The 72,089-nt window shown below is 37.7% G+C and overlaps 1 protein-coding gene across 1 annotated transcript; it reads right to left on the bottom strand.

Moving 5' to 3' along the window:
* Positions 1–17,200: 17,200 nt before the first annotated feature.
* SLC35F5 (solute carrier family 35 member F5) lies at positions 17,201–54,619 on the bottom strand. Its single transcript, XM_008695830.2, has 16 exons — positions 54,375–54,619; positions 53,434–53,524; positions 53,158–53,299; positions 49,367–49,510; positions 46,664–46,726; positions 44,466–44,547; positions 43,479–43,669; positions 38,873–38,954; positions 38,153–38,240; positions 35,122–35,186; positions 32,835–32,939; positions 29,483–29,642; positions 24,989–25,079; positions 20,371–20,525; positions 19,729–19,822; positions 17,201–17,507 (listed from the first exon to the last, which is right to left on the bottom strand). Exons 1-15 carry the CDS (start codon positions 54,412–54,414, stop codon positions 19,747–19,749), a joined length of 1,575 nt encoding a protein of 524 aa, XP_008694052.1. The 5' UTR covers positions 54,415–54,619; the 3' UTR covers positions 17,201–17,507; positions 19,729–19,746.
* Positions 54,620–72,089: the final 17,470 nt, after the last annotated feature.

Raw genomic sequence — 72,089 nt, forward strand, 5'->3', positions numbered from 1 at the left:
TGCAACATTTAAAGACAAGAGCAAACTCTACAAAAATGCCATTAGAGTCAGCCTGGGTGGGACATCAGTGGTGAGGGCTTCACCTGTGTCTCCAGGCTAAAGGACAGACATGAATGTGCTAGGGAGGGTTATTCTTTTCAAGGACACCTACAGCCCATAATTTAGTGTCAAGATCCTTACTGGTAAAAGAAGGCAACCATGTATTTGTACAGGTTTCTATTCTTTCAGTGAGACAGGTTCCACAACTGTCTTTCCTTTAGACTTCTTGATGTATAAACCTTCCCGTGTGATGTTGGCTCATTACCCTGTAAATGAGGTCAGGGCCATCAGTTCAGCATCCTGGGGACCCAATTTCTGCTCGGTTCCATGTCCACAGACCACAGCTCTAACCTCAGTCAGCAACAGTGTGACTGTATTTAGTATGTGAGTAGTCACGAGAAACCCATGTAAGGAAATATTTCTGTTTCAACTGGGAAAAAAATAAGTGCAATACTCAGGAGAATGTGACCTTTCTTACCCCAGTCCCCACTTTTTCTCTTCAGAAAGTCTTTTTAAAAATTTAATGCCTATTTTTGCAATTATTTGGGGGTTTTTTGTTTTTTGTTTTTTTTAAGATTTTATTTGACAGAGAGAGACAGCCAGCTAGAGAGGGAACACAAGCAGGAGGAGTGGGAGAGGAAGAAGCAGGCTCCCTGCTCGATGCGGGGCTCGATCCCAGGACCCTGGGATCACGCCCTGAGCCGAAGGCAGACGCTTAATGACTGAGCCACCCAGGTGCCCCTATTTTTGCAATTATTTGTTAATACACTTTCATCTTTGGGGGTGCCTGGGGGGCTCAGCAGGTTGAACATCAGACTCTTGATTTCAGCTTGGGTCATGATCTTGGGGTTGTGGGATCAAGCTGAGCATGGAGCCTGCTTGGGATTCTCTCTCTCCCTCCCCTCCCACCCGCCCGCTTGCATGTACACGTGCACATATGCCCTCTCCTTCTCTAAAAAGAAAAATACATTTCCATCTTGTAAGAACAGAAAGCCAAATGTAGACAGGAGCAACTCCACCTCACTTGCCTTATATGCCCAGGGTCAACCCTCCCTGCAGGAATCTGCAATTTTTGATTTCTTAGGAATCCTTGCAAAGCTTCTGTACATGTAAGAAATATGCATATAGACACTTATTGTCTCGTTTTTTTTTTTTTTACACACACAAAATATACTAAGTTCCAATCTTTTTTTTTTTTCATTGAACAACGATTTGGGGGGAGATATCTAAAAGAATACATAGAAAGTTTCATTCTTTTTCATGGCCTCAGAGTATTTCATTTGTTCCACAATTTACTTAACAGCCTGCATTGGTAGACATTTGGGTTATTTGAAATGCTTTGCATTGAAGAAAAAAAGGTTAATGAATAACCAGAAACATCCTTAGCCTGTTTCTGTAGGACACAGAAGTGGAATTGGGAGGGATATACATTTGGAATAGAGATCACCAAATTACCTCTCATAGGGATTGCTTACTTCTTTAACATATAACATGTAATTTTATTTTACTTATTTATTTTTAAAGATTTTATTTATTTATTTATTTATTTATTTATTTATTTATTTAAGAGAGAGAGGGCATGCGTGCAAGTGGGGAGGAGGGGCAAAGGGAGAGGAAAGAGAGAATCTCAAGCAGACTCTGTGCTGAGGGCATAGCCTGAGTGGGGTTTCACCTCACCACCCTGCACCCATGACCTGAGATAATCAAGGGTCTGACGCTTGACCCACTGAGCCACCCAGGTGCCCCAACATATAGCACGCAATTTTAAAAACAAGGTACCTTGACCTCATAACACATAAAAAATTAATCTGAGGGGCAGCTGGCTGGCTCAGTCTGTAGCAACTCTTGATCTGGGGGTCATGAGTTCAAGCCTCATGTTGGGTGCAGAGATTACATACACATGTACATATATCCATAATCACTTAATCGATCTGAGGAACAACCCCCCCCCCAATTTCTTTTTAAAAAATTAACCAGAAATGGAACAAAGATCTAAATGTAAGATTGAAACTATGAAATCCTTAGAACACATGGGTAAATCCTCATGATCTCAGATTTGGCACTGAATTTTTGGATATGACACCAAACACAAGCAACTAATATCCAGAATATATACAGAACTGTTACAATTCAGCAGCAAAGAGACAAATAACCCAATTAAAACTTGAGTGAAGAACTTGTAAAGACATTTCTCCGAAAAAGATATACAAATGGCCAACAAGCAAAAGAAAAGATGCTTAACATCATTAGTCATCAGGGAAATGCAAATCAAAGCCACAGTAATGCACAATAATGTGAATGTACTTAACGACATTGTACTATCCACTTAGAATGGTTACAATGATAAATATGTTATGCATATTTTGCTACAATAAAAAGATATTAAAGCATAGACGCTAAGAACAAAAACAAAAACAGAAAGCCACAATGAGATACCACTTCAACCTGCTAGGATGGCTATAACAGAAAAAAAAAATCAAAACATTAAAAACAGAACAAAGCAAGTGTTGGTGAAAATGCTGAGCAATTGGAACACTTGTACATTTATGGTCAAAATGTAAAATGCTGTAGCTACTGTAGGAAACAGGCAGGTCTCAAAATATTAAACGTAGAGCTACCATTTGCCTCAACAATTCCCTTAAGAGAAATGAAAACATATGTCCATACCAAACTTACACACAAATATTCATAGCACCATAGTTCATAATAGACAACAGGTGGGAACAACCCAAATGTCCATCAACTGATCGATGGATAAACAAAATGTAGCATAGCTATACCTCGAAATATTATTTGGCATAGAAAGGAAAGAAGTACAGATACACAGTATAACGTGGATGAACCTTGAAAACATCATGCTAAATTAAAGAAGCCAGTCACAACCTACCACATATTATATGATTCCATTTATACGCAGTATCTCGAATAGGCAAATATAGAGACAGGAAGTAGATTTGTGTTTGCTTACGACGGGGTAGGTTGGGGGCATGGAGGTAACAGCAAAGGGGTGGATGAGGAAGGGGAGTGATGAGAAAGTCCTCAGCCTGGCTGAGGTGACTGTTGCTCGACTCTGTGAATGCACTACCAACTGGTGAAGTGTATACCCTCAACAGGCAAATTGTGTGGAATATGAATTCTATCTCAAGCTATCACAAAACAAAGGTAATCTAACGACTAAGGAATGAGTGTCCAGTAGGGATGGGGCTATCAGTGGTCAGGCTCATGATTACCAGCACTTGAGAGCTGCTGACTCGACATTTATCACAGTCCAGCACGTCCAGAACATTCTCTGAAAATGCTCCATTTGAAGCACTGGGGACCTGAGAGCACCACCTGCCATTTCATGATTTTTGACCAGTGAAAATGTGCCAACCACCACCATATTCACCCGATTCGTCACCATGTAACTCTTGGCTTTTCCCCATATTGAAGTGAACTATAACATGAAAGAACTTTGGCATTCTTGAGGCAAACTATTCCACAGACTACCCAAAGGTGATTTAAAACAGTAGTTTTAGATATGTGCCAACAAGTCATGTGATTAGTGGGTCAAGGAAGCAGGTGGGCAGGGGAATGCTTGGGAGCCTATTCAACACTCATCTGTGGAAAAGCACACTTTATTTACTCTATTGTTAACTAAGCCTTTTGACTGACCTTATAAAAAGAGCTCCTACAAAAGTCAGTAAGTAAAAGACCAGTCACCCATTGGGAAAAGAACATGACAATACAGTTCGCAGGGGGAAAAAAAAGTAAAAATAAGATATAGATGTGAGAAAGGGACCATCCAGTCATAAGAGAAAAATGCAAGCTAAAAGTATCCCCAAATTCCATATTTCCTGTCAGAGCGGCAAATATTAAAAAGCTTATTTGTATGGTGGGCTTTCAGAGGTATTAAGAAATAAGGCCCTGGCGCGTCGTTGGTGCAGAAGGAAACTGGCACAGTCTCCCTGGAAGACGATCGGACAGCATCTAACACAGCATACATTCCCCATATCCTGTGACCCAGTGGTTCCCCTTCTAGGACTCAGGCTCCATTCCATTTGTTCCTCAGGCTTCTCTGCTCTCCTAATCTCTTAGGCTCCGTGCCTCAAGTGAAGTCAATAAGTGGGTAATAATTCCCTTAAACTTTGGAATTAATTTCTTTTTGACTGTAGGAATTGGCAGTTCAAAAAAAACCCCTAGATGCCTTAATAATTAAAGAAAAACCTTAAAAGTTCCTTCTATGAAGGTTCACTGCTATAAATGTAATAAATGAAGCTTCCCCAATATTGCGCTGTAGGTCGGGTGAATAATCCTATTCAACAAGAGCGGGCCTCGCCAATTATCAGCATGTGTGCTACCTTAGCGCCCCCTGCTGACCCAATGCAAACACAAATTTCTGTGGTAGGTTTTCCTCAACTCTCTTTTTTTTCAAAAGCTGTTCTAAATGCACTCTGCATTTCCTGGCAGTTGGGCAGGTCTTCAAAACGTTAAGTATAGAGTTACCTGATTATTACCTCTTCTCTGCTCAAGCTCTCAACTCCTTCTTGTATCAGATAAGCTTGCCTCCTACTTCTCCGTGAAGATCAAAGACCCCTGATACTTCACCTCCTAAAGAGACTGGCTGCTTTCACTGCAGTTTCCCGGCTGCTTGTCCCTTCTTTTCTCCTTCCTTCAGCAATTCTAGTTCTGCCTGTTTTCCTCTTTCAGTCTATCTGTAGGCTTCTTCATTGGCCACTTAACAGCCCACATTGCACCTAAGTCCGGCACCCACAACCAACCTGCCATTCCCTCACTGCACTGGCCCGCTCCCCAATCTTTCAGCCAAGGCTTCTTTAAAATGAGGTGTGTGGACCATCTTCACATTATTCACCTGGCTGCTTGCCTAAAATGTGGATTCCTGGGCCCCCTGAATCAGACTTTCTGGAATCCTGGAATCTTTTACAACAAGTACCCTAGGGAATTAGAATTCTTACGTGCACGTGCACATGCACGCGCGCGCGCGCGCGCACACACACACACCCTATAAACACCACCCTGATTGTTTTGCTCTGATCCAGAAACTTGCCATACCCCTTAACCTTCAAAGTCCCATCTCAAATGTCACTTCTAGTGTAAAGCCTTTCCTCATTCCTCGATGCGCTAGAAATAACCCTTCAACTCTCCATAATGGCAACCGTTGTAACCTGTGGTTTTCATTGTTTTTTTCTTTCTACTTTTCTTATCCCCCCCTAAAAGATCATAAACTCCTTGAGATGAAATTCTATTTTATTCATCGATGTATTCACTGAGGGTTTGCAAACGGTAGCTATCCACACAAGTATTTGTTGAGTTAAATTAGCACTCTCAATTAGAGACTGGCTGTTTAATATATTCATGATGTTTTTATAGGTAGACTTAAAAAACACACCATATTCATTGAGGAAGGAAAATTAAGATTCAAGCCGAATTATTTCTAATAGCAAAGGTTCCTGCTGAATAAAACACAGCTCAAAGTTTAGTGAACCTCTGTATCTTGTAGTCATCTGGAAAATAACCAGGTCTTGACCCTCAGCCCTTTCTACCTCTTGCTAAGCCTAACAGGTCTTAAAGCAGAACTCCAAAGGAAAAACAATGGATCACAAAGTCATTATTTCTCCTATTGCATTCCATATACTAAGGGCGATTTTTATAATTATGGCTCAAATTAGCTAATGTATATTCTCATATTAAGGAAAATGTACTTGCCTATGATTAAAATTCAACAAAATGGAATTCCAATTTAAAAACAAACGCACTTACCAAATCCCAGTGACAAGGTGCTGCCGCTGCAAATCCTCACAGCAGATGGGGTCCTTACTCTTGATGACGAGCACCTGCATCGTCCCCACCCCTCTCCAACTCCTGCTGACCAAACACCTTCTGAAACACTTTAGCAGTCATTGCAAAACTTCTCTAGGTTTTTCTGAATCTAATTTTAAAAGTATAGGAGACATTATTTTTTAACTGCTTATCAATCTCATGCTGTGTGATGTTTTCATACAAGCTGAAGGTAAAAATACTTTGTATTTATTAGGGACACAAAGTTGCTTGCCAGAGCACCGCAAATCGGCTGTCTGTGTTGGGAAAACATGTCATCCATTCAGCCTCTTCATTATCTTAGGAGGGGAAACATTTCTTCCACCAAAAACTCAAAGTCAGCAAAAATACATAAGGATTCCCGACCTTTTGTCAGCCATTTGCTGTCTTCAATATTAGCATTTTCCAAACCATATTCTGTGGAATGGAAGGGTCTCCACATATATGGACAGAGATTTAACAGAAAAGCAAGAGCTTATGTGGGGAGGAGGGGGCAGGAATCAGTGGTCAGCTAAGTTGGAAAAAAACTGCAAGTTGGACCTCATCCCCTCTAGGGGGTCATAGTTCATAAAGGATATGGAAGAGTTCACATGGTTCTGCAGTGAAGCGGGAATGTGGAAACATGTTTCCCTAATTTATTCAATCATGGAATCAGCCTTTAAAAATTTTGGGAGGGAACATCTCTTCAGTTAATCTTGTGGGATGCTAATATTCAGCAGGACTTGAAGTGAGAAATAGTTTCATGCAGGTATGCTCAAATAATCCATCTAAAATAAATGCCAAGAAAACTTATCAGAGTTGAAAATTCAGAATCGCACAACTACACCCAAGACGGAGTGGCTTCTCAATGCTACCCACGAAGGCTGGCTTAACGCTTCTGCACTAAGTGCACCCGAAAGAAAAGAGGTGGCACAGTTCTCGCCTTATTTCGGTGGCTAAAGTGTTTCCATGCACTCTTTGTTGAACCAACGCTCTTAGTTATTTCTTCCAACTGGGTTCAGTGTGGCATAGACGGATGCTGTTGGTCAAGGCCAGCCTCTTCTTTTTCTCTCCCTCACATTTATAGAGCTGTCATAATTGGTGTTTATTAAAGCACCGATGACATTCTCCACACTGTTTACTGAGTACATTCCATGTCAGGCTCTTTGCCTATGCTCACGTAATTTATCACTCCCTACACAGGCCTACCTATGTGCATTATTTGAGGGTACACACCAGAAAAGTTTCCTGGACCAGGAAGTGATTACTGCTCCTGCATTAAAAAAATTTTGAAATGCATCTACCAAAGTCATATTATTCTTTTTAGAGGACTTGTCACTTTGATTACATCTCAGGTCATTCCGGAATAATGCAAGACACTTTTGAGATGGTGCTATATAGTTGGTCATTTCACAAAAGCATGGTTACCTGCTATTTTCTGTTTGAAGGTACAGTGTTAAGGTACCTGTTAGGTGTTTTTTCTTAACCTTTATGAAAGCAGCTTCCGTTGTGTAATTTGGGTTCTCTTAGCTCTTGGGCTGATTGGGTCTAGGTGGCTAGGTTTGATTCTAGTTGTTTCTCCTCAATGTAAATTTAACACCAAATATTTGTGGTGTCCAGCAAGATTTACACGGAGGTGCTCAGACAAGAGGAAAGACTGCACTGCCCAAAGGAAGAGCTACTTGCCCCTTAAGAGGACATCACCAAGGTGGCTAGACAGGAGACTCCCGAGTTTCTCTCCTCCCACCATCATGCACCAAATACACAGCTACACAACAATCTCCGGAAGAGATCCAGAAGCTAATTGAGTGGCCCCCACACTCTTGGTGACTGAGAAAATCCCTACATTGAAATGAGTAGGAAAGGCTGAGACACAGTCTTGCCATAAACCCCGTCCTCACAATCAGACCTGTTAGAATGGTTATTCTCAAAAAGACAAGAGAAAACAAAAGCTCGTATGTGCAGAAAAGAGAACGCGTGTACACTGTTGGCTGGAATGTGAACTCACACAGACACTATGGAAAACAGTAAGGAGGCTTCTTCAGGAAATTAAAAACACACCTACCATATGGTCCAGCAATCCTGCTTCTAGGTATATATCCTAAGGAAAAGAAATCGCTGTCTCAAAGGGGTGTCTGTACTCCCATGTCCACTGCAGCTTTATTTATAACAGACACGGGGCGGAAACATCATAAATGTCTGTCAACGTAAGAATGGATAAGAAGCTGTGAGATATATATATGATGGAATATTATTCAGAATTTTTATGAAAGGAAATCCTACCACTTGTGACAACACGACGAAGTTGCAGGGCATTATGCTAAGTGAAATAAGCCAGACAGAAGACAAATACCGCATGGCGTCACTTACAGGTGGAATCTTTAAAAGAAAAAAAAAGTCACACTTACAGAGAGTACAATGGTAATTGCCAAGGGCTGAGGGACCAGGAAAATGGGGAAAGGCTGGTAAAAGGGTACAAGCTTTCAGTTATAAGATGAATAAGCTTTCATGATCTAACGTATAGCATGGTGACTATAGTTAATAATACTTTACTGGGTTACTGAAATTTGCTGAGAATAGATCTCAGGCATTCTCACCAAAGGAGAAAAAAAAAAAAGTATGCAAGGTGTTGGATGTGTTAATTCACTTGATGGTGGAAACCCTTGTACCATGTACATGCATATCAAGTCATCGTGTTCTATATTTTAAATATATTAACTTTTTTTTTGCCAATTATACTGGAAAAGTTTTTAAAATTGCTTGTTAACTTTTGTTTCCTGAAAATAACAACTGGTGTACGGCCTCCCTTAGGAAGGAAAATTCAAGCCAATACAGCAAGCTGGGTAATCTGGTTCTTCACTTACATCCACGAAGTACCCAGCAGCCCACTCCAGGAGGAAAGTGGATTCAAGGTAGGACTCAACATCCTGATCAAAAGACCGAAGATTAATTGTTGGCCAACCCTGATTCCACTATGCAAGCACACAGGTCTAGTATAAAGAACACCAGACTGGCAGTCAGAAACTGTGAAATTTGTCAGCGGCCTAGTTGTCAGGAAATATAAGGTGTATTCGGGTGGTCACATCATTATCTAAACTGTGACACTTGAGTGATAGGAGACACTGTTAGTGACTATAGCAGGACAGCAGTTGTAAACTGGGACTGTCCATAGCAAATTGGGACAACGGTCATCCAAATTATGTCCCTAGATGTTCTCTAGAGACCCTTCCAGTTGTAAAACAACGATCCATGTTAGCAAATTAGTTTTAAATTTTTATCTCTAAAGGTTAGGGTTGACAGATAAAATTAACATTTCAAAAATTATTAGGTTGATTTAAGACAGAAGTTTTAAATACTAAGAGCAAGGTTTAGAACACTATCTCCCTAAGAGTCTATTCTTCAGTCTTTCATAGTCTTCTGATAAATGAAGAAATTGTTCTTCTCTCCTAATACTTTCATGAATACAGAGTGCTTTAGCTCTTCTCCTCAAGCACCAAAAAATATTTTTCGTGTTCTTTTCATATTTGGTTCTTTTTTCATATTTGGTTTTCAGAAAGCAATCCTCTCCTTTTAGCCCAGTCTGAGGTGAGGAGGAGAAAGGAAAGGTGGGAGGTGGAAAGTGGAGGAAGAGGGATGGGAATGAGAAATACAAGTCCAGGGCAGGCATCGTCCCTCAATTTCTCTTTGAGGAGTGGACTTGAGATGGACAAAACCAACAGTGGCTCCTGGGTATTTCCTATACTGTGCTGTCGTCACATACGCTGTGATTCTATTGCTTAAAGATAGGTATTTTCCATAAAATCTGGCCTCCAAATGTAAGCTATTCACTCGGTGCTTGTACCAATCCTCTCCTCTCCTAACTCTGAGGAGTTGACACCCGAAGGCTCGTTTTCCAGCCTCTTTAGTTGCTGGCTTCCAGTCAGGTCCTGCCAATGGGAGTGAATGGCAGAAAGAAAAGAAAACCCAGAGTATTTCTTTGCCTTCTTTGCCTCCAGCTGCATCACCTATAAGGCTCCTGTTCTTTGCTGTGATTCAGCTTCCTCTGGGTGACCCTGGCCTTAGGCTTTGCCCCACATTCTTCTCTTTGCCCCATCAGCCTAGGGACAGCACTGGCATCCTGCTCTTGCTAATTTCTGAGTTGCCTCAGTCTTGCTAGCCCTCTCAGTTCTTTTAATACCTGAGCTGTCAATTCTGTTTTAAGTTGTTTAAAATAATACTCTAGGGTAGTTTTTGTTTTATTGGTGGAATCCTGACTGCTATTATGGTCAATAAAATAGTAAGCTGTTCCAACTGTGGAGGAAGAACTCACTGGAAAGGCTTTATGGCGAGATGGAATATAGATCTCCTCCATGGAACCTTTCCCAGGGTAATGTGATTACTCGAAAATGTTACCTTTTATGTTGGCTTTAGACCTGACCATGCATAGGATGCGACTTCCTCTACGTAACGTGGAGTGCTGAACCATGTTGTTCCACAAGAGGAAGGATCTACTTCATCAAACACCTGAGATACACTTAGATTTAGGTAGGAAAAGATGACTTGAGTAGAAGCATTCTAATAAAAGGAAGCTTTAGAAATCAAATACTTGTTTGTATAAGGATAGATCCAAACACTTATGTGTTTTTACTGAAATAGAAAATACATACTATAAATAGAGTGTGCAAATGATTTTACATAAAAATGCATTAAAAGAAATCACATGTATTTTACATTAGGCTATTCGTAGTCTATAATTGCTCCCAAATAATAGAGTATAAAAATAAGCAATGTTGCAAATGGCCTTCAAAACCAGGATAGTGTGGGCCCCAAATTATATCAGAATTAGTAACATAAGTAGTAATTAGAATTGATTTTATAATTATGTTTAAATTCAAATACTCCAGGATCTTAAAATATTCATTTTACTAAATAGAGAAATAAAATTATCAAGTTTATAATACCAAATTTCAGGTAAAAATCTGCGTTAAATTATCCACACCAAGAAAAATATATCTAAGAAAGTGTTTCCTTAATTTATCATAAACATTTCATCTTTCTAAAGTTCTGTTTCATTATATCTGGTCTTCTGGGTCTGGTAAGTGAAGCTGACTTTTACAGAAAATTACTCCTGTACCAACTACTACTTTCCCCTGGGAGTGACTGCACACAGCTCCTGATTGCTCCATACAGACCTATCATATAAAATTAAAATGCTGCAACTTGATCAGAATGTTGCACTCTTGCCTTATATAAAAATACAAATCACAGTATGCTGACACTCAATAACTTCAGCTTTAATTTACTAGCCTAAGGGGATTAAGAAGATACTATAAAATTTCACTATAGGAATTATCATGGATGTAAAACAAACCTGCACAAGAATTTACCAGAATGACTATAAAGAAATGAAAATGAAATAAATACACATACCTGGCCCCGCACAAGTGTCTGCATATTAATACTAATCTGAATATTAAGACTCACTTTAGTGTATACTAGTTGAACTTTACCCTGCACTATCTTGATGGGTTTTTGCCATTATCACATACTTCATGTTACACTAACAGAAGGAATTAATACTTTCTTTTTTTAAAAGATTTTATGTACTTATTTGAGAGAGAGAAAAGTTGGGGGGAGCAGGTAGAGGGAGAAGCAGACTCCCTGCTGAGCAGGGAGCCCAACACGACAGGGAACTTGATCCCAAGACCCAGAGATCATGACCTGAGCTGAAGACAGAGGCTTATCTAACTGAGCCACCCAGGCGCCCAGCATTTTCAATGTCCTACCTACATTCTTCCTAGCCTCTTTAGCTCGGGTTTTCAAAAATAGCAATTTCAAATGCAGCTGCAGTATCCATTGTGTTGGGAAAGCCCTCTAGACCCTTGCCCCTGGTGCTCATCCTGCAGACACCCAGCAGTCCATAATATAAGGAGACCACTCTGGATGGATGCAAATGCTTTATCCAAGTTCCACCTGTTTCCAAACCCCAACCAATTAGTTATACAAGCTTTTTATTATATGTGCTCTTTTCCATATTTATGGTATAGCAGATTAAGACGGTGGAGGAAAGGCAAAAGGATCCTAGTTGTGATTATTTTCTTTAACAAGGTGGAAATAAAAGATGAGAAAATCTAATTGTATTTTAGCCGGGCACTATTAAGTGTCCCAGTTTTTAAGATTACAAATTCACAATAGTGAATACACTAGTGACTACTTTTAAATAAAACACTGAATAATTATGTGCCATAAAAATCATATGCTCACAATTTCAGCTTGGATTTGTTTTGCAGCTTATTTAGTGCTGTCTAAAAATCAAGCAGGTAATGAAAACTACATATTTTGAACACGCATTATAGGAGGCAATGTAGTGAGACTCTAATAAGGCCAGTCACTTAGTAAGTTAGCGCATTTATCTGATATACTCAGGCTCCATAAAACGGTCATGGATGCAGGCTGTGCTGGACTTTAACTTCTGCAATGCTGCTTTATAAATCTGACTGAAAGCTTTTTGGAGTCCAGATGCTAAGCCCTAGCAAAAGCAAAACGAACTATGGTCTACACAATATTACTGTTAATACTACTCTATCAAGCACCACACATATATATGGTGTTTGGCATTCTCTCTTGAACTAGAGAACCTCTAGAATCACACGATTTGAGAGCTGGGAAGAATTTAGAAGGCCCTGATGTAACTCCTCACTTTACACTTGAGAATAGTGATGGAGCACTAATCAAGGAAGTCAGCATCTATAAAGCACCCAGGTACAAGGGGCTGGGCACTTGTGACTTCACTAGTTTATTTCAGATTAAATAATTTCCCCCAAATCAATTTGTTAATGGGTACAAGGGAGAATCCAACTTCAAAGTTAGTGCTCTTTCCTCAGGATAAGTATTCACAAAGTGTGGCCAAGGGACCAGCACCAGGGGCATTCCTAGGAAACTTGTCAGAAATGCAAATTCCCAGGCTTCCCTCCAGACCTACTCACTTGGGGGGAGGCCAGCAAGCCCTGCAGGTGATGCTGGCTCATGCACAGTGAGAGCCACTGAGCAGTGGCTAAATTTAATTTGGAGAATATATATTAAAGTATAATCTTATACTAAGCTACTACAAATGTATTATTATACTTTATACCAGAATAATTAAGACAAAGATAGCCTTAAACAAAATTTTGTTTTGATGTTACATGGTTTAACTGACACTGAATTTTTTCCTAAGAAAAAAATGTGAAAGCTATTCCAAATATGCAAATACTGGTAGTAAGACTCTAAAGAACTGTTTTCACGTTCTGTCAAAAGATTCTTGAAACAGAAATCTGCCTGCCTTTCAAGGACCCACCGAAATTAATAAATACTCTTGCCTGACTGACTCTATTATTACTTGCTATTATTAAAACTGGGTATAGAAAAACCAAGTAGAGAAATACTGAAGGCTTAGTATGTAAGGATCTAAGTTAAAGTTAATAAAAGTAGCTCTGAAGAATGAAATCATATATAAAATTAAAAACTAAAAATTTCATGAAGTGTCTTGTTAAAGTTTCAATTTTAAAAAGTTTCACTTTAAAGGTTCCAAGTTGGACATTTTTCTTTCCCAACTTTGAAGTATCATGAAGGAAATGTTGTCTTCATCTGAGTACTTCTCCACTGCAAATTCTCAACTCAAAAATAAATTCACATTCATCTTATCAAAAACTCAAAATGTTCTCAGATATTTTTAGCCTTTCAGAAAATATGCCTAACCAGAGAGTACTAATTACTTTCTGTAAGTAATTTTTCCTTAAATATATGTCAATGATCTCATTGTTTGACATTCTAGTAGTTAATGTATATTGCACATGAGAGATTTTACAGGAAAGCATTCTTTTAAAGCCAATGACAATGGAGCGCGTGGGTGGCACAATCGATTAAGAGACTGACTTTTGGTTTGGCTTGGGTTAGGTTGTGATCTCAGGGTCTTCAGATCAAGCCCTACCTCAGGCTCTGTGCTCAACATGGAGTGGGCTTGAGGCTCACCCTCTCCTGCTGCCCCTCCCCCTCCCACCCCCGCCTCAGGCTCTCAAATGAATACATCTTTAAAAATAAGTAAATAAATGCAATGACATTAAAATGATGCTCAGTTTTTAAAATATATAAACCACAATTTTTCTAGATAACCAAAAATCAGAAGGTGACCTACTAAAAGTTAAGTTAATAAACATTTCAATCATCACACAATCTTTATGCCTGACGGCAAAACAGAAAAGCTTCATGTTACTATAACAGTAAATTCCCAACAGTCATTATTTGCTTCTAATTTATAATGAATTCCTCTTCTATCCAGTGCTTATTAAAGGCTCTTATGATTTAAAGGGAAATTTCCTGTGTGCATACAGCACACGAACTACAAAACTTATGAGGCTGATACTATTTAAAAAAGGAAATGGGGGGCAGTCTAAAAATTGCAAGTCTATGAAAAAATATACCTCAATTTATCTAAATGAAATTTTTGGTACACAACAGACATACTAAAACAGAAACCTAACTTTAAATTCTATAAACTGAAAATCTTCTCTTAGCCATGCCACCATTTAAAAAAAAACCACACAATCTTAGCTACATAAATTAAATCTGCAGATGTCACAAATACTATTTATATATTTCTGTGAATTCTTCCTAAAATATTATTTAGTAATAAAGAATATTTCAAAAGGAAAGGAGGGAGAAATGAAGCAGGATTATAACAACTAGAATTGCTTAAAATAAAAATAACATTTCATTTATTTGCTAATATGATTCTGGAAATAATATCTTCTAATTAATTCCTACTTTATCCTTCTTTAAAGATATTTTGTTTCTTCAACCAGCACCCTGAGGATTAGTGCTACATACCTTACTATACTGACTTATGAAAACCCTTGGCTTCCAGAGAAGTCATACCTTGCAACCCCAAACTGGCTCTGCATGATTGACTATAATGGGGATATTAGCATTCTTCCTGAAACAAGGCTGTATACCTTTAAGAACATTCACATTTAACCTTGTGAGCTCACTTCTACAGAAACAGTAAACTTTATCTATCAGCTACCAGGGAAAAATCAGTTTAATGTAAGGAATTAAACCAGGCTGACAGAAGCCAATATATCAATTTCTTAAAAACTTAAAATTTATTTAAAGGAGTAAGTAGAGGTGCATTGCATACACCTAACAGCTTTTCTGAGCTCCAAAAAGCATTAATCTAAGCACTTGTAAGGCTGCTTCATTTTTCAGTTTTGTTTCAGTAGAGAGCCTGATGTTCACCAAACATCAAGTCTGACAAAACAGCAAACTTCCATCAATTAAGGTCATAATTTGAAATATTATTCAATAGTGGGATTTAAATTACATATAGGAAGAAAAGTAGAAGACTAAAGAAGGTATCAGAAATCACTATTTGGTTTTTAGATTCAGAAAAATATGACTATGGGCCAACACTCCTCTAACAGAGAGGAAGGACATGAGCAGTTACCAGAATGTAAACCTCCCAACATTTCCAAAGGCCAGCAATGCAGTTGCTGTGATCTGAGGGCCTTGAAACCTACATTTCTGGGAAATCACAGAATGGAAGTAATCCACAACTTTATCTCTTGAGAAGATGAACCCTTAACTACAAAGGTGCAGAAAGGAAGTTCTCAAATGCTTACTCTTCATGGCTGCAGTATTCAAATAAAAAAATCATTCAAATAAAATCTGGGAGAAAAGGTAATAGATAGGCCAGGAAAGCAGCAGTAATTCATACTTGCAGTTAATCAATTTAATGATGCTTTCTACAGAGACTGTTCTTAGATAAAACAAACAAAAACAAAAACCCCAGCAGCCTAGTGGAAGAAGTCCTCCGCACGATCTATCCAGCATGTTAACTAAGGCTGACTGAGTCCTGAGTGACAACACCTGATATGTATGATATGCGAACACAGAGCATATGAACAACCAACAATCTCTAAGTTCAACCTCATCTCCTATCATTTTTACAGAATAATTTAAAAGTTGAAATCTACCTTCACTGTTTCAACTATCTTACCCTGTAACTTGCTGAAGGCATTGGTGAGCTCTCGAACAGCAAAAACAGAAAGTAAAGGTATCTAGATAATAAACCTCAACTGAAATTCGTGTTTGAGCAATTGAAATGTTATTTCATTAAGTTCTTTTTAAGAAAAAAAATTCCTTAGACGTCCACATTCTTTACATGCCTTTTCCCTGAGTCAAGGTAACAAAATCAATATTACCTTCAGCTTAACAAGAATTACTGGTGGCACCAAATAGAACAGGTGTTTCTTTTTTAAACTTAATATCATAAACAATCTTTTAAATTAATATAAGAGTTCTCAGGACAGGCAAAAAGATGGCTTACCCATTTTAGATTCATGGTAACACCAAAGCAACTTTAAGAATGTGAGTAACACAAACTGAAGCTAAATAGTGCAGAGGGAATTTAAAGAGTCAGAACTGTGAAGAAATTTTCAAGAGAAACGAACTATTCTCATACAAGTTGAAAAGGAAATGGGTGATTCATCAAAAGTTTAGGTGAGTCCTGAGACATGTTCATCCGCTGACGTCCTACAGTGAACAGGAGCAGCGAGCGGCACAAGAAGTACGCATAGAACCTAAGCTTAAGAACGGTAATTAAGAGTATTTTATATTTAATTTAAGCTTGGTAGAGGAAAAATTCAAATGAAATTTTTAAAGTAGAATCTCTTTTTGCCTTCTTTGGTATTTTGGCCATTAAACATTTATTTAGGAAAACTAGAGGCATCCAGTTCTGGAGTAATTGGGCACACTGATATATGAAAAAAAAATCAGAAACCAGTTAATAGATCTGTCATACACAAATACATATATATAAACATTTTATTTTAATAATACTCTTTATCACTTCAATTTAAATCATTCCATTATGAAAATGTCTTAATTGAAGAGAGAATATTTCTTCAAAACTCTAAATTAAGCAGAGCTTTATCCATTAAATTTACAGCAATAGAGCCTTTAGAAAGACATAATTCTTCATTTTACAATAATACTTCCCCTTTAAAAATTTGTCATAGTTTGTCACAGATTTAAAATACAAGGCACCTAAATGCTAGGAAAGGATAATACAGTTTATGTAGTGTGAGTGAACCAGATGTTTCTCAAATATGGATTCTCTTTAAAGTCCCACTAAATTTACACAGACACACTTGCATAAAATTAAGCACTTTTTCTCTGTTGTCAACTTGCAATATTCTACGAAACTCAAAAATATAATCCGTACCTATTATAGGCAGCTTATTTCATCACTTTATCTGTTAAGAAACACTGATCTATATACTTAAATGATTTCTTGAAAACATTTTCATAATATAGTCCAGCATTTAACAAATAATATGTGAAAATAAAGTCTCCAGAACATAGAATTTTATTCCTTGATTAGTTCAAATTATTTCATCAGCTGAATTCCTTGAGATGTGTAAGGCAGGTTGGTCCTTTAGAGGGACTATGGATTGGAACTTCCTATAACTGTAGTGATATGTACACAGCTACATAGCAAAGTACTTCATTATGAAATGAAGAAAACAGATATGAGGAAAATATATTTTAGAGTTCCAAAGAACTGAAACTGTTATTTTTCAGACTAGGCACTGAAACATTTTCTACAAAAACTTGCCAGAGATTGTCTCTTCGCTGCATAATGTTCCATTATCAAGCTAAAAATAAAAACAAACACAAAATCATCATTAGTTTACAACTGTCGTAGCTTTAATTTTCTATAGTTTATACCACAAAAAGCAAATTATCTTAACATTGAAATATATATCAAACACAGTTTATATACTTAACAACTGGATACTGGAACTGGAGGGGAGCACTAAGAACTCGTGGAAGTAGGTTCCATACTAATGTCAAAGGCTGACAGCCAACACCACTTCAAGACTGAGCAGTAACAGTTTTATTCATGGCATACCCCAACATTACCCCATGGAGATAAAGACTCTTGCCACATCTGTCCTTTACGCGCTCTTGTAGTCCATCTTCACTACCTCCCTTTTAACCAGTTCTCACCTCCAAAAATATGGAGTCCTTGCCTGGGTGGGGGAGGGTATGAGTGTGAACATGGGAATAATGCACAGCCTACTAGGGAGAGTGTGCTTAAGTTATAGTACGAAAAAGCTTTAAAGAATAACTATATGTTGTTTTTTTTTTTATTTGAAGATGGCAAGTAAACACATTTAGTTCCACTCTGTCCCCAAAGCTCAGGAGAAGGACAATAAAAGGATTTTTTTAAAAAGAATAAATCACATGGACAAAGAGAAGAGCAGAGACAAGATACCAACCAGGTATCTCTAAAAGGAGGGGTGAAGAAACAACTAAAAACAGGAAAAGTAGCATGGTTTACAGAAAAAGTAGTTAGACATTCAGATGCCCTGCCTTACTTTTCACAGCTGGTCAAGTGTCTCTTCTCCATCCCAGGAGAAGAGGGGAGGTGTATGCTCTAAAAGGGGTAAATTGAGGGTGTCTGGATTGGGGAAATGCCAGGCACAATCCAACATGACCTTATATTTATATTTATATAGTCATAGCATTGTAAACACTGCTTATAGATCTATTCAGAATTACACAATAACTGTGCTGGGATTAAGAGGAGGTGGGAAGGCAGGCAAATGGGGCAGAAGCAGAGGAGGGGGAAACTTGAAAGTAATCTATCCTCATCTACCAAAGTGGGAAAACTGACTGATGATGCCTAAAACTGAGAAATCAAGAAATAGAAGTATAAGCAGCGTACTTAGACTGTGTGTGGCGTGGGGGGGGGCAGGGAATCAAAACAACTGACTACGAGTTTAAAGTGATTCCTCAGAGTAGGACAAAAACGAAAGCAAGACAGGCAGCAGGAGGCAGGTGGCAGCTGCTTTGTACAAGAAATCTTGTAGAATTCTAACTCTCTGAACTATGTGCACGTATAACCATCACAACAGTAAAAGCTAGAATAAAAAATGACCAAAGAAACCCAGAACCAAGACAATTAGCCCTAGGTTTGGGGTGAATTTGCCATGAAGACAACGACACTTAAGCCTCAAAGACCAATTTGAGTGCAAGGAGTTGACAGGAGTTGTTCAGTGTTCTAGGTGAGTAGGGGAAGCTCAGTTGCAATCAGGAAACATTTCAATACAGACTTCCTAAAGTTATCTCAGAACAAAGGGACATGAATTTCTCGAACTTCAGTAATTTATTGTGATCTCTCACTCTAAATGAACATACAACCACTTTTACACATGCCAAAAATATATGTTGGATGTATTTCAAGCATTCATTCAGTGAAAGATAAAATATCATGTACTCGATTTGTCATGTCAGAAATAGATAATATTTTTAAAAATTTTTTAAGAATGGGGAAATGTTCTTGAAACATATAGTGAAAAAGCATAGTCAAAGAATCAGGATATACACTATGCTAGTTATGGAAAACACACACACATGTATACAGAAAATACTGGAAATACAAAATTATACATTTTTTTAAACTTTTATACTAGGGGAAAAATATTTTTCTAAAGTATATCATACATAAAATGGTGATTCTTAGCATGAATAAAAGTAATAGTTAAACTTGGGATCACTTCATTTGCACACAGTTTAAACATACCAAGTATTTAATACCTTCGATAATCTTATGAGAGAGGGACTACTGTAACCCCATTTCCTAAGTAAGAAAACCGAGGCACAGACAGGTTAAGAACCTTGCATAAGATCACACAGCTAGTACATGGAGAAGCTAGAATTGGAACCCAGGCAGTGTGACTTTAGAGCTTGTCCCTTACTCTCTAGACTATACTGCCTCTGAAAAAGCTAACTTTGGAAAACCAATTCTATATTTGAGGATTACAGGAATAAAGAATCTTATTCAAAACTAATGCTAGCTAATGTACAAACCTGGACTACGGACAACAGCTAACTAGCTCCATCCTCCTGAGAAACACCGTGCATAGGAATGAGACTCTCACACTGCTCACTGTCTTCTGGAACCCTTAAAAAAAAAATTTAAGGCAATAGTTAAGGAAAGCTTTAGAACTGTATGGAGCCCTTAAAAATGATCTATTCCAAAAAAAAAAAAAAAAAGACCTATTCCATTATCTGAATCTGTGAGGTCAGAACTAAGATTAGGGCAAGATTTCCCAACAACTTACCCCAAGTTCTTTTTATAGTAGGATGTAAAAATAAAAATCTTTTAAAAAAGAAACTGAAAAAATGTGAGGCAGTGCTACCATATTTTATCATGAATTTTATTCACACCAGTGAAAGTTTTCCACATTTAAATTCATTATAGCAAAACAGTAAGCACTTTGGTTTTACCTGTAAATCAAAACATTTTTTTTAAGGTAGTTATGAAGAAACTGTCTCACCACCCAAAAGAGCTGAACAACTTATTTTAACTTTACCTGGCATAGTACATATATAAATTATAATCTTTCAATAATTCTTCACAAAATGTCTAAAAATTAGGCCAGCATGATGATTTCCAGTTTATTTAGCAAGGAATATATTTTTTAAAACCTATATTGGAACCAAACCTACCTCTGAATTCGATGTTTTCTGCATACAAAGGCAAAAATTCTTCTGATTCCCACCATCACAGGATCCCAATTATTATAATGGCATAAGAGAGTCACAATAAAAAATGAAAAAAATACAGGGATAGCGCCTGCAAAAAATAACCAAGAAAACTGCACCTAAAAATAGAAGATAGAAAAACAAAAACAACCCACAGTTATCATTAAGACAATTTTCTCCTTTAATGTAAGTTTTCCATTTATGAAAATTTGCAGAAATAAGTTAAAACACCAAGAATACTAAGCATTGACTGTATATTATTAAGTATGTTATTATCAAATATGAGGATTCAGAACTTCAACGTATGATTCCACTTGCTTAAATTACCAACAAAAATACATCTTGCTTGGAAAAGGGCCTGAAGGAAAGCCAGAATGCATGCTTTTCATTTATTAGCTGTAGTACATCCGAGAGCAGAATTAGGAAACGTTAAGTTTTATCTTCCACATCACATTGCCCATTTTTTCTTTACTGATTACTGCTGACTCTCAAGTAAATCCCCTTCAGTTTCTAAAGGCACCTGCAAAAACTCACATTTTAAAAAACTACGTTACATATGCTGTGATATGTTGGGCTATGTTACAGTTTCTTCTTGAAGACAGCACCAAAAACAGATAAACTCTTCAGTGCAACTTTTGCAAACCTTTCATTAACAATTTGCAACAAATTCTAATCCTGACTCTTAAAACTAGTTTGTTTCTGTAGTAACAAATGAAAAATTTCCAAAGGAAATCATGGCTAAGAAAATAATGACGACGAATAGGAATACTTTTACTTTACTAAGAAATGTGAGCCAGAGAAGGCAAGCAGCAAGCAGACACCAGTGATGAAAAGCCCCTCGGATATCATCAAGGCTGAGCCTGCCACCCGTCATTTTACCAGGGTTCTCAAGAAAATAAAAAATAATGAGATGCCATAAAATGTGAAGGAAAAAAATCATTCTTTCATGAGTTTACCTTTACCAGCTGGATTCAACAAAGATCAAAAACAATTGTCAAAGAAAGCTGTAGACTGAGACTTAGTGCAACCCACTGGTGTGATCTGCTTTCAAATAATGATGAAAATAGTAACTCCTATCCTTAAAATAGGAAAGAAAAACTGTGTTTGCCCTCTTTAAGTGTTAAAAAAAAAGTGAGATTTAGAATCACAGGCAAGACTCCCTCTGGTGGGAAACATATACTACTCCATTTCACAGCACCATTAGTCAGAGTAAAGGGGTTTTGTGAGAATATTTTTTATGAGGGACTCACAATGCGTAACACAAGAATAATCACTGACAACTTTTCACATGCATGTCCTGCTTGTATGATACACACACAGGCTGTCAGTCTAAGACCCAGGAACGAGCAGTCAGTAAGACAAACTATAAAGCTTTCACACAATTTTCACATAATTTTATATCAAATTACTGGTATAACATATTCTTGGAATATTTGCCAGAATATATATAATCAAGAAAAGCCACAATGCACTTAAATGACCCAAGACCAGAAAAAGTATGAAAACTTATGACTAATGAGAGTTTAAAATGCAGATATAGTTGTTAAGAGTGGTTTTCATGAATATTCAACTAAAACCCTATTTTATAACTGAGTAAAAGCAAACTTCGTAAAGGTAGGTAAAACCCTAGTTGACTTTTAAAGACAAAGTTCACCTGTAACAATGCAGTTATTTATGTTGCCACATAATAAAAAACTTCTAATTTGATTTCCAATAAGCTATGAAGACAATTTTTCAAAATAAAGACATTTATTAACAAAATATTGTCTACATTACAAAAAATATCTAAAACCTGAATATATTTGAATATAAATCTGAATACAGAGATGCTTCCTATTATACAAAATATCAATTATATTAAATAGGTTAACATAATTTATTTTATGCACAAAAGAAATTGATAAACGCTAAAATTTCAGAAACTATATGTAAATACAGTTGGCTATCAGAATCAAAAAACCTCATGAAAGTAGGTTCTCCTAGTTTTTTTTTTTCTTTTTAAAGATTTATTTATTTATTTAGTTAGTTAGTTATTTATTTGAGAGAGAGACAGACAGACAGCATGAGCAGGGGAGAGGAGCAGAGGGAGAGGGAGCTGAGCAGGGATCCCAACACCAGGCTGGATCCCAGGACCCCAGGATCATGACCTGAGCCAAAGGCAGCTGCTTAACCAACTAAGCCACCTAGGTGCCCCTCTCCTGTTTCTATTACAACTCTGGGGCACACCCTGCCACTTTTCCCAGAAAGTATTTTCCTACCCTCAATTCCCACCCACCAAAGGCCTATCCCCACTCATTTAACTGGTTGTCTAATTCTAGATGTGAAGACAATCAAGAAAAGACTGGTTATGTTTTTCTAATCATTCAATCAATCATTTATTTATTTTCATTTTCCCTTTTCTGTGTTTTGCCCTATCTAAAATGTTTGATTAAATGAATTACATAATCATTTAATAAAAATCAGATCCCCTGTTTTTTTTAAATCCTAAAATTAACCTTCCATTTTTATTTTTCAAATCTGCAAAAGCTGATGTTTTCAAAATATAGTACAGAAAAATTCATTTACACATCTGTCTACAAAAATCCTCTAATAACAACACTTCCCCAGTTTCACTAGCGCAAGTTTGGTTGATATTCAGGATCCAGAGATGTGGAAGGACCTGGATATTATTCACATCTGTAAAGAATCTAATGATGTGTAACTTCAGTGTTATGTACATTTTATAATATTCACATTCTTTGAAAATGCATGGTACAAAGATAATTCTCAATTAAGGAGAAGCTGTTTTTAACCATAACAAATAAATAAGAATTTACTGAGCCATGAAACAAAGTATCAGCACAGAACTGTTTTTTTTTTTTTTAAAGATTTTATTTATTTATTTGACAGAGAGAGAGACAGCCAGCGAGAGAGGGAACACAAGCAGGGGGAGTGGGAGAGGAAGAAGCAGGCTCCCAGCGGAGGAGCCTGATGTGGGGCTCGATCCCAGAACGCCAGGATCACGCCCTGAGCCAAAGGCAGATGCTTAACGACTGAGCCACCCTGGTGCCCCAGCACAGAACTGTTTTTTAAATAAAGAGAATACATACCACTTAGAGTATTTTGCCTTTATCCTAAGAACTGCACAAAGATCTAAAGAAAAATCACTTTAAAAATCTGATTATAACTTCTACATATTATAAACCTTCAGGCTTTCAAGTATTTCCTCTTCAAATTTTATTAAACCAAACCACAGACACACATACACACACATACCATTTTGTTACTTAATACTTGGGAGTTCAGGGGAGCCTGGGTGGGTCAGTCAGTTAAGCATACGACTCTTGTTTTTGGCTCAGATCATGATCTCAGGGTTGTGTCACTGAGCCCCCTGTTGAGATCAAGCCCTGCGTCAGGCTCCAGCTGGGCATGGAGCCTGCTTAAGACTCTCTCTCTCCCTCTGCCCGTCCCTGCTCGTACTCTTTCTCTCTCAAAAAAAAAAGTTTGTAAACTTTGAACTGAGTGATAAATGGCTACACTACATTTTTTATTAGTGTACATATGGCATGTCTCTTTTCTCCCTGTTACCCCCAGATGCACTAAAGAAACTCCTCCCTTCAGGCTGGGTGGGAGGGGAGGGATTCTCTTTTCTGCGATGTTATCACTGCCAACGATTATCATTAAAATCCCTGCATCCAGACCAGGACATCATAGAAGAGGGACGGAGCACCTGCCCTCCTGATTCCAGATAGAAGTGAGCATTTGCTGAGAAACATTATTCCTATGTTGCTCTTATCTATAACAGTACCACAGTGTTAAGGAATCTTCAGAATGTATCTTTAAAAATCAAAACACCACTGGGGTGCCGGGGTGGCTCAGTCGTTAAGCGTCTGCCTTCGGCTCAGGGCGTGATCCCGGAGTTCTGGGATCAAGCCCCACGTCAGGCTCCTCCGCTGGGAGCCTGCTTCTTCCTCTCCCACTCCCCCTGCTTGTATTCCCTCTCTCGCTGGCTGTCTCTCACTCTGTCAAATAAATAAAATCTTAAAAAAAAAAAAATCAAAACACCACTACTTACATAATAAAATATTTCCGATCCCCTTTTCTATACCACTGACTTACCAATGAAATGTGGAATAATCAGCTCCGAAAATGGAGAACTACATATAAAGATACTGTCCTTAACTTAGAAATTAAGGAAAAAGAAAAAAGAAAAGAAAAGCTAAAAATGTAAGACATTATCCATTTCTTTGGTAATTCTTATATCTCTATATAGCAAAGTACCTTAGAGAGGCAGAGCAGGCGTCAACTATTATTCATGGTTATACTGCTTATAATTTAATCACATGCCCTTTCATTATCTCTATTTTTAAAATTCACCTAAAATAGGGGAGCCTGGGTGACTCAGTTAAGTGTCTGACTTTTGATTTCAGCTCAGGTCATGATGTCTCAGGGTCGTGAGACTGAGCCCCACATGGGGCTCCACTTTCACCGGGGAGTCTGCTTGAGATGCTCTCTCCCTTTGCCCCTCTCCCCCACTCATGCTCTCTCTCACACGCTCTCTCAAAAAAAATTCACCTAAAATACCTAATAAAGTTTGCCTTACCTTTTGCATACACATGTCAGCTATTATGGACAGAGGTATTGTAAGGCTTAGTGCAAGTGTGCCTATCAACGATGAGGTAAGAAAGCAGCCCCTAAAAAGGAAAAAAAGAAAATATACATTTCCATATTAAAAAAGTAAAACAACCAAAGAAAACACAGGCATGAAAGATCAAGAGTAAAGACAAAAGCTTAGGACAGACTGAGACACAATAAAGCAACTAGGATGATTCTTAAAATTTACCCTCAAATATTAAAAATCCAAATATATTAGAATAAAATTTTCAAATACTTTACGCTATTTTCAAGATTTGCTTACAGATATTATTCAACTCTGGATGTACAGCTTCCATTTCATTAACATTTTTTTATAAAACTGTCAGAAGAGTTCTTATAGTTTTGTGATGATACTTAGCCAACAAAGAAAATAGCTTTATTAAATTGCAGGACAATACTTCACAACACAGACTTTTAAGAAAGTGGTAAGCTAACTTGTGAGTCTCTCACCAAAGCAAAAATATCTCACCCTCATGAAAACTAAAATAGTCTTCAGATCTGTGTTGCTCTTTTGGTTTGGCCTAGCATTGAACTGAAAATTTTTTAAGGATACTTCCTTCTTGTTTTCCTTTTTTCTAGCAATTGTCCTAACCAAAACCTAAGTTCTTCATTTTATTTTCACCTTGAACTATCAATGTCGGTATCAAATTTTGAAATATCACTCTGCACATAATTTTATTTAGTTGAAAGAAAAAAATGAAGGAAGCATTATACCAAACAGACAAGCCATTTATACAGACTAATAATTTGGGTGTATAAAAAGAAAACAGGGTGCCTGGCTGGCTCAGTTGATAGAGCATGACATTCTTGTTCTCAGGGTCATGAGTTTGAGCCCCACATTGCAGGCAGAGGTAGAAAGAAAAGAAAAAAGAAGAGCAGAGAAAGAGAAAGAGAAGAGGAGAAGAGAAAAGAAAAAAAGAAAAGAAAAGAAAAGAAAGGAAAAAAGAGAAAAGTTATAAGCAAGAAAAAACCATAATGTATATAATTAGGACTACAGACCCATGGAAATTCTAGACTAGTAAATTCTAGCTCAGTGTATGATAGAATAATACCATCCTGCAATAAAAGAGCCTATCTCTTGATAAAGTGTCACTCAACATATTCAACACAGGCTGTATCATTAGTTCTTATCAGCGCAGTAAAGAGAACTCAAGCACTAGTGGTTCCTACTACACATGAGCTGCTCTGTGAAAAGGCAGTTCAGGAGGTCAGATTTTTTTTTTTAATGTGGCATATGTTCTTAGAGATTTATAGCACAAAGTACAATCATGAAGAGTCTGAAACAAAGTATTAAAAAGAAAACTATTTGACTTATACCAGCTTTTCTCAATTTAGCTGATGGTTGAATCATTTTGTCATCTATTATCATTTCAGGGACACACTTTAGGAAGTGCTGAGACAGAGAACTAGGTGGTATCATTCAATATCTATACACATGGTACAGTATATGGGCTTAATAGTGCACCTCAATTTTTTAAAAATAAACAATGAGTGACAAGTACACATCTTTAATTTATTTTAAAAAAAGCTCACAACCACACTTTGAACTATGTAGTTTACTACTCAGCACTTGGATTATGTATGCTGAAGTTTCCTGTTCTATTTATAGTTAAACATACAATAACCCTGATCCCCCCCACAAAAAGAAGGGAATCATCCTACATACAGATTATGACTTCTGATTTAAATGTGTATTTTCTTATGATTTAAAAAGTTGTAAAATATATAGAGATATGTTTCTTACACTTGTTTTGTTGCCAAGAACACCCAGAATTTAAGGGATATGTTTGTTTCATTACTGACTGATTTACTGCTACTGAGCTGTTACCATTAGTACTCTTAATCACTTGAGTGTCAAAGTATATCTGAAAAATAAACCTTCTTGAGTCCTAAAAAATCCATCCTAGGTAAAGATAAACAGCTTTTATCATAATATAGGACGGTGAGTGTCCAATTTAACTATTCAACAACACATACTCATATACACAGTTGGGAATATAAATTGTGTTCCCTCCATGGGGAATGATACGCAAATCTCTATCAAAATCTAAAGTCCATTGGGGCACCTGGGTGGCACAGCGGTTAAGCGTCTGCCTTCGGCTCAGGGCGTGATCCTGGCGTTATAGGATCGAGCCCCACATCAGGCTCCTCTGCTGGGAGCCTGCTTCTTCCTCTCCCACTCCCCCTGCTTGTGTTCCCTTTCTCGCTGGCTGTCTCTATCTCTGTCGAATAAATAAATAAAATCTTTAAAAAAAAAAAAAAATCTAAAGTCCATAGGACTGACTCAGTCTTTTTCTCTTACAGGCATTTATCCTACAGAACACTTACATATACATGCGACGATTTATAGGAGAATATTCAATGCTATTTTATTTACAAAGCAAAGGACTGGAATTTTAAAATGTCTATCAACAAGGAATGGGTAAAATACATTATATTCTACCTGGTACATCACACAATGGATTGGAACATAATATTCTATAACACTTCACAAGCTTTGAAAAAGGAATTGAACCTAAGTGCTGATATGTAAAGATTTAAAAAGCAATCGGTAAACAATATCCATAGTATGTTCCCATTTGTGTGTTAAAAACAAGACAAATTGGGGGTGGATTAGGAGGCTGATACACACTTCTTCATGTATAGAAAATTTGGTAGAAGGTTTAGAAGTTAATAATGGTTGCCTCTGGGAAAAAGGAACGGAGATTTAGAGTGAAAGAGAGGATTTCCTTTTCATTGTATACCGTTTTGCATATTTTTGTTACATATTATTCTTTTCATTCTAAAGAGGTTAAATTAAAAAAATTCCAGAACATGTCATTATTTTTTAAACGTAAAGTTTTCCAGGGAGCAAACTAAAAAAGCTCACATATAGAGATTACATGTCACAACTCCTACTTGATCATCCCCTAAAGCCTACATTAAATTCTGCTAAACATAATAAAACTCTCCACTGTATGTTTAATTAAAACTGAAGCTCTCAATAAAGAATGAGCATTTTAATATTTGCAGTGACACAGTCTGTGTTTACTATGAGTCTTAATGGAATAATGTAATAAGCATCATACTAAACCCTTCTCTAGTCTAACATCCAAAGAAAAATTTAATAATTGCTTTCAAATATATTAATTTGCTTTGAAATTGTTTAATTTAAACTAAAATTCCTAGAAAACATGGACCTATTTTAAAATACAGTGAGTACATAATTCAACTGTAGTAATAATGGTTGAATATCAACAATTCCTCATGATTCAACAGAGTTCAATCAAAAAACTAGTAGTAAGCAGTTCTATCTGTTCAAAACCAAGAGTAGAAAGAGGCAAGAGACGTGAGAGAACAAAAGAAATACAATTGATAGTAAAGAAGAAATAGGGCAGAGAGTATATGATATATATTAATATAGAAAATAAAATATGTAACTCTCTTTGCTTAAAAAAACTGAACATCTAAAATATACATAACAAAAGAGAAGAATGAATGAGTAAATGGATTCTGATATCAAAGAGTTTTTGATCAGCAAAGGAATTTAAGTACATAAATTAACTAAAAAATAAAGTGCATCTTTAAGTATTACATGAAAGGGAGTAAGTATGGAAGAATATCAAGAAAACAGAAATTTCCTTAATTGAGGAGGGGGGAAAAGTACAGGAAGAGCATTAAAGATGTCTTCATGGAAAAGGCTACTTTTGTCTCAGTCTTTTGCAAGGGAAAACTAGTCAGTAGTCTTAATTGGCATATCATAAAATCCATTTAGGAGTTTAAGTACAATTTGTGGGGTTTTTTTCAGTTCCTATTAGATAGAAACATGACTAAGTATCAAGCTCTGTATTCGAAAGATTTCTTAAATTCCACCATGATACTGTCTTCAAACTATGTTAGGATCATTACCACATATCAACATATTTGATATAACATTTCAAAGCACGTTAACATCTCAAATTAATCAGGGTTTAGGGTTACGTATCTGGCTCACTTATATGTAAAGTCCTAAGAATAAACAAAACAAAAAAAAGTCTATGAACAACCAAACATTCCAAAGTCTCTTAAGTCCCCTATTCTCACTGAGAACTCATGTTATTTATATTTAGAATATAAACCTCCATTAGATAATGACACCTTTTATTCATATAACATTCTACTTTTAAAACACTTCTACAAATTTGGATCATTTATATGCATCTATTCATTTAAATATTTTTTTTCAACAAATATTTATTGAGCTCCTTCTATGTATAAGGTATTACTCAATACAATCAGTGCACAGAAGTTAAAACACAAAGTTCCTGCTCTAGTGGGGTTACTTTATGTAAGTGTGAAGTGTGTAGGGTGGGAAGGTGCATAGGAGGAACCATCAGAAGACAGAAGAAATATAAATGCTTCAACTATCCAAAAGGCCATGAACTGGTATCTAATAAATCATAGGGTAATAAATAGTACATACCACAACCACAGGAACTCTGAGAGAACTGTTCCAATAAGGCCATTAATGATAATGCACATTAATACTACTTTATTGGGAAACTCAAAGTCCTCAAATCCAGTATAATGAAGTAAAAAGAAACCTGGCCATAACAGCAGCAGATTAAACAGACCTACAAAACCTAAATATGTATAAAAGAGACAACAGTTAGTAATTGAGATTTATTTAAATTTTTCAAGCTTATAACTCTATAATTAGAAAACATCAGATTTTGCACAAAGGGCTCCAACAGGTTTCCTTTACTGGAACTTCAGTTTCTTTCAGTCAGACGTACAGACAGCTCAACATCGGAAAAAACTGTACTAGCAACTGGTGGTCACTGAGTCTGCAAGGTTCCACTACTCACACTGCACGGAGCAACTACCATGGAATAAACCACTTAATTCAAAAAGAAAAGTTGTTAACCTTAGCTACTAATAAGCCAGTGTCTTCAAACTTAAAAAAAAAAAAAACTGGTATATCTGTGTGTATGGATATGCAGCCTAAATTAAATATGAGGAAGTAGACAGTCTGCTCTCTGATTCAACTCATATTTATGTTTAAAGCGCCTGTGGTATTGCTAAGAATAATGCAGGAAGTTTCCAAATCAGATACATTCTTGGTTCTTGCCCTCCAGGCTCTCATAAGCTAGTTGGTGAGATAACATACATACACAAATAGCTCAACATATGAACTAAGTGCAGACTGACTACCTGTAAAGGAAGGCTGTAACATTTAGTGGTCAAAAGTGTGTGTGCTCTGCAGTCTGACTGCCCTGAGTTCCAATCCCAGCTCCACCATTCACTAGCACTGTAAACCTTATACAAGAGGCAAAACCTCTTTTAAGCCTGTTTTCCAATCTATAACTGTAAAATCATATTTAACTAGGTTACTGGGAAAATTAGATGAGACACTTATAAAATATAGCATAGTACCTGGCATAAAAAGTTAGTAAAGGTAGCTGCTATTATTATTAAAGAAATGTAAGTTTACATATTACTACATGTGAATACAAAGAGTATAAAGGAAAAACTTAAAATTTTTATCGTACTTCCTATACAGTTAAATGCCATAGATCTACTATGAGATCCATTAGGTAACTATAGAGCATTCTTAAAAGAAAGTTAAATTGCAGTAAATATATATTTTATATTTGTTGCTAAATAATAAACCAGATTTAGGATGCCTACTTCAATCCTAACAGGACTGGAGCATCCACTCTCTATCTGCCGCTAAAGACTCACAGCCAGCCACCCACCGTCTCTGAAGAACTGTCTTGCAGAGCAAACAAGCTTGCCTTTCCCATGAAGTTCCCACCCTGAGCAGCCCACACCCTTAACAGGCTACACCTAATCCGTGAAGGATGCTCAAGGCCACTCTCATGGCTGAAATCCTAACGGCTCAAGGCCAGAAGGTCTCTGAGCAGTACCTAGACATTACCTGCTCCTTCACCACCCTCCCACCTCCTGCCCCCCGACATGCCATGAACTGGGCCAAACCTCAATTATACATGAGCCCACATGGTTCTTTCCCCTTCTCTATAGTGCTTTTCTTAGTCTCTTGTCAGTTTCCCCTGCGGAGCACCCCTCAATAAATCAATCATCCATAACAAATCCCTGTCTCATATCCTGCTTCTAGGATACCCAATTTAAGACATCTAGTGATAAAAATAAAAACCAATAAAATGAGACATACAGAAAGGACTCATGACCTGAAAAGCTTACACAACATTAAAAAGTTGTAATTAAAACACAGAATTTGGCATTACCAAAAACCAAATCTAATTTAGGGTCCCTGAACTATATCAAGTCTATGGAATCTCACGTAAATTAACCACCTTGGGACCTAAAGACAAAGGTCCCAATTGCTTCCACCTATTCTCCAGATCCTCCAGAATGTAGCCTGCATATCCTCCTGTCCTTCCCTAAATTAGCCTCCAGTACAATCACACAGATCTACACACTGTTCCCTGTTATGCTCTGCTCATATCCCCATGCCTGAAGAACCCTATACAACCCAATTCTAATTTCTTTTCTAGTCCTGCCTATTGTAAAGCCCAGGTCAAATCAATACTGTGTTATATTATACATGAAGAAGACCAATCAAGTTACATGTCTGTGTATACCGTAATAATAGTAAATTAAATAGTATTTCCTGAAAATTGCCAATCTTAAAAAAAACACTCAAAAAATTTAGTATTTTGTTCCATTCCAAGTGGAATTTTCTATGACTCTAAAATAAGACATCACTAAAATTACCTTCATATTTAAGATATATTTATTGAATTCCGTACTTGAGTGATCACTTGGTCTGGGTAGCTTTCCAAATGTTTTGTTTCTGTTAATCTTTAAGTGAAGATATTCAAACTTTTTTTAGCAGAAAAATCTTTTCTACAAATTAAATTACAATGCAAAAGCCCAACAAAACAGAGCTGTTCCAGCTGAAGCAGCAAAGGACTCCAAGAACCAGAACCACGCACGCAACTCCACCTCCTCCCACCCTTCCCAGGATCCTCTGCAGATCACTCTGAAAGCTACTCATCTAGTCCAATTTCCTCATTTTGCAGATGAGTATGAAATAAATGAAATTAGAACAGCCATATTCCTGGTCTCCTGATTCCCTATAACTATACTTTGAACTTTCATCACCAGGCTTTTTTATTTATTGATACTTAGGTTATCTTTTGGAAGACATCTACAGATATCCAACAGAGAGCATAAGTTTTTTAGTGAGTTGATATGAGGCAAGGAAGAGCTTATAAATCTTATTAGGTATTTTATTTACCAAAATTAAGAACTGATGCCAAAAACTACAATTGGGTAATTTGAAAACCTATATCATAAAAGAGTCTATATCTTAGAGTAAAAATGGAAAGCCTTTCAATAGCCCGTGAGTTTTAATGAACAGCACATAGACAAGAATAGTATTATACGTATCAGTTGGGAGCAGTTTCTCCAGTCCTATGCTTCTAACAATTTAAAAAAAGCAAAATGTGTAATACAACAGGCATACTCTCAAATGTTTATGATAGCATAATTCTGTCATATCAGTGAAGAAAATATCTGATTCACAGGCTAAAGACATGAATGGTATTAGGAGGAATTTCTTTCTTTGCCTTGCACTGGGGAAACCAGCATTCCATCCTAGATGCATAATCATGCAGGGCAAAGTATGAGAAAAACACTGAGACTGGACTTCAAAATCTTTAAAATGTGATGGTTTTAAAGAATCATATGGAGAAGGAGAGAAAGGCTTCCTTCCTTATTCCCTCCAAAACCAAAACCCTAAGTTAGTCATTCAAAGAAAGCAGCATCAGAGGTAAACATACTCTTACCAAAGAACATTGGAATATCCAACTTATCTTCTCTGTCTACTTTTCTCTTAATCATAACAATATAGACAGCATAGAGCATGGCTCCAACGAGAGACCAAATAGAACCTGTAAAAATTAACATAATAAGTTAATGCATTTGTTCATTAACTCATTCAACACACACTTATTTAAAATCTGACAATGTGTCAGATGTGATTTCAAGAAATACACAAATATGAAAAGATAAAAGTAGATCCCACCCCCTTCCATGTTCTCCAGGAGTATAGGAAGAAGTTTAAAGAGTGAACAAACACGTGCAAAAACATCCAATGATCTAGCCAAACATGCATGTTATAATATTAAAACTCACATAAGTAACACTTTTTTTAAAAATTTTGAAATGCTACTTCATATTTTCCCCCAAATAAACAATTTGGCACCTGACACTGTCTGGCATAACAATGTTTCTTTCCATCTCTAAGCCACTGCTTATACAGTCCTCCCCACTGTGACCTATCATCTCTATTATATATTCCACTACCATCTTCAAGGCCCAGTTAAAGTTCACCCTTCTGCCACAAAGCGTCCTCTTCCTCCACTGAATTTCCATCCTCATCTTCTATTTCAGATCATGTAATATTACATGGTTAAATACAGTATTATTTATTCTTTAGTAGTTTCATTTTATAAATCTCAAATAATGATTAAAATCAAGAACTCCCTGAAAACTGCAAACACATTACTTATACTTTCTAATGTTCTAAAATATCTAACATAATATGGAGCTTGTAGTATAGGCATAATCAATACTGATTTTCTTAATGTATTAACTCATTCTCAAAAACATTTCAGTAAGCCTTTAAAAACAGCTAAATTAATGTGCTGTCTGCCAAGTGACCACATTTAATACTTTAATTATCCAAAAGTCCAATGTTTTATTAAATCTATTTTTTAAAATTATTCTAAAACATTTGTAAAAAGCAAAAAGAAAGCCTATCAATAAAATCTCACACATACGTAACAAATACATGTGTTGTTTTACATACACAAAGCTCTCTGGGTGAGAAAGGTGATACAGTTCAAGGCATGGCTCACTGGGCAGTGACCAGGGATAGTTTAGAAAGCACCTTTCCATTCAATCAACTTTAAATATCTAAACAAAGTATCCAGACGGATGCCTTTAAGCTGGGTTGATTGTCTTTGTTTTTGTTTAACCTAAACAATGGATCACAACTGAGTGTTCACCACAGCAGTAAATGTTTCAGGCAAGACGCATGAGTGAATCACAAAATTAGTGGGTGCAAGTATAACAGAAACAGGGTATTTGCAGTCTCAAAGTATTTCCCCACAAGATGCTTATTACTTAGAAAGAAAAAAATTAGTAACTTTACACTGGAGCAACCTGGCAGACACCACCTTAAAATTAACTAGTCACTAGGAACGGGACAACATCATGCGCCTTCTGATATGATGTGTTGATCAGGACACTTCTAATATTACTTCCATGGCATTCTTACCAAAAATACACAACATAAATTTAACCATAAGGAAGTATCAGACAGACCAAAAGTGAGAACATTCCACAAAACAACTAGACAGTATCCTTCAAAAGTGTTAAGGTTATAAAAAGACCACCACCATCAACAACAACAACAGAGACTGGGGGACAGTTCCAGATTAAAGGAAGCTAAGGAGATATGAAAACTAAATGCAACAAGTGATACTGCACCAGAAAAACAACATTAGTGGGGAAAATGGTGAGATTTGAAAAGGTTATACATATAGACTAGATAATTTAATTATAATCAATGTTGGGGTGCCTGGGTGGCTCAGTCGGTTAAACGGCAACTCGATTTCGGCTCAGGTCAGGATCTTAGGGTTGTGAAATTGAGCCCACATGGGACTCAGCACTGGGCATGAAAGCTGCTTAAGAGTCTCTCTCTCTCTTTCTCTCCCTCTGTCCCTCCCCAGGCCCCATCTCTCTCCCTCTCTAAAAAAAAAATAAAAAACTATATATATATATATATATATATATATATATAAATAAATCAATGTTAATTCCTGACTTTTATAATTATACTGCAGTTATGTACATAGTTAGCGAAGAAACTGAGTGAAGGCTATATGAGAATTCTGTGAACTATTTTTGAAATTTTTTACATTATTTCCAAAGGAAAAGTTGAAAAAAGAACCCATTAGTGCCCACCCTCTGTGTGTGTGTGCACACGCATGCAAGGACACAAATAATGACACGCACAAAACTTTCTGGTATACTCTTAACAGAAAGAATGCAGAGTCACATACTTACCTATTGTATCTCTTCCAGCAGATTTCTCAGACCCTGACAAGTTTACCAGCACAACACCTCCAATGCTACGGGAATAATAGGATTACTGATGAGCAAAACAATAAACTCCTGAGAAAGGGCTAATAATAAAGATAAAAATTATTTACAAGTGATCTAGACTACTCTCAAAACTGGGCAAAACTACAACTGTCAAAAGAATTTAGTGATTTAATTAATAATATCTAACAATATTAACAGGGCAGTTTAAGTGCTATACTTGTAATCATTTAATTCTCACGAAATGTACATATTACCTTGTAATAAAGGTATTATTGTTACCACCATTACCATTTTACACCTGAGAAAACTAATGCACAAACATACAAAGTACCTTGACCACGATCACACAGCTGGGACTGAAACTCAGCCAGTCTGCTTCTAGGGAAGCATTTTTACCTCCTGTGCTACCTACTACTTTCCAGTTAACGAAGTTGCCAACTTGTCAGCCCTCTTCCAAACGTTTTTTCTGAAGATACACATACAGTATATCCATACAAACCTAGCAATAGCACTAACTCTTGCCTACGAGTAAAACCTAGATTAGCAAAACTATCCTTAAATGTTTAAATGATTAATTAATGGATGAAAAAACACTGAATTAAAAATGTAGAGAAATCAGAGATCATTCATTCACTCAACTGTTATCTATTGAAAAAAAAATTTTAAGTTATTATTTATTGAGCTAAGCACTGTGTTACAGCAGCAAACAAAAGAGATGTGGTTCCTGTTCTCAGAGAGCTTATACTGTCTATTCCTATGCATCTTGTAATTGTACATATTTTCAAAGCAGATAAAATAGTGTTAACTTTTTTTAAAAGCCAGTCTAATTCTTTCACCTACTGATCCAAAAAGCTAAGTGACACGAGAGAGGAATATTAAAAAAAATATTTTTTCCTTATGGAATTATATAAGTCAAATCTAGTTACATTAAGTATTCATGTCTCTCAATTAAATATTACAATTTTCTGTTGTTTAAATTCAGCTATTATTTATTGACCACCCACAACATAGTAAAAACTAGAGGTTTCAATTCCATTTAGATAATAATAATCACAATGACTAAATACATTGAGCACCTATTATACATCAGACACTTTTTCAAGCACTTTTAAAGTTTTAACTCATTTAATCCTCATAAGAATCCTTTCAGACAAATCTTACTAGTATTCCCAACTTACAGGTGAGGAAACTGTGACACAGAGAAGCAAGAAACTGTGACACAGAGAGGCAAGAAATCGCAAAACTAGTAATGATGGAGGCAGGACTGAATTCCAGATAGTTTAGATGGCGGGTACCCTCTTTTTTGTCTCTTGACTGAAGTGAGACTTTTTAGCTTATCAGAAGACTTCCTTCAAGATTGTTGCTATGTCAAATTCTTTTTATAACCTCAGAAACTGATGTGTAAGGTTATTTCAAAACAAAGTATAAAACAATGTTCAATACAGTATTAAGAACATGTAATAAATACACAAAAAAATTCTAAGTAATAATTTTTCTAGACCACAGGTCAAGAAAACTTCCTTAAAGGAACAAACAGTAAATATTTTAGGCTTGCAGACCATATAGTCTCTGTTGCAACTGAACTGTCATTACGGTGCGTAAGTAGCCGTAGACAGTTTGCTAACAAATAGGAGCGGCTATATTCCAATAAAGCTTTATTTACAAAAATAGGAAGAAGCTAGCTCACCATAGTCTACTGACCCCTGTTCTAGATCTACTCTAATGGGCTTTGTCAAAATACTTACCACGTTCAACATTTTATATCTATTTCCTTCTTTTTCAAAACTTAATTAATATAGTACAGAGAAAAGTTAAAAATTAGCATGAATTTTGAATAAAGTTGAATAAAGCCTCGTTTACTTCTCCAGTACAAATATATAGGATTTCCCCAATACAAAAAAATGTTTGGCTAAAACAATTAGTCAATCATGCAATATAATAAACTTCTAGGGGCCATAAAATCTAAATAGTAAATTAGTTGGTCAACCTGCCTACCCTTGGAAACTACCATGGTTATATCTATAAAGGAAAAACCCATCATAATAAGAGTACCTCAGTCCCCATGACAATCATTTTATATATATATTCCCTCCAAACTTTGAAACAAGGTTGGAAAGTAGATGCTATCATCATTTTCTCACCTAAGAAGCCCTCTCAGAGAGTTTAAGGGGACTGACAGAAACAAAGAACAAAGCTCTAATTCAAACCCAGTTCTGACAGCTAAGAAACATTACTCACTCCATTAAATCATTCTACTACCTTCTCTGATTTCTGATTTTTTTTCTGTAAAAAACAACAGCTTTATTAAACTGACACATCTTTTTTGAGTACTGCTGGTAAGCAAAGCCCTAGGCTAGACTGTTGGTGGCACAAGTAAGGATAAAACAAGGCCTTGGCCTTTAAAGGTTTAAAATCCACAGAAAAGACAAGACAAACATACACAAAGTCACATAAAAATAAAAGACTTAAATACAGTTATTGACAATACTGATGCTATACAGTAATGCAAAGTTGCCAAATGATTTATACAGAACATAACTGAAAGATCACTTGAGGCGGAGTCATCAGAAAAGACTGCATGTTTGACTTCCAAAAGTAGAAGTAAAACCCAAAATCAAAACAAAAAAGGGAACTTGTTTTAGGAAAAGGAAATAGGAACTTGGGAGGTAATGAGGATTAAGTTACCACATTAAGTTAAATGTAAGCATCGGTAAAATACATAGTATTATATACCATCTGTCCTCCCATGAATGGGAGCCAAAGCTGCCTTGGTGTCCTTCCCTCCAGTTACTCTCCCCAGGAACATTTAGAAAACTAGTTAAGGATGTGACACAGGCTGAGTAGCATGCTGCCATATAAAACCTTCTTTTATCCTCATCTTTCTCTGCCTATACGGTATACTATAATATAAACTATCCTATGTCACTACCAGAAATTTTTTAAACATCATATTTTTAAGCAGAATTAACTAACTATTATGCTATATTCTTACCTTAAAATTACAGCTAATAGTTTAGAAAGAGTAAATCTATCTCCACTGTTACTTGGAAACATTGCAGCAAGAATTAAGGTAAAAAGTCCTACAAGGAAAAAAGATACATCAGTTTAAATACTGTCAAAAACAGCCTTTAAACTAAACCATGCTTATTTTAATAACACAGATTAAGTACAGCCCCGTTTACTTTAAACTAATAAGACAGTGAAATTGAACACTCAGAGTAACATTATGACCTCATCATAATCAAGCATGTGTGCTCAAGTTATTTTTATAGCTTCAAAAATACTCTTCCTCTCCCAGATTTGGAAGGTGATTCAATTTTTAAAATAAAACATCTTTCATAGGGTAAATTATGGTTCTGAAATAAGCAATTACATTTAGCCAAAGGGTCTAGAAAAAGATCTTCAGAAAGAATATGTGAAAGGAATGACTACAATACAAAGAACCAGCCTATAAAACCTCAATATGTTACATAAAAAAAAATACCATAAAATAATCAAAGGAATATAAATAGCACAAGGCCACAGCATAAAACTACAAATATTATGTAGTTACAATACACTAACGTACATTAGAATGAATGTAATAATTTGTAATAAGATGTGTATGTGTGTATGTGTGTGTATATATACACACATATATGTATGTGTGTATATATATATAACAGAAACAGATTTCAACTTACAATGTAGATTTTGAAGACAAATTTCTTACCAGAAGTTGAGGACAAAATATTAACTATAGCAACTTGTGTGTCTGAAAGTGCTTCTTGATATGACAAATTTGCCAGAAACCACTAAAGAAAAAGAAAACAAAGTGAAACCTAATGAATGACATGCTTTTATCTGTCATAATTTACAGGCCCCTCTTTTCCCCCTCCTTAATATTTTATCGTAAGAGCTTTTAAAATTGCTTTCTATTGAAAAATCACAGGCCTAAAAAGAGGGCACTTATAATTAGATTGAAGATCTTTGCTATTCAATTTCCCTTAAGAAATTAACAACTAGGGTAAAACTGAATATTAAATCAATTTTAAAATTTGCTTTATCCAAGCATTTCTAGCATTCTATTAAAGTTTATCTAAGCCAAATTAAAATTTGGGGAAATTCTCAAATATTAAAATAGGTACAGATGAACACAGCATGATGAGAAATCTATTGAACAAGATGACACCTTTGGGGATGGATCAAAATAGCAAGCTAGGTAGACTGAAACATAAAAGGACATAATCACTCTTTGGAAATTTAAAAATGTCCAATGAAAAATGTGAATTTGCTGGCTAATTGTGATTCTATCTCTGATTCTCAGTTTGGAGACATAATACAGAGTTCCCATAACTGGATATAATGAAAGGAAGTTTTCCAGTTATGAGGATATTTTTTCCCTTTCTTTTGCTCATCTAGGCTAGGATATTCTTATATTCTCAATACTATACCTAATGCGATTTAAGGAGTAAAAAAGATCTCTTTTTGATGAAGCCTCGGGTGTGTGTGTGTGTGTGTGTGTGTGTGTGTGCGCGCGCGTGCACGCACACGTGGGAGGGGTTCCAAAATTCATTTATTTTCACTGCTATCAGATATTCTAAAACATATTACCACAACTCATCCATTTTTCTGTCAATGGATCCTTTTGGACTATTTCAAACAAAGCTACTACGAACATTTTAGTGCGTGCCTCCTGGTGCACGTGTGCGTGAGCATCACTAATACATACACTAAGCAGCAGACTGCTGGGTCAATCAAAGTAAATTAACTGCTTACCTAACTGGTTTTGGCATCACTGTTACTTAAACATATTCATATTCCACTGAAGATCCCTCTCTTAAGACAGAGGCATCTCTTGATCTCTCTGAGAACTTGTAGTTAAGTGAGTACTATAATTATTAGCATTTATACTTCAACAAAGCAACAAAGACATATGATCTTAGAGCACTGCTGGAAGGTAGCAGATAGCTGAGTTTAGTAGACTCCACTTAGTCTACACCGTACTCAAGACGAAAGCCAGAATAAAACTACGGCAAAGTGATTCTGACACCGTCTGTAGTCCTCCGACTTCCTAGATAATTTCACTGGACTTTCTAAACAAGAAAATGAGGTAACAATTGCTAAGATGAGCAATATCTAACATATATGAAGTGCTAGAAAAAAGGTAGAAGATCCTGCTCTTAATCATCTTTTGGAGATCTATCTACAAGAACAGATAATACTTATAGGGTGATAATTAGCTCTCTTGACCCACTTTCCTTAACACTTTAACACATACTGTGCTCATTTTCCAGACAATCTCACTGGTCTCTGCTAATGCACGATAAAGAAATAAAGACAGATCATTCAGGTAGCAGCCATTCAAAAATCGTAAGAAATCATCATTAGCTATAAACCCTTTCTAGAAAGATCTTTCTATTCTACACCTCTCCCCATTTTCTAGCTCTCAAACCCAAGGCACTCTCATTTCAAAAGAAGACCCATCTCAATTACCTCCAATAAAAATTAACCTTACAATGCTTCCCCTTCATTATTTCACAGTGGAGGACAACCACTTACTAATAAACAATCTATCACAAATAACTTATATATTTCATTATTTCACGAGTGGTAAGTTATCTTAAAATTATCATAGAAAATATTCAAGGTAAACACTGTATGACCTAAATTATATTCTACAGAGAAAAATTAAAACATTGTAAGCCCTAACGAGACAAAAGATATTCAAGGAGGACCGGCAAATACAGGAATTAGTAACTCCTGCCCTGCACTGTACAATACACTAGCCACTAGCCACATGCAGCTACTGAAGAACTGAAATGTGGCAAGTCTGTATTGAAATATTTAACAACTAAAATTGAAATAAAAACTGAAATTGAAATGAAATAGAAAATGAAATGCTTAGAACATTAATACTAACAAAAATAAACTATCTCATTAATAACTTTTATATAGATAACATATTAAAATAGTTTACATATAATGGGTTAAATAAAAACAGTATTAAAATTAACTTCACTTGTTTCTCTTGATTTCTCTTAAAAATTTAAAAATTTTTCTAATTGTAGAAAATTGAAAAATACGTATGTCACCTGCATTTGAGGCTCATATTATATTTCTGTTGAACAGCACTGCTCTAAACCTTATCAAAGCTTACCACTCTTAAGTTAGATTTCCAAAAAGCTATATACCTGGACTATCTTACTCTTTCTACAGAAATGTCTCTACTAAAGACTAACATAGTTTTCAACTCTTGTAACTTACTAAAGACTTTTTTTTTTAAACACTACTGAAGGTAGAAGCACCCAAGTGCAGATCCACAATGAATAAACAAAATGTGGTGTATTTGTACAGTGATACGGTATTCACCCTCTAAAAGGGAAGAAAGTTCAGACACATGTTACGAGGATGGACCTTGAAGACTTTATGCTGAGATAAGCCAGTTATAAAAGGAAAACCAGTGGGGCGCCTGGGTCGCTTAGTAGGTGAAGCATCTGCCTTAGGCTCAGGTCAGGATCCCAGGGTCCTGGGATGGAGCTCCACATCCGGCTCCCTGCTCGGTGAGGAGCCTGCTTCTCCCTCTGCCTGCTCTGCCTGCCACTCCCCCTGCTAGTGCGTGCTCTCTCTCTCTGACAAATAAATAAATAAAATCTTAAGGGAAAAAAAAATTAAAACAGTGTAGAATTCCACTCACGCAAGGTACTTAAGAGTAGTCAAATTCATAGAGACAGAAAGCAGAATGGTGGCTGTCAGAGGCAGGGGGAGGTGAGAAAGGGGAGTTATTTAATGGATATAGAATTTCAGTTTTGTAGTATGAAAAATGTTCTGTCGATAGGTGGTTGCACAACAGTGTGAATGTACCTAATGCCACTGAATATACACTTAAAAATGGTTAAAATGATAAAAAAGGTTAAAATGGCAAATTTTATAGCACATATATTTTACCACAATGTTTTAAAAGGCTTTTTATATGGACATATTTATCTGTACGTCAGCATGGAATAGTACCTATATAATGTACTTATGTAACACATTCTCTCAGAGTTGTGAGTTGGGAAAAAAGTTTGCTTTTATCCAATGAAGGGAAATAGTTCCTTTTAATAGGCAAATAGCTGTGTAATTCAGGAGGTTTTCCTTTTTGCTTTTCCTTTTACCAATTTGCCAGAGATGAATTGTGTGCTCGAAGTAGCTTTCTTCCTTTAAATCAGAGTTCCTGATATAATCATCCCATTCCACAGCCAGCTTCTTTCCACCACACACACATCCTACCCATTTAATCTGACTCTTTTCACCTTTGTTTTTAACTTTTACTATGTAGATGCTTTATTATTCTTCACCTCAAGTCTCATTTGAAAATTAGGTAACATATGATAAAGCTTAGTCTTGCTTTACATTCATTTAAAACAAGCAAACAGAAAAAATAATTAACAGCATACACCAAATGTATGAGCCTTTAAATTAATTTTAGTATATATGTAATTATCGTAACTCACAATGATTTTTTTATTTGTACTGCTGAATATATTAATCAAGGCATCACTCAGCTAGATGTTATTCAGGAGGAGGATGGAGAAAAATGGGCTCTGCAATGAGGCAAAACTGTGAAGTAAAAAAATCTTATGATCAGGCTAATGATTCGACATTAGCACTGCATTATCTGGTCTTTTAAAAAGCTCAGTATAAATTTAAAATCTTAAAGGCTCGTATTAAACCACCTTGGATTAGGCTGCTCCCAATGACATATGCAGGAAAAGAGCCCTGAAATTCACTATCGAATTCTAAACTTCAGTTTTCACTAACTCGGACAAGTCTAATCCCAGCTTATTCTAAAATAATATTTGCTGTATGATTATTCTATGTGAAATCTTTAGCACATTTTTCAGTTTATTAATAGAAAAACTATTAACAATAACATAAATTCTATAGAAGTGTTTACTATGAGTACTTGCTAAAATATTTGACATTTACACCAATTTACTATACAACTACAAAACCACTTATTCAACAAAATCAATGCATACAGTAAACTCTCATCTGGTTATTTACCAGCCTTTGTATATATCATAGTGTAAAATAACTATTAATTATCCTGACCATGAAGCAATGCCAAATTCTGAATATATATAAGTAGTTGTTGTGTTATAGTATTGATTGAATTCTTTGAGGTATGGTAAGCATTTGCTGACTTGATATTCAAAGTTCCCAATGATGCCAGATAGCTGAGTTTTAAAGTCACAGTTAAGCAACCTAACAGTGTTACGTTTCCATAGCATACTGCTGGCATGTATATTGTCTTAAAATTCAAGTTCTAAACATATAATAAAGAGAAGACCTACCACAAAGCAAAAAAAAAAGCTAATTTTTGCTACTTGAGTTGCAGTAAGCTTCCCCACAGTTTTGAATAAGGATTCTTGTTCTTTCACAGTAGGATATGACATGCGAGACAACTTAGCTTCCAATGCATGGCTTGATGGAAGCTGCCGAATCTCCATGATATTACTGAACCTTACACGAGACTTTTTGGGAGCTTAAAAGGAAAAGTATAATACAAAATCATTAACGTCTCCCCTCACATCCAATGAAAGTCACAAGTTTTAATTTACTGATAAATGCATATTCTTTAATCTACATATGATCAGACTTGGGACAGCAAAGAAAACCGGAGTTCTATTATTACCTGGGGCAGTTCTGCTCAAAGAGGAACAGGAAAAACATTTTCATCTATAAAAATGTTTTAAAGGTTTTAAAATGAGACCAATATTCAAAGAAAAGTTCTGCAATTGTGTACATACACAACTGCCTAGATCAGGATTATAGTATGGTTATTATTTTAGCATTTATGATAAAATTTTATTTGGAGTTATCTTCATAGATAGCCAATTTATGAGAATTATGTTCCTGGTCCAGCATGCAGAACACTCCTCTAGAGGTCCATTCTTTGCAAGAGAGTATTATGGATAAATACTGTGCTTACACTGAAGCTGATATTCTTTACTCAATTCACAGAACCAACAAAACTCCTGTAATTTGCTATTAGGAGTCTCAAATGGCATGGCTGAAGAGGATCTTGTTCATTTAAATATATACATATATATGTATGATGAAACCATAGAGATATCTGATATTTGGAAATTATTTCTGGTTTAAATAAAAACTTCCAGTCAAACTTCTGGAAGACTAGAGGCCAAGACAATACATCATGGAAAAGAAGAAATGCCAGGTGATCCCCGTCAACCCACAAAATCACTAAGTTTGGGGATGGCTTAAATGAAGCTAAAATTTCCTCCCATTTCTAAGTTATAAAAATTCTAAGTTTTGCTTACTTTCTTCAGTATCAATGTTTGTGTTCTCAGGTTTTTCACTTGGAATATCATGAAATTTCACAGGAACATAAAGAGGTTCACTCTAGAATGTAACAAAAACAGAAACAAATATAAACAGCAAGTATAATAGCTGATATATTGGCTAAAATTTAAGTTGATGGCATGTAGACATAAATACCACTCAAAACACAGCTGTTCACCACCATATTCTGCTGTTCACCACAGCAGAATTTTCCCAAAATGTATTGGAATAGCACTGGTACATTATACTTAACATTTAAATGTCATAAAAACAGACCTCTTCTCGAGCTAACAGATTATCTCCAATTCCTTTTCATTTATTCTTTTAACAAATACATGCTGAGTTCTACTATGTCAGAAACTGTTCTAGATCCTGGGGATATAAGACTGAAAAAAGACAAAGTCTCTGTCCTCGATGATGATATAGTTTACAGGGGAAGGCAGACAATGAAGTGATAATCAAGATCTAATATGTGTATGAATTTGCCAAATTGTTTCCTCTGATTACTGAAGATTCAACTAAAGATTAAGATTCCTGAAAACCATTACAGGATTAATAAACAAGAAAAAATCGGCTACCGCTTATCAGTTCTCACAATGTACCAGTTACCAAGTCCAGAGCAGTTAAACATGTCTTTCTCATTAGTCCTCATAACAACCTCATAAAATGGTATTTAAAAACTTTCCTAGAAACAGAGATGTAAAATAATCAAGTGGTAGACAATAGAATTGTCTAGACAATAGGTTTATCTAACCATGCTCTAAAGGTCTGTGTTCTTAAGTGGTTCTGAATTCCTCTACTGTTTTTACAAATGTTTTTTAAATGATCTATATTGAAAGCACAATTCTCCAACTAAGCTGTTTCTTAAATTAACAGAAAATGTTTTCTATTCAATTCTCTTTTAGCTCTTGGTATAGAACTCTGCCAATGAAAACTACTCAGTAAATGAAGAGGCAATGGATCTGAAAATAGACAGTCTCTTCATTACACTGAGCTTTTCATTAAAGCATTTGGCCTAGAACAATCTGACATACCCATCTTACTGAAAACAGCAAAAATGTATTAGAGGAGGTAGAAGAATAATCTGTCACCTCCACTCTGCCTTCTACCCTGATAGGGACAACTGATATTAATTTTGCGGATTCTTAAGATCCCAGAGAAACAGAATGACACTTTCTCTAAGTTTCATAAACTCTTCATAGCACCTGGTAATCTACCCTGCATGTAACTATAGTCCTAAAAGCCAGACAAATGAGTAAAAAACTATACTGGCAATAAGGCCACCATGCTAATGTTTTATATACTGATGTTAAACTTTAGGGAAACTTTACAATTTTTCTCAGATAGAATACCACATTTGGAACAATACACCTTAAAAGAGATGCCTTAGTGATGATCTAAAAAAAAAAAAGATTTCTACATACCCTCTCTCAAACTAGATTATAAGTGCTTAAAATAAATGAATATGTTAATTACTTTACTTGATCACTTATTATCTGTCTCTTCTGCCCTCCCTGAACACACACTCTCACACACTAGAACATAAGCTATGTATTTCTAGAGCCTAGAACAAGTGCTCAACACTAAGGGACACCTCGATGGTGCAGCTGGGGGAGCATCCAACTCTTCCTTTAGGCTCGGGTCATGATCTCAGGGTCATGAGACGGAGCCCTGTGCTGGGCTCTGCGCTCAGTGGGGACTCTGCTGGAGATTCTCCCTCCTTCTTCCTCTGCTCCTCCTCCTCATGCTCTCTCTCTCAAATAAATAAATATATCTTTTAAAAAAATAGTGCTCTTAAAACTTTGTCGAAAAAATCTGTGGAACAAATGAACAATTTGCTTATATATGCTCAGTGTCAAACAAATATATTTGCTTCTAAGTGATAATAATAATGAATACAAAGTGATGAAGTGGGTAAGAAACAAAGGACAAAGGACTGTCCCTTAGGATTTTCACTCCTTAACCAATTGTCCTCCTCTTCCCCTCTCTCTCAGAAGGCTGAACTGCTTACTTCAAGGTCCCAGAAAGAAAGTACCATATTACAATTCTTACGGTGGGCACCCAATATTAGGATATATCTACATCCTAATATAGTGGTTTTACAAAGCTATTTCAGTCCTTCCTGTCGTGGCTCAACTCCACCCATTCCACTCCTGATGAGAAAAAAAGCACTTACCAAAGAACTATTCATAGTTGTATCTGTTGTGCAAGCAGCAAAGTAACCTTCAGCATCTGCAAACTACAGATAACAGGACATAAAATTCGATTAAACTCATGTTATAAAGTAAGGCTGCTGTCAGTCACACCCAAAGAACAGAATAAAAAAAAAATCCAGATTATTATAAGGGTATAATTATTAGTAATCATAATAGCAGCTAAGGCCAAGTATTCAGTTATGCAAGGTAGGTATTACCATCTTCATTTTACTGATGAAGCAACAGGCTGAGAGATTTCATCTAAGTAACAGAGCCAGGATTAAAACCAAAGTCAGTCTAAATACAAAACTTATGACCTTTTCACAATACTATTTACTGTAACATATCAGATAAGAAGGAAAAGGATGGGTGGGTTAATGAAAAAGAGAAAGAACATCTTAGTGTTATCATGATAATAGTATTAACATCAAGAACCCCCTAAATGGACAATGGACTGGACCACATTTGGAGAACCCTAGGCTAGTGCCGTACAAGCACGTTTTTATTCACCCATAGCTACCCTATCATTATCCTTGCTTAAAGTCTGAAGAGGTTAAATAACTAGCTCAAGGTCACACAATCAGCAAATGACAGAACAAAATTCAAATACCAGGGCCCATGCTCTTAAAGAATTCCTGTAAGTCAATAAGAAGGAGACAATGTAGAAAAAGGAACAAGATATAGACAACTCCAAAAAAGAATTCTATTGTGCAACAAATATATAAAAAACCACCAAAAGCATGCAGATTAAACAAAATATCATTGTTCATCTATCAAATTGATAAATGTTGGGATTGTGGTAAGGATTCACTCTCATGCACTGCTAACAGAGATATGAATTATAGATGATAATTTAGCAATAGGAAGCAAAAGCTTGAAAAATGGCATTATTGTTTTATCGATACAGCAATTATACTTTGCAGATTTATCCTAAGTAAATAACTATAGATGTGTATAAAGATATTCTATTTACTTATATCAAAAGAAAAAGTGAAAACAATCTAACTATCAAGTAACAGTTAAATAAAATAGAAAAGATAATAACAAATGTTTATTTATTAGCCTGGAGAGGTATTCATGATATATTGTTAAGTAAAAAGTAAAATCAGTTAGACAATGATAAGGACTAAACTTACTTCTATAATTGTACATATATGCACATGAACACTTAGCTACAGAAAGTATCATATACAGTGGTTGTAGAATGATGAGATTACAGACAGACTATTCTTATTCTTCACGTTACCATAATTCATCTTCAACAATGAACATGCATCACTACTACAATTTTAAAAAACTTAACATTAAAAAATGTTCTAGGAATAATAAATTACACAGAAAGTTGTTCATGATATACCACTAAGAACAGAAAGTCCACTGTAAAACAGGACATAATAGTACAGTTTCACTTTTGTAAAAAATAAAATAAAAATACACACATGAAAAAGAATGACAGGATATACGTCAAAATACTCTGAAGTTATTCCTTGAATGGTGGAATTTACTATTTTCTTCTTTTTGTTCCTCTATATTTTCTAAATGTTCAGTAATGTGCATGTAGTATATACATGTAACATACTCCTACCTGTAATAGTACAATGTATATATGCATTTCTATAATGTATATGTATTACTTTTACAAAGTAAAAAATGGAAAGAGTTCATTAGAAAAGACGAGAAATAACACTAGTCTAATGCACCAAAAAAGTACACATAAAAGAAAATAATTAAGAGAAAGAAAGTATTTGGGAGGAGTGAGGAATGGGAGTTAGTTATTATTTAATGGGTACAGAGTTTCCGTTTGGGATAATGAAAAAGTTTGGAAGATGGGACAGTGGTGATGGTTATGTAGCAAAGTGAACGTAGTTAATGCCACTGAGCATTTAAAATGTTCGCTATATACCACTTTACATTTAAAAATGGTTAAAGTTGTAAATTTTATGTCATATATACTCTACTACAATAAAAAAAGAGGGTTAAGAAAAAAGGGCTAAAATGGTAAATCTGACGTTATATACATTCTATCACAATTTTAAAAGAAGAGAAAAGGAGAAAGAATGGAAAAAGAAAAGAATTAATTTAAGAGGCAGTTTTATTCTTCATTCTCAAAAATTTAGTTTCTACTTCTAGAAAATATATCACTATATAAACTGCCATTTCTGTCAACACTATCAATCAGCATGTTATGTTACATCAAGGAAAGAATATAATATAATTCGGTTAGCCAAACATCTGAAAGATGGCTGGAAATAATCTTTTTTCATCTTAATAAATAAAACCTTGCTTTACTTTATTTCTAAGAGCAACTTTACAACTATTTAGATGACACTCATCTGGTATGCAAATGACCAAAGACTCCAGATAGTCCTCTTGTTCCTCACTCCCATCTTCATCTTCACATTAATGATTTGGGCTAGTTCTATTTTTAACAACCCAGAGGATTTTACAAGATAAGGGAAAGAAAGTGCTTATGTACCTTTGATTTCTCACAAGATATTCCGATACCGAGTTGATTAGAAGAATAAATTTAAAATTTTGGACACAAGTAGGTTTCTCTTATATCATGCTATCTACACTCACTTAACCGAACAACTTAAAATCTGATATCCTTCAAGAAACTAAGAACTTTAAACTTTGAAAAAATAAATCCCCTCTCCAACAAACACTTAAAATTTAAAACTTACAAAAGCAGCATTCTTTCCTCGAAATCCTCTTGTACACTGTTGTCTCCATGGTTTCCAAATAATAAAGCCCAAAAGGTATAGAACAAACATAGATGTTTTTGCAAAGGTGCTGAAGAATGGCTTGTTGTACTGAGTAAAAACATACTGTAGAGAAAAAATTTACATAAACTATGAAATGACTTTAAACCTTATTACTTATCTCCAGCAAAATAAAGCTATTACATGACTTTAAACTCTAGAAGTTCATGTGGAAGGGAAGATCAGAAGACATTACAAAAATATTTTATACTCATTTCTAAATATTATATTTGCTTGTATACAAAAGATAACATTCCCAAACAAAGCAGCAACAACTCCCAAAAAAAGTTTTGTTCAACATTCATTAAAAACCTAGCAAGAGTACTTGCGCTAGGAGCTAAGGAAAAATAATGCAGTCTTTCCTTTCACATATATATGAAAAGTACACAGCATAATATGCTAAGTACCACAACAGGGGTATACAGACACTGTGGGATTACCAAAGGGGGACAGATCATTTTGAGGATTGTGGAAGATTCCTAAGAGAAGCTATTCTTGAGCTGCATGTGTAGGGCTGAATAACAGCCCAGAGAAAACTGCATAAAGAAGAAAGGCAATGAAGTAGAATGGCATATGAATAAAACTGCATGAAGGTTAATGTTGTTAGGAAGTTACATAAAACCTATAAGCTTCATTTAACTTAGAATTCTTCATTTTTTGTTTCCTTAAAAAAAAAAAATTCCTAGTTATATACATTGAAAGGCCTAGAAAAAATGACAACCCGGGAGGAATGAGCACCTATAGAATTGAGAAAGTGATCTGTATCATCTTGCAATAAAAGAAACCATGGGTTCTTAAAGAAATGATCAAATCCAAATATGGGGCAAGAAAATTACCAGATGAGCCTGGGGCATCTTGTGCCAGAAAGCAAATAGGATGTTAAAGATTAATAGGGTCATATTGAAAGGACAGTGGAGCCAATTTGAAGAGGTTCCCACTGGTCAAAGACAGTACAGTTTAAGCACCAAAAGGAGTAACTACAATTGTCTGAAAAACATAAAATCCACAAAAAATCATGAATGCATGATCATACTCTATGGTTACTACTCAAAGTTGCTAAGCAACATTACTCTAAAACAAACAAAGAATCAAGATTTATTCAACCCTTCCTATATGAACCATGTTTCAGAATAACCAAACGGTAGTGGTGAAAACCTCTCCTTAAAGAACTCAGCTAATAAATGCACAAGGAATGACCCTTAGAAAAATCATCATTTTACAACCCCTAATGAAATACTCTATCTGGGCAATAATCACAAGGATATTTGACTATTACCTAAAGGTTGATGAGAAACTTTATAGTGCTGAAGTTGGCATCATCCAAAGTAAGACTTGCAGTCATTATGCACCTCATGTGTTGTCACAAGAAGTACCCAGTACCACCAAGGTGTTTTTTCTAAAAACTGAACCTGAATCAAATCAGGACTGTACATCTAACTACCATTTTACAGGAAATAGGAGAAAAGGAGGAGCGAGTTAAATGACACCCCAAGGAAACAATCAGCTAAATTTGAAATGTGTTCTAGAGTGAATACGTGTATCCTCCCAAAATTAATATGTTAAAAAAAAATTTTTTTAAAGATTTATTTATTTATTAGAGAGAGACGGCCAGCGAGAGAGGGAACACAAGCAGGGGGAGTGGGAGAGGAAGAAGCAGGCTCATAGCGGAGGAGCCTGATGTGGGGCTCGATCCCATAACGCCGGGATCATGCCCTGAGCCGAAGGCAGACGCTTAACCGCTGGTTAAGGTGCCCCAATATGTTAAAATTCTAACTCCCAATGTGATGGTATTAGGAGGTGGGGCCTTTGGGAGGTGATTAGGTCAAGTGCAGAACCCTCATGAAAGGAATTAGTGCCTTATAAAGATATCACAGACAGCTTTGCTGACCTTCCGGCCTTTTAAGGACACAGTGAGAAGACTGCCACCTAAGAACCAGGAAGTGGGTCCTCAGCAGACACCGAATCTGCCAGGGCCTTGATCTTGAGCTCTCGAGCCCCGAGAGCTGTAAGAAATAAATGTCTGTCGTCTGAGCCACCCAGGCTAATGGCAGTCTTGTTGTGGTACCCCAAGTGGACTAAGACAGTGTGATATATCCTATAGGAAAAATGATTCAGTTTTTCCAATGAATCATTAGCATAATTTAAAAAAAAAAAGGTGGAGGTTAGGGAACACAGTTAAGGAATGGAAGCAACTTAAAAGAAATTTGAATATGGACCAGGTACCAGATGATTTAAAAAAAATTATAATTAATTTTGTTAGACATACAATGTTGTTAATGGTACGGTGATTATATTTTTACAAATTAGGACCTTTTCAGTTTGAGATGAGTATGAAAGAATTTACAGGTGAAATTACAAGTGGCTAGAATAGACTTTAAAATACTTCAGGAAAACATGCCTAAGAAAAGACTGGCAAAATTTAATAGTTGTTAGGTATATGAAGATCCATTATACCATTCTTTCTACTTTGTATATGTTAGAAATTTTCTGTAATAAAAAGACTGATTTTCTTGTTGAAATACACAATGTATCTCAAAAGTTTAATGTGCATATTTGGCTGAAGATTAGACATATTACATATGCTCTTGGATAACAAAATTATAAAATATCGTCGAATACAGATTGCTAAATTATAATTTGATCAGCTCCTCTTCTGTCCTAAATTTTATTACCTGACAAATAAAAACCAAACTCTTTATTTAAAACTAAAATAAAGTTTTACAGATAGATTTATTTCCCCTTCAACATTAAAGAGATTTCTTTGTGGTTAAACTACAGAATGTTCATCTTAAAAAAAAAAAGGGGGGGGTTACAGAAGAGTGAAAAATAATAAATGGCCTATTGTATTCCAGAGTGTACTTCCAAAACGGCTAAAAATTTATTTACTCATTGGCTACAACGTCAGTGTCAACTATTTACTTAACTATGATGTGAAATGACCAGCGGTAGCAAACTGCTTCTTTTGACATTTAAGTTCATCTTATAAATACAATTTCCTTTTGTATATTAGCCTTAAGACTACAACATGTAAGTTGAAAAGCAGTAATTTCTGAAAATAAAATTGCACAACTTTTTTTTAGAGCTCATTAACCAAACAGAATAAAGTATCTACATATATATTAGAAAGAAAAACTACTTTGTGCACTCAAAATAACACATTACTATCAAGAGGACACTGGTAAAGGAAAAATAAATTTTAACTGAATGCAATCACCATATACCATGTATTTCACAATGTGTGAATTAGCAAATGTATAAATGTGCACACACCCAGGCATATGCCCAATAGTGACCTGTACATGAAAGCTCTGATCACTTTCACTCATCTGTCTGAAAGCATTCTTACTTTCCCCTAAATGTTGACAAATGGCTTTGCAACCTAGATACTTGTTCCACTAGAAAATATTGTTTATAAACAAAGAAATTAAATTTAGAAGGAAAACAAGAGATACATAATCAAATATTAAGAAAACAAGAATATAGTCTCATCTTCAAAATAACCCTAAAAGATCGAAGAAAACTGAAAGAAAGACTATCTTTTGTTTCAACTTGAATTGACATCAATTCACATATCAAAGAAAATATAAATAATTCAACAACATTCAAAATACTGCTTTAAGTAAGCATGAGACGTAGAAATGATTACTGAGATATCACAGATTAACAGCAATATTATTATTATACAATATCATTACTAGACAAGAATTACCTACCGAAGTAAGTTCTGAGGATGCGACCCATATCACATCAACAAGTAGGAGAATAACAATCCCAAGAGCCATTCGCCTGCGCTGAGTGAAACCACTGCTCTGGGAATTCATCCGGTTCATGATAAATACACACACCATTTGCAGTCTGTTTTTTTGAAAATATAGATCACATTAGAGAAGATTTTTGAAAAACAACCGTAGAAAATTAGTATAAAAGAACATCTGACATTTAACTGATGTTGTTTGAAAGTCACACAGTAAGTTAAAAGTGGGATTTACCTTACTTTAAAGGCCTTTCTAAGATCTTCAAGAGCAAAGCCTGAAAACTTGGCAGATCTGAGTCTAAAAGGAGGTGAAGAACTCAGCGCACCTAAAAACAGCAATAAAATGATGCTTATGAAAACATCAACCGCTCAAAATAAGGTTCATCAGATCTTTCTTACCCTTAAAATTCAAAATGAACAAATGAAAAATACCAAAATGTGTTCAATATAACTGATACTCTTCTCTAGCCTCGTTATTCACTGTATATTTCAAATTATACTCAGAAAAGTACACGGTACAGGAAAAAAAAAAGCAATCTTCAATAAACGGCAATATTTAAGAGTAGGCAGCTACTGGTAAAAAGCTCCTCCGAGTTTCGTAAATACAGAAACTCCATTCGCCTCTGCCTACAGAGGAATCCACCCCAAGAGGCAATGCCTAGACTCGCGCCTGCTTCTGTCTTTTCTGTCTTCGATCTCTTGCAGAGGAGTTTGATTTTTGAGAGGAAGTGATTTATTGTGAGTCTTGGCAGCGCGTTTCCAATCGCCTCACGTGGTAGAGAGAGAGGATACTCCACGCTCCCCACCCACCCTTGCCTGTCACTGCATCTAGCTTCTTGAGATCGAAAGAGTAATTCCGAGACAAGTGAGGAAACAGCTGTTAAAGGGAATCCTCCTCTTCTTTTGAGGGGGGAAAAAAAAGTTAAGCCAGTGACGCCTCCCCAGGGAGTGAGAAAAAGCGCGGAGGTGGCGCTCGAGCAGCTCCCACTAGTGTCGGAGTCCAGACCAGGCTCACACGCCCCTGTCAGCCTTCCCCTCACGCCGCCCCTCGGAGACCAATACCATTTCGGCCAGGGAGCTTCTACCGACCCCAACAGCTGGGGGTGGGGCCGTTCGTGGGCACTCTGTCCCGATTTGGGCTCCGGGGGATTTCGGGGCCCTCCCCTGCCTGCCTACCTGGCCTTCCTGCCCCGCGATGGTGTCGTGGCGGCACCATGAGCGGCCTCGGCCCGGACCCGCCGCCGCCCAGCGCCACGGCCGTGGCCTCGAACTCACAGAGCTGTCGCGGTGCCTGACATTGCGCTGCGCTGGAAACCCAGCCCCTGAAGCCGCGGTGTCCCTCGGGGTGAGGCTGCGGACGCCACCCGGCCCCACTCGGCCCGGGAGGGCGGGGAGCGGGCGAGTAGAAGGGAGCGCGCAGGAAGCGATGGCCGCGGAGGCCCGGAGCTGGACCCCGGCCCCGCCCCCGGACCCCGGCCCCGCCCCCGGCCGGCCAGCCAGCCCGCCCGCCCTGCGGCCCCGCCCCCCAGCCCGACGGCGGCGGCGCTGGGGTTACGTCATGGCGGCGCGACGGCTGGCCGCGCGTGGGCGCGTCTCCAGGGTGACTCGGCGGCGTGGAGCAGCGTACTGCCCGGCGCCGGGAGCGGAGCTCGAAGACGAGTCAGTGACACTGGGAGGAGCGGAGATAGAAGTATAGCGGGGCGTGGTGGAAGAAGAGGGAAGCGAGAGTGGGTGACCGGGGCGAAATGAAGGACGAGGGAGGTGGCCGGGGCTCCAGATGGCCCCACCCTAGAAAGAAAGATAGCAACTACATTTCGCACCAAGTTCAGCCACGAAACTCTCTATCCCTTTCTCGAGCAGAGGACCGAAAAGCAAAGTGGTTTGGCAGAATTTTGCTTTCTGTTTTGTTTGTTTACAAACAAAACCTTTTGTTTGTAAACTAGATCCTAGCTCTCGGAGTTAGCTCCGTCCCTAAGGGAAAGCTACTTCACTTCCCTGGCCCTGTTTCCTCATTGATAGCACCTGCCTCATCTTGTCTATATATATATATACTCATATGTATATACACACATATATATGCAAGGATTACATTAGTTTACAAATGTGAAGGGCTTAGATCAATTCATGGCACATAGTGAGAACTCCGTAAATGTGAATAGTAAGCTGTATAGATTTTTTTCCTATCTTGAATATCCCATAAGAAAAAAATGCTTGGCCAACGTCCTAACTTGTATTCGGAAGACAAAAACAAGACTAAAGGGTTCTGTAATTTAACTAAGTTTTTCACCACCCGTGCATTTTTAACATCTTCAAATAGCACAAAGAAATTAAATTTTCTTACTTCCATAGTGAAAATATAATGCACTTCTTAGTTATCTTGTCTTCTCGTTTCATTAATCTTAAATACATATTCAAGTGACTAATGAAACACCAATGGACATTTTTTGTATTGATCCAATCAGTCTGTAATAAATGATCAGCATCAAGCACCCCTAGGGAATCATTCAGAATTAGAAAAATCTTTTTTTTTAAAGATTTTATTTATTTATTTGACAGAGAGAGAGAGACAGCCAGCCAGAGAGGGAACACAGGCAGGAGGAGTGGGAGAGGAAGAAGCAGGCTCCCAGCGGAGCAGGGAGCCCAAGGCGGGGCTCCATCCCGGGACTCTGGAATCACGCCCTGAGCCGAAGGCAGACGCTTAACGACTGAGCCACCCAGGCGCCCCAGAATTAGAAAAATCTTAACCACGTACTTGAAATTACTACTTGGGGCAAATTTGGTTGCATACATTTACCAGCACCCTTTTTATTCTTTTCTTTCTTTAACATTCATTAGAGTGTCAAGCTCATAATATACTACATTTATGATATATAGACTGAAAAAATAATAGCAGTATAAACACCTCTCAATATCTAAGGGTCAGGAAAACTATATTCTAATTCTTAATCTGACCACAATTTGTTATGTAATTTTGAGGTTTATTCCACTCTCAATTTTGCCTCAGTTCTCCATCTGTAAATATAGGGATAGGGCTAGCTTTTTCTTAAATAATGTAAATGATAGTACTTTACAAATGTATGTAAATGCAAGTTACCATTATTACCACCTACTGCCAGAGCATCCACTAAAGGACAAATGCTGTGATATTCTCGTGATAATGAAGATAAGGTAATTCTAGACCAGCTATCTTCAAGTAGTCTCCAACCCTAGGTTAATCTTCCATTAGCATTTTTTCCCAGTACCCTCAGAAGAAAATTCCACTGTACTGCTGCGTGACAGCAGACTCTGGTGAGATTTCTGCGCTGTGACACCATCCTGATCTCACGCATTCCTTTCTTTGGACCCCAAGTGCATATCTTGCTCAAGGATAAGTCCTCGGTAACTTCAAAGTCTTGCGCCAAATACCAGCTGTCTGCATTTTCAAATATAAGTTCCACAAAAGCAAGGATTTTTGTCAATATTGTTCTCCACTATATCCTCACCATCTAGAATAGTACCCAGCACAGAGCTGGCAGTCAATATTTGTTGAATGAACTTAAGCTTCCTGCTGTCTCTTGACCTTTATACCTAATTCTTTTTCCAAGTCTCCATTTCTGTCAGTTGGTACCACTTTTATTCTAGTCTCACAGGCTTAAATGGTTATCTTTTATTTTTATTAATTTCCTTTTCACTCTCCAAAGTTGATCACACCTCACTGAGATCTCTCAAGAATAGACCCTTAAGATCCACCAGGTATTAAGTCTGACACATTAAAAAAAAAAAACCACCTGAAATATGGAGAATATATTTTCTCCTGTAAAGTACATATGAATTTGAAAGCAAAGTTGTCTGCGTACAGAGCAGTCACTAGCTGACTCTCCTGTACACCAGCCTCAAAGACCACAGTTCAAGTTCAAGCTCAAGTAAAATTATAAATGATTATGGCATGAGTGTTTGGGGCCTCTAGTTAAGAATTGAAACCACCTCTAAGTTTCAAGAATGGAAATAAGCAAAGGATATTTATTCAGAGCTTCTTAGAGCAAGTTGTCAGCCACCATCACTTGAATTGGGCCAAGACCCAAAAGCAGGCAGGGACTGAAAGCTTTACAGTAACAAAAGGCTTTGGGTATGCCCTGATAGGTTCTCGGCAAAAGGAAGGCTAACTAGAGGCGAGACATCCTATGTGATTGTTTAGGAGTGAGTAAATGCCTTTCTCTAGTTGGCCCTTGGTTGGAAAGGGCAAAAACTAAGGAAGCTGACAGTTACTGATCAAGTCCTGGCCAGTTGCCAGTTGCCACATAGATTGTGGTTGCCTTTCTGGACTGACTGCTGCAGAGGTTGTGGGTCAGAGTTCTATTTTTATATAGGCTCTGGTCATTGTTCCTTTGTATCTTCAGTCTCTCACAAAAATCTACTATGTATCATCTTATTCTCTGCAGTACCTACCAGAATGCTGGGCACATAGCTCAATAAATATTTGATTTTATTTGCTTCCAAGGCATAGTTTAATGGATTGAGGTTTGCAATTAAAAAAAAAAATCATTGTATATAAAAGACTGCTTTTGGATGTGTCGCTTCCTGCATTTTATGGGGTAAATCATGTGCTACAGGGAAAGTCATAAACTTGGGAGGTTCTGAGATATTACAGGTACAAGGGTTTATTGCACATAACCAAGTCTTAGATTTTAAAGCATTTCAAGGCGGGTTAGAGGAGCAAAATATCAACAGAAATTTGAAGAAAAGTTCCAAACATCCATAGAATAGGCATGCCAAGACAGTGCTTGATTGATGATCATTCATTGCCATGTCCATGAGGGCATGGACTAGAGCTCTGAAGGCATGATCGCTACAAGCAGATCTAGATAGAGAAGGCTTTACAACAGGTGGAATCTGAACTTCATTTTAATTATGGGTAGGATTTTGATGAGGGGGTAGGGAGAGGAATGATTTCTAAGAGAGTAAAAGAATATAAGTGCGGGGGGGTGAGAGAAATTCTTTTTCCTTTTACCCTCCTAGATTCTCCTGCTGGGACCCTATAAAATTAAACTGACAAAAGACAGATTGACAAAAGAGAAGCAGTTTATTAACATGTACAGCACACATCATTCAGGAGAAACCTCAATGAAGAGTAACTCAAAGGGGTGGTTAGAACTTGGACTAATACAGCATCTTAACAAAACACACAATAATTTGTGGAGAAATAACAAAACAGAAAAAGTTGTAAACTTTCAAAAGCACTAAACCACTGGAAAATAAACATATGAGGGAAACTAATGGAATAAATGTTTTTGCAGGTCCATCTTCTCATTGACCTAAAGATGTTCTTCATGGCCATGAAACTTCCCTGGGCAAGGGGATTTCCGGCAGTCCTCATTTTTCAGAAGTTTCAGCCTTTAGTCAGATAAAGGAAACCTCAGGAAGGCTTCTTTCTGCATCTATTAATTCTCATTTGCTCAAAATTATCCTTATGCCAAAGCAGCGTATTTTGGGGTGACATATTCTGGGCCCCTACATGAGCAACCAGAAAAGGTGTGTCCAGAGGCAAGTTATAAAACCGACTGGGCAGAGCACAGCATGTATGAAGAGAAGCAATGGGAAATGAGACAGATCAGGTGAATTCTGGAGCTGCAGCATGCTCTGGAAACTAGGCCAGAGAATATGGACTTTTATTTTGTATATGATGGAACCTAAGACTTGCAAATAAGAGAGAAACACTTTTAGTAAATCAGAAATTACTGTCCATTAGACATTTACCAGTGTGGTCGTACTATGGAGACACTGCATAAGATAAGGAGCCTGCCTTCAGGGAATTCGTGTTATAGGCAAAACTGATTATGTAATTAGGGCAGGTATTTGCTAGGCTGGAAGATACTGAATCTAAATGTACTTCTCTATTATCCCTGTGCTGTGCTGGCCACCAAATTGATGCTCATATGGAAAGGGTCTTACTTGAATACTACTTCCTTCCTTATCTTCCCATTGAAGGCATAATTGGCAAGGTACTAGGCAAGAAACTAAAGGCCATCTAATCCTGAGGAACTTAAAATGCCACTGTCCATGCCCACCCTGTGCCTTCAACCAGCTGACCAGGCCCTGGCCAGCTGAGTGGCCCATGCCAACAGGCTACAGCATGGTAGTGAGGAGCTCAATGAGAGCCATATCCACTTCCCAACATGATCTTGTTCTCTTCTAACTTGTTCTCTTATCTCTCATCTTTGGCTTGTGCTCTGTTCCTGATACTTGGTATCTGACACCACTCACCCAGGACAGCCTTGGCTCTTCCCTCTCTTATTGTTGGCACCAACACCTAAGCTCCCCCATCTGCTGCTAGACATAAGAAAACAACCCAGCCTGAGCCTCATAGTCCCTGGAACGCCCCCTCAACCCACGTGGCCCATGTGGCCCATGTATAGCCCAGGTTGCCTCAACACCCAGTGGAAAAGATTTGAAAGAAAAAGCAGACTGAGGCTAAGACACATGTAACAGATGCGACTGTTCTTGTTTTCTCCTGCTTTGAGCAGAGGCCCCAAAACACAGAACAAACAATAGGTAGCAAAAGACAGTTGAGTTTTAAGGTGAGGTGTCAGGCAGTCTATGGGGGAGTGAGAAAGAGGGTGTCCTACTCCAGCTTTGCCAACAGCATACCACCTGTAGCCAGACTGCATATGTAGGCTAAGAATCTCTGCGAGGATTCAAAAGATGGGAAAATAATTGTTTGAAGAGAGTTGTCACGTGATCTGACATCCCCATCGGCATCCCCACAGGGAATTAGGAGGTATGCTTCTCTCTTCTTCCAGTCAACCAAGGGAGGAGGGGAGGGCAGGCACTTCTAGGGAGCATTCAGAGTTCCTGGCACATGTTCTCTCATGTTTAAGGAACACAAAACACAAGGACTGGTGTCCAAGTCAGAGTGACAAAAGCCACTGAAGCCTACAGAAGGCTTGCTGCTCTGACTGCATGATAAAGAAAGGAAATTCTCATGGGAACAGCCTGTATTTTGAGGCAGAACAAAAGAAGGTGAGTTTCTCCTGGGCCAGAAGGGAGTTCCATAGGAAGGAACAATTTGGGATTTTAAGGATGACTCTATCTACTAGGGCTGCTTGGAGGGATGAGGTATCCCTAACAGATAGCTACCCCTAACTACTCAGGGGAAGATGGTGAGAAGTCGAGTGGATGAGACAGGACCAGGCCAAGGTAACTACAGGAAGCACATTTCCCACCAGAGGCATTCCATGAGAATGAAGCCCTGCATTTGGAATATACCACAGCAGGGATGTCCTGGTAAAGGTTTAACAACTGGATCTTCAGGAAAACCGTCCAGATTTGTAGCGTTTCGGACTTCCGTGATATGATTCCGTGGCTCCACACACCCAGCACAGCCAATTTCAGGCTACCCATGTGGCGTCTACATGGCATTAGAAAAAGATGCACTCCATTATGAAGTACTTCCAGCATGCAATGGAGTAGACATAAGTAAACTCAAGACAAGAACATAGATTATAGTAAAATGTAGTTAAATAACTAGAAGGTGATGAGTATTTATTATTTTAAAACATTTATTTAATTGTAAGTTTACATATAATTAAATTTTTTTTTTAAGATTTTATTTATTTATTTGACAGAGATAGAGACAGCCAGCGAGAGAGGGAACACAAGCAGGGGGAGTGGGAGAGGAAGAAGCAGGCTCATAGCGGAGGAGCCTGATGTGGGGCTCGATCTCATAACGCCAGGATCACGCCCTGAGCCAAAGGCAGATGCTTTAACCACTGTGCCACCCAGGCGCCCCTACATATAATTAAATTTTTAATGATGGCTATGTTTAACAATCACCTAATGGTCCTGATCATGGAACAATTAGCTTCTGTAAGTTGGTACGGGCAAACCCTAGCATACTACTGTACCATTCCCAGAAGTCACAAATATCATGTTACAGCCAAACCAGCCAAGTAAGACCTTTTCTCTTCCTTACCTGGCTTCCTTCCTCTACCCCACCCCCTACCCGCAGAGGCATCCTAGAGCCAGCCTAGAGAGTGGGGGAGAGGAAGTAGAACAAGATGGGAAATAAAGAAACCAGCCACACTTTCCTCCCAACAACCAGCTTTCAGGCCTGAAATATATCCTTGAGTTGACAGCGGGGTGAAACTTAAATTGAATGTTAGCTCAAATTATATGATTATAAGACAAAAATGGACTTTTTAATATCTAAAAGTATCCAAAAAAGCTAAGCAACATGCTTATTATTTCATCGTGGGCAGCAAAGAACAAAGAGAGAAAGTATGTTTATTAGGGGAAAAAGCAAGAAAGAATAATGTTATTTTCTTTGCATCCTGCAAAGTCCAGCTCATTGAATAAATATACTAATCATATACTGTTGTGTAACAAAGCTTAACAGTTTTAAAAATTATTTCACGGTTTCTCCTGGTCAGGAATTTGGGAGTGGCTTGGCTCAGTGGTTCTGGCTCAAGGTTTCTTCTTAAGGTTGTAGTCCAGAAGATGGTGGCTGGGCTGCCATCACCTGAAGGCTGGAATGGGGCAGAAGGCTCTGTTTCTAAGATGGCTGACTCACATGGCTGAGAGTAGGAGGCCCCACTTCCTTGCTGTTTAATAGAAGGCCTCACTTCCTCCCTTGGTGAGCCTGTCCACAGGCTACAGTCATGTCCTCCTGACATGGTGGCTTGCTGGCTTCCCCCAGAGCAAGCAGTATGAGGGAGAGCAAGGAAGAAACCACAGTGTCTTCTATGACCTAGCCTTGGAGGCCATACCATCACTTTCACGTGATTTGTTACTCATTAGAAACAAATCACCAAGCCCAGCTCATTTACCTCAGGGGTGGGGAGGTGGAGAGGATAGGGGGTGTGGAAATTGGCTCCGCTTTTTATTAGGGGAAGTGTCAAGTTTGTGGACATATTTTAAAGCCACCACAACCAATAAGCATATCTGAATAAACAGCCACATGTATTTGATATGGTCAAGTTATCTCAAAGCATTATGTACCCATTATTGAAGGCTTAACTGTGAATCTTTTTATCTCTGTATAACAGGAGCTCTAGCTTGAATCTAAGAGGCATTTGAAATTATCTGGGAATCATTGGCAGATATTTGAAGATTGAGGTTTTCCTGGAAATTGGCTCATCCTGGGAAAGAAATAAACAGGGAGCAAAGCTGGGGCCCTGTAAGAAAGACTTGGTCCTCAAAGAGGAGCAATGTTAAGTAAAACCTCGTATTGGTCTTTTCTAGCATCTCAGCCTCACTGAAGGCTAGCGGAGAGAAATAACAAAGAGTGCTTCTTCCTTTCAAAATTCTGTAAGAAATTGTGAAACAAGCAGCAATCTGAAAGAATAGAACACAAAACAGAAAATGAGAACTACACAACCTTGATGCCATCAAGGTCTTGATGAAGGTGCACAACAGCGCAACAGCGATGCCGAGAGGTGGGAGCCCTCTGCAGCGCCCCAAATGTAGTGGTTTCACCCAGTTAGAGAAAGCTTGGGTGCAGGTACACGCATATTTGTAGCAGCACCATTCGCAGTGGCCCGAAGGGGAAGCACCCTTCATCCCTTCAGGCTGCTATAACAAAATCCCTCAAACCGGGTAGCTTATAAATAGCAGAAATTCATTTCTCATAGCTCCGGAGGCTGCCAAGTTCAAAACGAAGGCACTGGCCTGGTTGTATTTGGGTGAGGGCCCTTTTCCTCGTTCATTGCCAGCACCTGCTCTCTGCGCCCTCACATGGTAGAAAGGGATCTCTCGGGATCCTCTTTTGTAAGGCATGAATCCCATTCATGATGGTTTCATCCTTGTGAACTAGACATCACCCAAAGGCCCCAACTACTAATACGACCACATTGGGTATTAGTGTTTCAACATATGACTGCGGGCAGGGGCACAAGCATTCATTCCATAGCACAACCCAAGTGTCCACTGATGAATGAATGGATAAATTGAGGTCCGTATGTATAATGGAATATTGTTCGACCATACAAAGGAATTGAGTACTGATCCATGCTACAATATGGATGTACCTTGAAATCACTATGCCAGGGTGAGAGAAGCCAGACACAAGAGGTCACATAGTGTATGATTCCATTTATATAAAAATATCCAAAGTAGGTAAATCCCTGGAGAGACAGCACATATATTGATGGTTGCCAGGGGCTTGGGGAGGAAGAATAGGGAGCAACTGCTTAATAGGTATGGGCTTTCCTTTTGGGATGATGAAAATATTTTGGAACTAGATGTGAATGGTGGTTGCAAAACATGGTGGATGTAGTGAATGTTCAATTTTAAAACAGTTAATTTTATGCAGAATGAATTTCACCTCCATAAAAACATTATTTTAATTAAAAAAAAAAGAAGCCTTGTGTGTGAGCACATGTTTAGAGCATCTAGAGCTACCGAAATCCCTAGAGGGGAACAGAGAATCTTCCAGGGCGTGACACCCAGCATTACGTATGCATGCAGGTAACCCAGTGAAACTAGGGGTGTAGCTACTATGTACTCGTACCCACTTGAAAGCCTGGGTGAGTTCAGGTTAGAAGCCGAAGGCACCGAGAATTGTGTCCTACTACAAGCTGTCCAGGCTTGGTAGTTCGTGGCACAGAAGCTCAGTTTGCCCAGGCTGCATTGACTTTTGAAAGACATCTGTCAGGTAGAGGCAGGCTTATGTCTTGGAATCATGAAAGAGTCCCTCTTCCCTTTGGCTTAATTCATGAAAAGATTCAATCTACTAATACTAGGAACTCCAAAAAAGGGGAGACTTTTAAATTTAGTGATGTAAAATGACTGAGCCCGGTCCTTAATAGCAGCTCTTCTCCATCAGCCCACCCACCGGTTTCATTTCCCTGGTGTATTCCCAAGAGTGTTTGGGGAGCAGAGAAAACAACTTCCCTAAGTTACCCCTAACCAAGTGAGAGAGTGTTTTCGAGGAAATGATTCTTTTGAAGGAGAATCGCTTCTGTGGAGTTACATCCCTGAGAAATCTTAAGATGGCTCTGGGACCTTTGCTTTGGCCAAGACTTCAAGGACCTGGTTTTGCTCCTGGAGTTCACAAAAGGACAAGTTAATAAGTGAAGTTTATTCATGATGTTATAATTTTTAAATATTTAAATGTGCCTTTTATGCATAGGACATTCTTTTTTTAAAGATATTTATTTATTTGAAAAAGAGAGCATGAGTGGGGGGGTGGGGGGTGGGGGGTTCGGGGGGGGGGAGGGACAGAAGAAGAGTGAGAACCAGACTCCCCGCTGAGTACAGAGCCTACTCGCCTACTCGATCCCAGGACCCAGAGATCATGACCTGAGCCGAAGGCAGATGCTTGACCAACTGAGCCACCCAGGCACCCCATGTATAGGACATTTTTTAGAAAATGTTGCAATATAGGTTTTGTACAAATGTGTGTATTAAATATTTTATACCATGAGTTTATGACATTGTAATTCCTAGTAACTCTGAAGAACAAAATATAGAACTCTAACTCAAAACATAGTATAATTTGGGGCACCTGGGTGGTTCAATCCTTTAAGCGGCTGCCTTCAGCTCCCTCCTCAGCAGGGAGTCTGCTTCTCTCTCTCCCTCTGCCCCTCCCCCTGCTTGTGCTCTCGCTGCCTCTCTCTCTCAAATAAATAAATGAAATCTTTAAAAAAAAAACAGTATAATTCTGCAAAGGTGTTATTTCCTATCACAGGCCCTCACAGGGCAATTGATCAAAAAGTATTTATTGATGCTCTCTTGTATGACCATTGCTGGACAATATGAGGATATATCCATCAACTCCACAAATATTTATTGAGTGCCTACTGTGTTCCATCCTCTTTTCAAGATACTGGACCATCTAAGAATGACCTTAAGTTCAAGTCACCTAAAGCTATAGCAATAAACAGAACAAATAAGGCCCTCGTATTCTGAAGCATATTTTCTAGACGGGAGAGGTAGAACAGTAAATAAACAAATACATAAATGCGTTCATAGGGGTTGTGATAAATGCCCCGAAGGAAGTACACATGGAGATGTGTTGGAAGTAGGAGAGGCTGGTTTCCAATAGATGTGTCAGGGAAGGGCGTCTCTAAGCAGGTGACTTTGGTTCCAAAGACAGACTGAGACAGTAATGGAGAACTGTGGGCTGGGGGGAAAGCAACCCCATGGAGGACACAACAGGCGGGTTTAAGAAAGAAGACCAGGTGTTCCTAAGCCTTGGTGGACAAGAAAAGGTATGAGATGGGAATGGAGAGGCAGCTGGTAGCCAATGTGCAGGATCCCGAGGCTCGTGGTAAAGTTAAGATTCCCTTCTTAGGCAATGGTAAGCAAGGAAGTGACAACATTCTGGGTGAAGTCAAAAAAGAAATTGCTCTGGCTGCCATAGGAAGGGTGAATGGGGGTGGGGAAAGAGCAAATGGAGAGATCAGAAGGTCACTGAGGGAGTCCAGAGAGAGATGATGGTGTCTCAGGCTTGATGAAAAGTCATGAAAATGTAGATAAATGGACAGCCTTGAGATAGATCTTGAAATAGAACTTGCTGAAGAATTGGGTGTGGTACTGACCTGAAGAGTATTAAATATTGTCCCTACAGCACAGTCTGCCTATCTTTAGTGCCTCAGAGGGTACCTGGAACATGCACATATTTGTTGAGTGATTAAAACTGGCTGGGCAAGCAGAAAGATAGGAACTAAACAAGAAATATGGAACAGTCATATCAAATCCTATTCTGTGGTATCTATGATAGCCACTCAAAAATACCAAAGATAAAATCTGTCGTCAACTATTCTAGGCATGAAATGAATAAATAGAGGTGCCTTTGTGGCTCAGTCAGTTAAGCGTCTGCCTTCAGCTCAGGTCATGATCCCAGGGTCCTGGGATAGAGTCTCCTGTTGGGGTCCCTGCTCAACGGGGGTCGGGGGAGGGGTCTGCCTCTCCCTCCCTCAGTCCTCCCCTTGCTCATGCATGCATGCTCTCTCTCTCAAAAATAAATAAAATTAAAAAAAAAAGAAAGAAGGAAAAGAAAAAAATGGAATTAATAGGTAACAAAGCAGAGTGCTGCTCCAAGCTGGGAAATGGGAGGAGTCAAGAACCAACTAATGGTCGTGGGTAGCAACCAGAAAACTGCGTCGCAGGAAGTGGGGCAATGTAAGTCCTGTTGAAAAGACCCTGAATTTGGCTCCTAAAAGATGCATTTAAATCTTAGGTCTCTCTCTCTCTTTTTTTTTAATTGGCGAACGATTGTGTATGTGGCTATTGTTAGGTTAGATTTTAAAAGCTGAACCCTGTAAAACCTAGAATACCTAGAGTACTGCTTCGCCTTCCAAAGTCCTCTGTGTTGTGCTTTCAAGGATTTTGAACTGCAATTCAATTAAGATATAAAAAAGGTGCTTTGAAATTCAGGAAGGTGTGGGTGGTGAGCAAACCAGGCGGCCAAAGCTGTCGGAAAATCCTCATCTTAGAGTGACCTTCACTTCAGCTTCCCCCCCTGCCAGGAGTATGCATCGTTAACGTCTCCTTGGTGCAGCTGTTATCACTGAAACAGTATGATTTTCGAGGTCACTAACTATGAGAAGGACACACCAAAGAGGAAAATTGGAAAAATGTAGTTAGAGCGCCCTAGATTTAGCACTAATGTCTTAGCCAATGTTAAGATCTTTTTTCCCCCGATAGACTTTATGTTTTTAAAGCAGTTCTAGGTTCACAGCAAAACTGAGTGGGAGGTGTAGGGTTTCCATATACGCTTTTCCCCTACCCTCTAGCAGCATCCTGCATCAGATTAAGGTAGTATTTCAAATGTGGTGATTTTACATAGACAAGCCATTTCTCTGTGCCTCCCGTCTGACAAAAATAAACAAAAGGTTCTTTTCAACTGCGCATCTGCTGCAACTAAAAGGGAGTCTCTGGTACTTTAGATGATCGACCCTTCGGTTTCCTGACAGACCAAGTTGATCGCCCCCCTCTCCCCCGCCAAGGGCATGAACACCTGCCCCTCAGTGCATTCCACACAGAGAGATGTCAACTGCCTTCATCCCACCACCTTCTCTGTCAACCTTAAACTGTCAATGGTCTTCTCTTTTAAATAAAGGAAATGAATAAATCCGAAACTACAGATGGTCCCCAACTTAAAATGGTTGGATTTTTTGTACGTCAATTTTTTAGTTCTTCTCATACTGATGCAAAAGTGATATGCATTCCGCTGAAACTGTACTTTGGAGTTTGGGTTTGGATCTTTCCCCAGGCTGGTGATAGGCGGTAGGATCTTCTCTTGTGATGCTGGGCAGCTGGCCGCAGCTCCCAGCCCGCCATACAATCACAGGGGCAAATAACCCAGACACTTAAAATCACCCTGCACCCATATAGCCATTCTGGTTTTCACTTTCAGTCAATCAATTCCATAAGAGAGTCAGCAGTTCATTATAAAATAGGCTTTATGTTAGATGATATCGTCCACCTGGGGGCTCAGTAAGTGTTCTGAGCACATTCAAGGTAGGCAAGGCTAAGCTACGATGTTTGGTAGCCTAGCTGTATTAAATGCATTTTCGACTTACTGTAGTCTCAGTTTATGATGGGCTTATCAGTCTATAACTCCATCATAAGTTCAGGAAGATCTGTACTTTCGTACTGTGCTATATTTGCCTGGCTGTATTTTATAATGGGTCAACTAGGGCTTTGAACTTTAAATCCAATGTATTTTCATCATAAAGATTACATGGAGCCAACCCAACCCTTCCTTGTTCAATCCCCGGGCAAATCTGTAGTGGAGACAATTGAGTACAAACATAACAGGGATACTGAGCAAATTAACACAAATCTAGTGCTTTAATTCATTAGCTTGGCCTTTATCACATACTTATTCTGTGCCAGATATGGTGCTTGCCACACATAGTAAGTTAATCAGATGGCCCCTATCCCTGAGGAGCTCAGTCTAATGTGGTGGTTCTCAATAAGCTGATTTTATCCCTGCAAAGGACATTTGGCCCACCTCTGGAGATATTTTTCGGTTGTCCAATGGGAGAGGTGCTCCTGGTCTCTAGTGGGTAGAGACAAATAATGTTGCTAAACACCTTTAATACTTAGGATACTCCCTTAAAAAAGAATGTCAATAGTGCCAACAAGAGTCCTATCCCAAAACGTCAACAGCACTGCGGTTGAGATACTTTGGTATAATAAATGGAATCATGTTACTCACAGATTTACTGAAGAGTAAACTCAATTTTCCCTGGAGGATTCCCCCTACTGGGACGCCTTGCTTAGAATGAAGTGTTTTGAGTTAATATAGACGTCCCAAACCTGCAAACAGAAATAGATCCAGCCCACACCGGAAGAACACACAGGACACACAGCCTGTTTTGCTTCCTGTGATGTTTTCAGGTTCTGTTACAATGACGCTTACCTAAGGACCAAGGTGGGATTACATGAAGAGTCTGTAAAAACTTTGGTGACAGGCTACACTCCTACTTCACATCCAGGAGAGAAATGCCCGCCCAACTCAGAGACATGGAGGCTTACCGCGATCCTACACTCTCTCTCTCTCTCTCTCTCTTTCCTTCTTCCTTTTCTTCCTTCTTTTTTTCCTTCCTCCCTTCCTTAAATTCCTCCAGCTCTTACATGTATCTTATTTCACACTTGACTATGCATAGCTTTGAAGCTATGGTCTTGGCATTTCATGACGAGAAATATTGTCTTCTCAAGAAACGACATAATAGGAAATTTCTTCTCTACTTCTTTTTTGTCTTCCCCTGGCCTAATACAATGGTAACCATTTAACAGATGCCTAGTGACTTAAATAAGGGAAGGAAAGACCCATATCTTAACATAAAGGTTCTGACTGTAGAGGTAGGAAAAGAGGGAGAACATCAAATATGTCATAAGATGACAATGGAAAATGACATATTTGATGATTGCACAACTAAATACAGGGCAATGAATCAGAAGAAAAAAATGCTAGAAAGGCTATTCCCAGGACACCCAGTACAATTTGACTGTACAGTGGACTGTACATTAGATAGTAATGGGTATCAAAGTTAAATTTACTGAATTTGGTCATTGTTCTGTCGTTACATAAGAGAGTATCAGGAAATACACCAGGAAAAGGTAAAGGGTTATGATACCGGGAATTTACACTTAAATGGTTCCACAGCACAAAAAGCAGTAATAATAAGAAATGTGTGTGTGCATTTATATGAACATATACATATAAAGAAATGGTGATAAAGCAATTATGACAGAATGCCAACACATAGAGATTTGAGAGGAAGAGCGTATGAGAGTTCATTGTACAATTCTTCTTTTTTTTTTTTTTTAAGATTTTATTTATTTATTTGACAGAGAGACAGACAGCCAGGGAGAGAGGGAACAGAAGCAGAGGGAGTGGGAGAGGAAGAAGCAGGCTCCCAGCCGAGCAGGGAGCCCGATGTGGGGCTCGATCCCACAACCCTGGGATCACGCCCCAAGCCGAAGACAGACGCTAACGACTGAGCCACCCAGGCGCCCCTCGTTGTACAATTCTTGGCAGTGTTCTATAAGTTTTAAGTTTTCAAAATAAAGAATTTAAAAATTACACATATATAAAATATTGGAAGGAAATTTAGCATACGCTTGGCAGTTGCTTAAAAGCATCCAGCAAAGGAGAGTGAAAGACAGTTTCTTCAAATGGAAATTACACCTTTGCCATCTGTCATAAGCATGATTTACTTATGAAGCTATACAGCACGTTTCATGTGTGAGATGGCGTTAAGCCAATTTAGGAAGAGTTGTGCTTTTCTTATCAGGCAACATATGCCAAAGCTACATTTGGATGAAAGCCTGTAAAACTTGGATGGAGAGATTCTCCAGCTCCCTGTTCCAGCTGAAGGGGCAGCATCCAATTGCTTATTTCCACACAGTCGAGAAAAAATTTACATTCTCACTTCCCCTTGAACTTCTCAAGTGGTAGATCAATGGTCAAGGTAAAAGTCAGAGGCCTTAGGGGGAAATGCCTAATTCTTTTTCTTCCATCCCTTATTTCAAGGCCTGAAAATGTTCTGAGCTTCAGTTCAGGGCCAGTTCTTGTAGACTACTGGTTAATTTTTTTTCTGCCATGGCACTCCTAAATGTGTGTTTTCAAAAGTTTCTATACCCCAATGCCTGAAATTCTATGATGATTTGGAACAATTCTATTACATTCTATGATGATTTAGGACAAAGCTATTATATACAGTTATCATCTCACCACAGTGAAGAAGTAAACTACTCATCATCCCCATCACCCCAATTTTGAGCATCATTGATTGTTTGATTCATTGGATCATTCAACAAATATTTAATAAGTGCCAAACCTCTTCCTCTCCCAGTCTTTCACCATCTCAGTAAATGGGCATATCATTCACCCTGGGGTTGGGGAGTGTTAGCCTTTATTCACCTCTTTTCTCACACCCAAGTACATCAACAAGTTCTGCCAGCTCCACCTTCAAAATACGTCTAGGCCCTTTTCACAACCTCCACCTCCACACCCTAGTCCAAACCACCATCACCTCTCACCTTGACTACCGAAAGTACTTCCTATAGCTCGGCCTCCACACTTGCCCCGCACAACCTTTTTCTCCAAGCTGCATTTAGAATGATCTTCTAAAAATGTAAATCAAATTATATCATTCCCACTCTCAAAACCATCTACAGTTTTCATTGCACTGAATAATCCAAAAATTCTTACGGAACCTACAAGGCCCTAGATACAGGGGGCTCTACCCACCTCTCCTGCCATTTATCCCCTAGTTCACAAGGTTTCAGCCACACCACCTTCTTGCGCTCGGTCCCTCCACCATCCTTAGCCCTTCCTGCCTTGGAGCTTTTGCACCTGCCATTCCCTTCCCCTGGAACACGAGTCCTGAAGTGTTCTAAGTCATCTCCTCAGAAACATTCCCCCCCCAATCCATGTCCTCCCATCACTGCACGCATACACACTCCCATCACTTTCCATTTTCCTACCATATTCTTTTCTTCATAGCACTTAGCACTTGACACTAACTGAAAATGCAGTAGGATCTGTTTCCCATCAGATTATCAGCCCCATGAGTGCAGGAACTTTTTCTGTCTGGTTCACTGCTGCCTCCCAGCATCTAGATCAGTGTCTAAAATATGAGAAGAGCTCAATTAGTATTAACTAATGGCATGCATGACAAATGCTCTCTGACAAATTTTCCTAAAGAAGCTCCAGAGCAACTAGCCTACAGTTAATGCTGTTAGAGTCATCGTCATTGTCCTCCACTTTCCAGAACTCTTGCTGTTACTGTCCCCTTGTCCTCCTAAGAGCTCTTAAAAACCAAGACTATGAGAGGATAAAGAAAGAGATTAACAGTTTGGAGGAGATCAACTCACTTTTCAAGTGTGGCATAACACATGGGTGTAGTATAGGCGTGAACATGTGGGATCATCTGAGATGACAGGAAAGGCAAGTATGACAAAAAAATACCTCCTCTACTGGACTAGCACATAGCCTGAAATTCTGCTGTAAGGAATTAAATTATTAAGTCATCTACCATAGGATGTTGGTTCTTCTTCAATTATTCAGACCATTGATAAGTTTTCAATGAAGGGTACTCTTCCCCATCCTCACTCAGTGCCTCCCATGTGACTTGCAACATTAACTGTGTATATATTCAATAAGTATTTGTTAAACAAATGAATTGACTCTCTTCTTTGAGTTTACTACCTCATTTTCCTGGCCATTCACTTAAGTCTCTATTCTACACACTCTAGCACCACTTCAAAGTCTGATAGTTCTTTTCCTATTTTAACCATACACCTAGATTTTTTCCAGAAATAAATACGCTAGCTGCCAGTTAACAGCAAAGACCTTGGCAGCTGAGATGAAGGGCACAAATGCTTTTCTGAAATCTGAGCTCTTCCACCTAGCATTCAAACTTGCCAGGAGACTGATTCTGGCCTCTGTCTTCCAAA

Source organism: Ursus maritimus, unplaced genomic scaffold (genome assembly GCF_017311325.1).
Source record: "Ursus maritimus isolate PB19 unplaced genomic scaffold, ASM1731132v1 scaffold_1, whole genome shotgun sequence".
In the NCBI taxonomy this organism is placed as follows: domain Eukaryota; kingdom Metazoa; phylum Chordata; class Mammalia; order Carnivora; family Ursidae; genus Ursus; species Ursus maritimus.

What these genes read in the sequence shown, in the direction of transcription:
- SLC35F5 (XM_008695830.2), bottom strand. Translation starts at nt 54,414, where the DNA reads ATGGTGCCGCCACGACACCATCGCGGGGCAGGAAGGCCAG. An exon ending in TCGCGGGGCAGGAAGGCCAG is followed by an intron (nt 53,525 to 54,374) that starts GTAGGCAGGCAG and finishes TGCTGTTTTTAG; the next exon opens with GTGCGCTGAGTTCTTCACCT. An exon ending in AAACATTGATACTGAAGAAA is followed by an intron (nt 43,670 to 44,465) that starts GTAAGCAAAACT and finishes TTTCCTTTTAAG; the next exon opens with CTCCCAAAAAGTCTCGTGTA.